Source organism: Anolis carolinensis, chromosome 1, assembly GCF_035594765.1.
Source record: "Anolis carolinensis isolate JA03-04 chromosome 1, rAnoCar3.1.pri, whole genome shotgun sequence".
Classification (NCBI taxonomy): domain Eukaryota; kingdom Metazoa; phylum Chordata; class Lepidosauria; order Squamata; family Dactyloidae; genus Anolis; species Anolis carolinensis.
Window position 1 is genome coordinate 95,858,827 of NC_085841.1, and position 72,089 is coordinate 95,930,915.

General features: G+C 41.4%; 1 protein-coding gene across 1 annotated transcript; it reads right to left on the bottom strand.

Moving 5' to 3' along the window:
• Positions 1–22,672: 22,672 nt before the first annotated feature.
• On the bottom strand, positions 22,673–51,090 carry vgll2 (vestigial like family member 2). Its single transcript, XM_008120402.2, has 4 exons — positions 50,812–51,090; positions 41,221–41,548; positions 25,872–26,381; positions 22,673–23,864 (listed from the first exon to the last, which is right to left on the bottom strand). The coding sequence occupies exons 1-4, from the start codon at positions 50,890–50,892 to the stop codon at positions 23,821–23,823; spliced, it is 963 nt and encodes a 320-aa protein (XP_008118609.1). The 5' UTR covers positions 50,893–51,090; the 3' UTR covers positions 22,673–23,820.
• Positions 51,091–72,089: the final 20,999 nt, after the last annotated feature.

The window sequence follows — 72,089 nt, forward strand, 5'->3', positions numbered from 1 at the left end:
AAACCCTGGTCCCGTGAAAGTAGAATGTGTTGGCACATTCTTTATTCTGCCTGACTAAAGAAGTATGACCTCCTGCTCTGCCAGAATGATCACCATGTTATGTAGACTGTCGTTTTCACAGATGTGGAATGATGCAGACTGGAGGTTGTAAGTGCAACTGGAGACTTGAGAGGTAGGCCATGGAACTGACATGATGTATGGGAGAAGTTGTAAATAATACATGCTTCCCTGGGCAATATATCTCTACTTGGTGCATGCTGCGCTGGAATGAGTGCGTAACTCAAGCCAATTAGAGTCAATTGTCAATGGAAGTTTCTTGATTTATTGTCCTTTCCAGTTTTTACTGAATTGTTATTGTTGTTATTATTATATTTATGTCCCGCTTTTTCTCTCCACAAAGAGATTCAAAGCAGCTTACATTAAAAACACTTCAATACAATTGTAAATCAATAAACATTAAAACAGAATTAAATATCAACGGTATTAAAAATTCACAATTAAAATCCATAAAAACACATTCAAAGCTAAAAAAAAACCCATAGAAGGAGTGCCTGATCCAATTAAAATTAAGGAAGTTCCAAATATCAAGAGGCAAGAAGTACACTTCATAACAACTATTGCTCTGCTCTGGTTACTTGTTTTGGCAATAACTCCTTTTGCTATGAAGCCAGCAGGCAAAGTCCTTCTCTAGGACAATTCTTCTATGGTTACACCTCCAACAGATGTTCTGCAATTAATTCTCAACAGGACAGCAGTAAAGAAAACCCAGCACAAGAATGCAACCTCCATAAAATTTACATGGTAATAAGGAGATTTGAGGAGGGCACACAATTGTCCATTGTTACTGATCTTTTAAAAATACAAAGCATGAAGTATAGTAATGCTCACTGAATTCAATGAAAATTATTTTGCACTATAGAGAAGGGCAACCTTGATGTCGTTGGACTGCATCTCTCAGGAGCATCAGGCTGCATAGCCAGCAGTGCAGGATAATGGGAGTTGTAGTCCAATAAAATCTGCAAGGCACTTAATTCTATGGGATGGTATTGTTATTCATTAAAACATATATGTAACTGTAAGCATACACATCTACGTTGTATCAGAAGGCTGGATTGAAAAAGGCAGGTGAATGAGGGGGACCTCAAACCACTTTTGAATAAGGAGGAAGGTAGCCTGAAGATTGGGATGGTAGGTATTGTTTACACCTGAAAAAAGTCTGCTTTGACTCACATTTTCCTGGTCTATAGTGACCATCTTATCATCACACACATCCTTATTAAACTGAAGTGAGAGCAGCATTATAAGCAAATAGCAAATACCATAGATTATTTTAAGGAGAATGATGCAGAACCTGAAAATACTCATCAAAATGCCTCTAATGTAAAATATTATATTAAATATTAGGTTAAATATTTTAAGCAATGTATTCAAATATTTAGAATTCTTATTTAAAACAACTTACCTTTCTTATTTAAAATAGCATTTAAAAGTGAGGCATTTTACTCATTATATCACTAGTGTCACTCCCACTCATTATATTTTCTTAGGTAAAGGTAAAGGTTTTCCCCTGATGTTAAGTCCAGTCATGTCTGACTCTGTGGGTTGGTGCTCATCTCCATTTCTAAGCCGAAGAGCTGGCGTTGTCCGTAGACATCTCCAAGGTCATGTGGCCATCATTACTGCATGGAGCGCCGTTACCTTCCCGCTGGAAGGTGCCTACTCACATTGGCATGTTTTTGAACTGCTAGGTTGGCAGGAGCTGGAGCTAACAGCAGCCGCTCATGCTGCTCCCGGGGATTGAACCTGAGACCTTTCGGTCTCCAGCTCAGTGCTTTAACGCACTTTGCCACCGGTGCTCCTATTTTCTTAAAATTATATTAAAAACAGATCTTTAAAGATAACAGTGGGCTCATACAGACTGCCTACTGCAAGTCGCTTCTGGTGTGAGAGAATCAGCCATCTACAATGATGTTGCCCAGGGGACGCCTGGGTGTGTTACTATCCTCCAGGGACTTCTCTCATGTAAGGACCTTCTTATAGCAACACCAGAGGCACTTGAAGTGGCCAGCTTCTGGACAAAGGAAATTTAGCATAATGCCAAGTGTTGTTGAATGCTTTCATGGCCGGGATCACAGGGTTGTTGTATGTTTTTTGGGCTGTATGGCCATGTATCAGAAACATTATCTCCTGACATTTCGCCCACATCTATGGCAGGCATCCTCAGAGGTTGTGAGGTATGGAGAAACTAAGTAAGGAAGGTTTATATATATCTGTGGAAAGTCCAGGGTGAGAGAAGAGTGCTGAATTTTCTTCAATAACTCCATCTCTTAAATTGGTGTTTCTCAGGATGGTGGCCCATGGACCAATGCCAGACGGCAGTCCCTGGAGAGTTTCCAGAAAAGCCAAACATTTATAGTCAATGGACTGAAATAGGGTATTCACATTGTCCCTGGCACAATATGAATAAAAGTGATTAATCTCTGCATCAGATTGCTTAAGAAGTGCCATCTACAGTGAGAATAAATCCCAGGTTACAAAATTTATTCCCAGAAATAAATGTCTGAGTCTGTTCTTCAGGAGCAGGTGCAGTTTCACATTTTTACATTGGCTGAAGTCTAGAGCTTGGTCCCATCCAACACTATGCTTTTATAATTCTATGAATAATATGTTTTGGAATAAAACTACCAGAATCTCCAACTGACAATGTTTGGTCACTTAGGATTCTGAGAATTATCATCCCAACATGTATCTTTCCTGAGTTCTATTTGGATCCTAAGCAATTTTAGTTCAAACAATTCTTGATTGATGAAATGGCTAAGTAATGAGGGATGGGGCAAGCTGGAGACGAGTGGGAGCCAGGGCTGTAGCCAAGGGGGGGGGGGGAGGGAGGGGTTAGGTGTACACTCCCCCACCCTGAAAAATTTCAGTTTTTTTTAAAAACCCTGGTTTAGCAATGAATTTTAACTGATTAACCATATCCCCATGATAGTTTAACTGATTAACCATATCCCCATGATAGTCCACTGAAGTTTATCAATGGATCCTGATTTCTAAATTATTTTGCATTATGGAACTACTCTTCATGATTCACTAAAAAAAAAGTTTCACCCCCCCCCCCCCATTTTTTCTGGTTATGGCCCTGGTGGGGGTTGCTGTGAAAAGGGAATCATGGAGTGTCAGATTCGGATTCTAGGATAAATTAAGGGAATTAAGAACATTTCCCATCTCCTCTTACCTGTACCAGCCCCCTATGTCCCACCCATGCTGTTTAGGAACTATCTTTGCTTCCACCTGTCTAAAGGGCTTATCAGTATACAAAATTGTGAAGAGGAGAAGGGATGGGACATTTTCCTTTTGAGAATTTCCTTTAGTTAACTTATCTTTTGAACCAAGCCATTGTAGCCTGTGAGGTCAGGGTGTGATATCAATAACATAGGATTAAAATCCAAAGGTTTGGGTTAGGTCTTTTGACTCTTGAAACCATCTTTTATCCCAGCCACAAAACACTCAGCACCTGCACATAGATGCTGTCAGCAAAGTAAACAGCTTATTGCTACTTTTCTCTGGTATTAATGGAATACTCAGATTCTTGGAATTCCTCCCTCCCTCCATATGATCCTATGGCAGCCATTAATCACAGTCTCCTCTGCATTTTAGCTTCCTTGTAGTCACTTTACAAAACAAGCAATCAGTAATAGGAAAGGAGCTCAAAGGTCAAATTGCTTCTACTAAGCAGGGTTTGGGAGTCTGCATGGAAAACTGACATGAAGCTGTCAGACATAAAAGGTCTTATGTTGATGGGAATTGTTTGTGTATATATGCGTAACAAAAAGAAGTGTGTTTTGAGGCTGGAGGCTGGAAAGGGAAATGTCTATGGAAGTTCATTACTGATCCTTGCAGAAAGGATAATCCAACAATTCCTGGACTAGAACCATCATGAAACTTTAAAAATGGAAATAAAAATGCTTTTTTAACTGGAGAGAACATCTCTCTCTTTAATATGACTCTATGGTCAACTTCTGCTGGGAACTAACCACAGAAGCACCTTGGAGGACATAGATATTTCTAAAAAGAACATTTTAAATAAAATCTGTCAATAAAATCCACAAAAGTCAAAACTACACATTTGGAGAGATGCCTGTACACCAGTGGTTCCCAACTTTTTTTTTTTTTTTACCAGGGCCCATTTTGACCAGAGCTCACTTGACCAGGGACCACTCTCCAACATTAGAACCAAAAAGGTTACGAATCAATTTTTGGTCCACTTTAGATTCGGTTTGGTTATTTGGGGTGCTGATTCAGAAAATTGCATTGGATAGACCACATCAGCTCTAGTTTCTGATACAGAATGTATACCATCAAGTAGTCGTCATCTGCTTGCCCACAGAAAACCATATTTAATAATCTAGAACTAATGTGGTCTATCCAATGCAATGGTCAGCTCTATGGAAAGGAGTGGAAATAATAAATAAATAAATAAAGAGGAAGGAGATTTGCAGCCCGGATTTTCGTTCTTGTGGCCCACTGCTGGGACACAGCCCCACAGGTTGGGAACTACTGCTGTAAACCAAAGTACTTTAGTACACCCTGAAGAGGGAACTGTCTATTGTACTTTATGGCACTGTGCCTGGAGAAAAGGAAAGAGGTTGTTTGATTTAAATTACTGTATATCCTTCACAAAACCTTTCAGAGTGGATTACACAATCTTTTCTTCAAAGAACACCATAAAGTTAAAAATGAAAACAATAAAATATATTACACTGGTCAAGATGGCACACATCCAGAGCAAAAGCAGCACTAAATTGGTTTTTTTTTTTAAAAAAAGAAAAGAAATAAAAGCCAGTAATAGACCAAAGCTTGAGTGGCTTAATATTATTTGATTGACGATAATTGACATCGCCATCTGATTTTCTCCCACTTCTGTAAATGATGCCAATATCTGGCCCGACAGCAGAGCTTTCACAGTCCAACAATGGCGTAGCTGTTTTCAGATGAAGTTACTCCAGTCCTGTTTGTCATCACTACAAGGTCTAAATAACTACATTTTCCTGTTGTAAAAACATCTGTGCTTGAGAGGTGTTAAATATTAAGGCTATCAAGTGAGACACATGTTAATAGTTCAGTGGCATTTGCCCAAGAAGGCAGGCATTCCCCTAAAGCAGTTAGATGATTCATGGAGGATATAAAAACAAGTCACAAATTCTTTCACTTACAGGAATTCTGTGATATGTTCAGGGGGGATGCCTGTCTTGAATGCTTCCACAAGGTTGCTGCCTTACTGGCCCAGCACAACTTGTTCCCAGGGTCTGAAACTGGATCCACATTGCTGACAATGTCTCCTGAGTCTTGGTTCATAATTTCAGTAGTGTACTTTCACAAGTTTGCTGAAAATACTATTTGCAATTTTCTAGTATGCACAATTTGTATTCTACAAGTCCCTGGCTGCCATTGCAAATTACATGCCAATTTTGTTTAACAAATGGAATTCCAGCTTTGTGTTGAGGCATTGGCTAAAAGCTAAAGTCCCATTGGCTTGAGCAACATGTGATTTCATTGGCTCCAATGAGAGTAATAGCCCATCAGAGCCAGTGATGCAGCAAAGCTAAGAGACTGATGAGTAATGAGCCAGACATCTTTGGTTTATCTACAATAAACTCAGCAGGATACTTTAGGCATTGTCACTGTTACTCACCGAGAATTAATGAAAACATGTATGGAGGGGGCTTTGAGCCTACAGATATGGCCGTATAAACCTCCAAATAATCATACACACTGTGTAAGCAACTTGTACTAACATGGATGTGGATCACATGGCTTTTAGGAGATGTGATGCATATGTGGCTGGTGATACTTTCTCATAGGAGAGGATTGGGCTAAATAAATGCTTCTTTAGTTCAATACCTTCCAACACTATGATTTCATATGTGCTCCTCAAACAGTCATCATTAGGCACAGCACTAAGAAGAAACTATTGTACTTGGAGGCCTTCCATTAGACCATTTAATAGCTGAATTGTGCTTTGCTTATGAAAACTGCCAACCTAGCAGTTCGAAAACATGTCAATGTAAGTAGATCAATAGGTACCGCTCCGGTGGGAAGGTAACAGCGCTCCATGCAGTCATGCCGGCCACATGACCTTGGAGGTGTCTACGGACATCGCCGGCTCTTCGGCTTAGAAATGGAGATGAGCACCAACCCCCAGAGTAAGACATGACTGGACTTAATGTCAGGGGAAACCTTTACCTTTACTATGAAATCTAAGGGGCCGAGAACGCAACATATAGAGGATCTAAAGCCTTTAGAGTACAGTTATCTAGAAGATATCTTCAGTGACTCAAATGTGATTGCTTCTGAATAAATATTCCAAGTTAAAGGTAAATCTTTTGGTTTTATGTAAAGTTAAACAACAGATGTCCTCAAGAGTTAAAACTGCAGATCTGTGCACATTTAACTGGTAATAGCACTGACTAAAATCAACAGAGCTTTCTTCTGCATAAATAAAAATAGAATTATGTGGTATGTACTCTGGTCAAGAGTATATAGGGTTTAATTTCAAACAAGCAAGGTTAAAGTTTAAATGGTATTTTATACAGCACTATGGTTTCAAAAAAACAGATATTGGGTTAATTTTTACCTGGAATGGAACCATTGATACCAATGTAACTTATTAGGTGTGCCTAAGGGCCATTAATTTAAATGGGTCTACTCCAAGTACGGCTTACATTGAACTTGGTCGCTAGTTTGGGGGTTTTAAACTTTGTTTTTATGGCTATATATGATGTTACTACTGAATAAAAGGAAAGAAGCTATAATATTTCTCATATCATGGCGGGGAAAAGTTTAAATTGATGTATTTTGTTCCTCTTGTAGTACTGTATTAGTAATCTATCTATATATCTGGCTAAAATATCACAGTGACTTCATATCTCCATTTGTATACAGATCATCTCATCAGCTCTAGATAATTATACTGAAAAGAAATGTGACTACTTCTCTGATGTTCTATACTTAGTTGGGTCACAGCATGTGTCTGCTCTGTAAATACCCAGTTTTACTTAGAAGTCATTATTTTAATATTTTGGTCTTAAGGATGTCCTTCAAAAATACCCTCAACCTTTTGCTCACACTGAGGCTTTAAGGCTGTTTGCCCTTTTCCACCTCCATAACAGTAATGGCTGAAATGAAATCTGTAAGATGATAATATATTTTGAAAAAAGGATGGAATCATCCTAACTGTTGCCTTTATAATCTGAAATCCTTAGTGAGCATCTATTATTATTTTCTACTTCTTCCATTTGTCATCATGGCTATGGAATATATTTTTCATGCAAACTTTTTTGTCCCCCCCCCCCCCATCTCTACTCCCAAAAAACTTTGCCATCTAGGAGTATGTTTCTAAGTTGCAGTTTTATTGAGCAATTTTACTAGTCTTTATGATAATCTGAAAGTGACTCAGCATATGAATAAAGAGGAAAAGAAAATGAAACTATTTTATGATTTAGAATTTCTTCCCAGGGCATTGCTTTGTTTCCTGAGTGACCATGAACCATGATTTCAGTCTCATTCTTCATTTTCAAGTAGAGATACATAGTGGGTAGTGGTGGTGCAGCAGCAATTTAGAGACAAAAGGAACGGGTTGCCAAGAATAAACCCAAAGAACAGCACCAATAATAACTTACAAGTGTTTATTTTTGTCTTTGTATTCAGATGCACAAATAAGGCTGTCTATGTTGAGGCTAATAATGTTTGGGTAATAACTGTTATTTTGGAAAGTGATTGTAATTTGATCCCGTGTCCTGTAGTGGTTTCAGCATTGGATCAAGACTCCAGAGAGCAGGATTCGAATCCCTACTCAGCTATGGAAACCTATTGCGTGACCTTGGGCAAGTCACACTCTCAAAGGAAAAGGCAAACTCCCTCTGCCAGGAAAACATTGCAATAGTTTCATTTTAGGATTGTTATAAGTTGGAAACAACTTAAGGCAGAAAACAAAAACAAAGTTATTTTGGAAGACAGAAATTCCCTAAAGGCACCTGTCTGATCCTGGTTGATACTTGGATGGTAGACTGCCAATAAATACCTGGTGCTAATGGCTATATTTCCAAGGAAAGGGACTAGCAAAACCACCTCTGAGTATTCTCTGCATAAGAAAAAACCTATGAAATGTATGGAGTTACTTTAAGTTGATAGGTACGATGTGAATAGCAAAGGTGTGGCAAACATCTGTAACTGGTAATGCAAATACATTTCCAACAACAGTAAAACAATGTTCACTACTCCATTTAAAACAGATTCTCTTCCAGATGTGTTGATCTACTAGTTAGAGAGTGGCAGGCTTCAAAATCAAGTGCAAAGTGCAAAGCAGGTGGGGGAGGAGAGGGTTGAATCTTTCCCTTCTCATTAAGCTCAGGCAAAAGCAAACCACCACAGCAATGTATAACTTGTGTTCTTCCTCTTGATATTATTTGTCATTTTTTTCGTGTCAGGAGTGACTTGAGAAACTGCAAGTCACTTGTGGTGTGAGAGAATTGGCTGTCTGCAAGGATATTGCCCAGGGGATGCCCAGATGTTTTGATGTTTTTATCATCCTTGTGGGAGGCTTCTCTCATGTCCCCACATGGAGCTGGAGTTGATAGAGGGAGCTAATCCGTGCTCTCTCTGGGTTGGATTCGAACCGGCAACCTTCAGGTCAGCAACCCAGCCTTCAAGTCATCAGTCCTGCCAGCACAAGGGTTTACCCCATTGTGCCACCAGGGGCTCCATATTTGTCACCTTGACCACACTATGATGTTGCATATACTGATTTTCACCTATGAAATGTTGGGATGAAAAAGGTTTGCCTGGAACAGGAGACTATGAACCTTGACTTGACTGGAAGAAGAGGACACACCATTTGCTCCTGTGCTGTAGGCAGCAAAATGACTTTTCTACCTAAACATTCACAGGTCACTTTTTCCTTAATTCAAATTGGTATATTTAAATAGATCTAAATAGAATTAAAAGCCTGGTCACCTTTTGAAGGAATCTAGATTAAAGCCTTTTACATTTATTAAGCATTTTATATTTTTGAATACACTAAAATCTTGTTTGTATTCCTCTCAAAAGGCCTAGACCTGATTGGTGTTGGCTGGGAATGGCTCGATTGGCATTCCACTCCACCAAAAGCTACTTTCTCCTTGTGTTTCTGTGGGGAAGGGGAGTTTGAATGAGGTCTTCTCCCATAGAAAACTGGATATGTTTGCCAAACATGACTATTCCTTTTACCTCTCTGACAGCATCTCTCCTCCCTGTGTGGGGAAACATCGAAAAGGACTAAAGTTGATGGAGAGGCTTATCCAAAGTCATCTTACAGCTGAATTCAAAAGATTGGCTTTATCCAAAGAATAACATGAGACCACAACTTTCCCCAAGGCCATTCAGTCCATTCTCAGAAGCAATTTGAGTCCATATTTTGAGAATCCCACATCTAATTGCTTTTGCTGTCAGTCAACAGTGGTGTAAAAAAACATGAAAGGAAAGCTATCATTTGTAGTGAATCCTTCTTCCACAGTTCTGCTAAGCTCTACGCCTTTCTCTATCCCATCCTCTTGCTTTCCTCAAGCTGCCTCAATACACCCTTCTGGGAAGCACAGGTGCTTCAAGGCCTCAGCTGTCAACAGCTCTTTCAGATCAGTAACTAAACAGCACTTTGTAGAAATTCTCCTCAAGGTGTTTGAGTCAAGATAGCACAGTCTGTACTCAGCCTAGAATGTGAATCACCTTCTGAAGAAGAGCGTATCAGATAGCTAAGCTGTGCCCTCTTTGTGAGCAAGAGAACAGATCCAGTTACCATGCCACCATCAATGCAAATCTTTCTTCATAGTGGTTCTTGTTGTGTGGACAGGTTGCCTGTCATCTGCCAGTTTTTGTTATTTAGACTTTTTAAAAAACATTTTAAAATATTCCTTAAACACTTCTGATACATTCATGTTCACATCAATATTTATTTTGGGCTTGTGCTGGGGTATAATATTCATGCAAAACAGCACACATATTAAAATTCAATTGTTGCTGTAAAAGATCCCAAAGCCTATTGGAATTGTGGTATGTATTACAATTTGGACTAATAAACAGAGTATCATTGAATGCCCCACTCACCCATGCAGCTCCCTAGAGTGTAACATAGGCTTTAGGGCTTGATTCCTTAAATCATAGCCATACTTACATAGTTATGAATGCAATGTACAATCTTTACAGCAATAGCAGCTTGCTTATCCTTCTCTCCTTTCCTTCTTCCTCTTCCCCTTCCTCTAATAAGGAGACATCTCAACTGATTAAAATGTTCTAGATGTTGTTCCTGTTCCTTCTAATTTTACAGTTGGTTAAAATAAGGATATGTACAGATAGATCTGAAAAACCAGAATGTTCCTGGTTTTGTTCATCCTTTCTGTATGCATGTATTTGTAGATCTATGTGATGTTTGCCCCTATCCTGGGGTATTCCCAGGGAATTTTCAGCATTTACAAGGATTTTTTCATTCTTGATCCCCAGATCAATTTAAATTCAGTATTTCCCAAAATGAAATGTACCTCCCCATTGCTGTCTGTGTCATCCTGGAACTAGCAGAGATGGCCACCACCAGGAATCATAGTGGCTGTTCACTAAACACCTAGAGGTTTGGGAACAACCAACTTGAGGGAGATGGTATAAATGTTTCTGCTCATATGGGGAACTGACAGAAAATATTAAAATGATCTGGTTTCGCTGTGCAGTGCCTATGCAAATACCCCAGGAACCAGTTCAAGGCTGGGATGGAGGCCCAGTATTTGCTGATTGCAGATCAGAACTGAACTCAGGAAACACAGTATCTGCAGTTAGACAACTGCTGGAGCATGTTTTTTTTTTTCCTTATCCAGTCCACTGAGATGTGCTGATGCACATTTCTTTTTTCTTTTTTTAAAATATGTTTTTATTGTAAATACCAGTGGAACAACAACAAAATCCATCAACATACACATCCCATCACATATTCTCGGTAACATTACACTTGCTAATTCCACTTTTATCTCCCATTTATGTCAAGTAGTTTTTCACCCCTCCCCCCCTCTCCCTGGGAACAGTACTTTCTTTCATTCAGATTTAATTGATCAATTGTAAGTAGAGAATGATTCAATTCTTTATATTTTCTTTGTCCTTTGACTTTATCTATCAATCTTCCCCATTTCAGATCCCAATTCTTTTTGATTTGGCCTGATATATATTTAGTTCTCCTTTCAAGGATATAATCCTGAAGCATAAAATCAGCTAGGTAGCCCATTTTTTAACTTCCCACTTTGTTTGCTCTTTCCAACCCAAGGCAACTGTTGCTTGAGCGGCAACTATCATGTATTTCATAATTTCCCACCAGTCCTTAGTAATTTTGTTCTTACCTAATTTCTGGATGAAGAATTCTTTATTTTTCAAAATCAATTTATGTCCTGTTAAATCTTCAATTTCCTTCTTTACCTTGTTATAAATTTTTTGTACTTTATCACATTCCCACCACATATGAATATAATGCACATTTCCATGTCTGTTCAGGACTAGCGCTAGACCATGGCAGGGCACAGGAAATGCGAACAAAGGGGCAGCAAACGATGGTTCTGCTGTGAATGATATATTTTCCCCTCCCAGGGGAGTAATTGTTTACCTTCTGTCCAGCTGTGTTTCAATGTTTTTAAAGTGCTTCAGCACTAGTGATGTTCTGACAAGTGCTCCGCATTTTTTGGATTCAGATGCAAGCTCTGCATGGGTCATATTCTGGTTGGCTGCAGCACATTATATCGCTTCCTTTAAACTTTTGGCTGAGTTTTTAAAATGTGTTATTTCTAGCTTGATCTGCTCTACAGCACACATTGGGGATGGGGTGCATTTTGTGAACACCCTGCGAGTCAGCTTCAAACTGCATTATATGGCCTTGTAAAGGCACCCTGAGAGACTATGACTGATCCAAGGTCAGCCAGTGAACTTCATGGAAGGGTAAGGCTTTGAACGAACCATAGCACAGTGTAATCATCAGTCCCTTCATTTCAAACAGGATGGCCATTGGCCATATCCAGCCCATGAACCCCTTTTTTTGCATTCCCTGCTGTTAATACATCTAGCACAGCAAGTTGTACTACGTGGCTGAAAATATAGTCGTAGCAGAAAATAACATAACTACCCTCAAGCACTTTTCTTCTGTGCCATAACATTACTGTGCAATCTCACAGGGCTCTGGAATTACAAAAAACACGCATAGAGCTGCACTATAGAAGTTGTCAGAGATCAATTTCAACAGTGACTTCAATAGCAGTGAGGGAAGGGTGCAGTCATTTTGCTTTCAAGCATCCAGTGTGCCTGTCCCTGAATTTTAAAAAATTGGGCAGCATGGAATGGGGAAGATACATACTTACCTTCTCTGTTTGGGACAGTGGATTGCTGCTACCATAGCAGACCCCTTTTTCAATGCAAGATTGAACCCCTGTAATGCCACTTTAACTCCATGGCTACCATCTACGGATGCCTGGGACATGTAGTCCAGAGAAGCAGATATTTTTAAATAATTCAAAAAACTACAAATTCCAGGATTCCATAATATCTAGCCATGGCACCTGAAGTGCAAAGTACTGTAATTTTGTAGTTTGAAAAGGGTCTGAGACAATATTAAGCCAGATGGGCAGTAGTCTGACTTAAAATAAGGACAAAGCCCTATGTTCAAGCTGGATCTTCTAAGACAAAGACCAATATTCAGACCACTTACACAGATGCTAGCTGCACATGTTGCTGTGTTATCCACAACTCCTTGCTCCCTCTATTGTTATATACATTTTCTTATTAACTTCTGGTTGCCTTGTAAATTTTGTAAAAGTAGTCACTGGTGATATGACAAGAAGCACAAGACTGGTTTTTCTCTAGTTCCAGCACTGTTTCGGCCCACTTTTCTTTTGCTTGACTAGACTGAGAGCCAGACAATAAACACCATTCTGCCTAACATAATTTTATAACATTAACAAAGCCTGATCATATCATGTTTATACCAAAGTAAGTCCTACCCATCATATACATCATATACATTATGTACCATTTTCTGAAAACTACTCAAACCATATCATGTGCATGTTATCAGTGACTATTAAAACTCTGTATTTTACTCTGTATTATACCAGTTATTTCAAAGACAAACTGGTGCATGTTGAAAGCTTGTGGCTGAAATGCATGAAAAGTGGAGATGTCTTTCTTGAAAACTGACAGGTGATGTAAGTTGCTAAGAAAGATCAGAAGCTTACAGATGTCATTTTGTTTCCTATCAGCAGGTGGTAGCAAGTTTATGGCAGAACATTAACCAATTTGTGCCTGCTATGAGCAGCTGTCTATGATAAAGATTTATAGCATATATCTGGTGGCATAAAATTGAAGGGCCCTCTGCTAACAAAAGAAAGAAAACATGATGATCAAAATCTACATATATAAAAATGTAATGTTCATTTTACTATGGAGTAAACAACAAAACCACTGAACCAAATCACACCAAATTTGGCCACAAAAGACATAGTCATCCAAAATATGTCTTTCAATTAAAAAAAAAACCCTAGAAAAATAGTCCAAATTACAGAGGATGAGGAAGAGCCTTTCTCCCCCTAACTGCCAGTTAGAAAGGTAGGCCCTGCTGCCTTTAGGCACCGCCCCCTTTGTATCTTAGCAACTCCCTCAGCCAAATTGGCACCCAGGGCACATGCAGAGTGTACTATAAAATACAGATGATCTGATTTGAACTGGATTATATGGCAGTGTAGACTCAAGGTCCTTCCACACAGCTATATTACCCATTTATAATCTTATATTATCTGCTTTGAACTGGATTATCTAGAGTCCACACGGCCATATAACCCAGTTCAGTGTGGATTTTATACAGCTGTGTAGAAGGGGCCTCATATAATCCAGTTCTAAGCAGATAATATAAGATTATAAATATAATATATAAAATTACTGTGGTATGATAAAAGAGAACATGAAAAAACTCTAAAACCAGGACAGTAAATAAAGAGCAACACTCTGAAAGCAGGGAAATTGGGGATTCCAGAAAGGAAATAATCATGGCAAACTAACATTTCCCAACAAAGGATTCCCCCAGGTAGGAAGCAGCCAGGCTTTGAAGCTGCAAGGCCATTACATGCTAATCAAGGTGCCTACTTGCAGCATTCATACCTGCCACACCGAGACTATTAATTGCTATTCAATCTGGTCAACCAAGGATTCCGCAAGGTAGAAAGTGGCCAGGCTTGCAAGCAGCAAGGCTATTCAGTGCTATTCAACCTGACCAACCAAGATTTCTCCTAGGTGGAAATTCCCCAGGCTTTGAAACTACGTGGCTACTCCATCACATTCAACCTGGCTTAGCAAGGATGCCCTATGTAGAAAGCGGCCAGGCTTTTAAGCTGCAAGACTATTCAGTGCAGTTCAAGTTGGCCAAAAAAGGATTCCCCTACTAAGGAAGTAGCCAGGCTTCAAAGCGGCTCTTTGATTGAGGGTGCTTCTCCAGCTACTCCAGAAAACGGCCAGGCTTTGAGGCTGCAAGCTATTCACTGCTATTCCACCTGGCCAACAAATGATTCCCATAAGCCACAGCAATGCGTGACCAGGCAAAGCTAGAATAATGATAAATATAAAGCTGAATGTCTCTTGTCACAAAATCCATTTTTATAAGAAACTTAGGAGTTGTGGTACTTTCAAAGCATCGTTTTCTTCAAGGAAGAAGGAGGATATTGGGCATAGAAGGTTCACCTCATGATCTATCTGCTATGAATGGAAGTGCAGGAGCCCTCCATATTCACAGACTCTGCATCTAAGGGATCCAGAGCTTGAAAATGTTTTTTAAATTCCAAAAGAAAACCTTGATTTTGCTATTTTATATAAAAGACACCATTTAACTATGCCACTGTATATAATAGGACTTAAGCATCCATGGATTTTAGTATCCACAAGGGATCCTGTAACTCTCTGCCCCGGGGTGTGGAGGAGGCCCCTTCTTTGGAGGCTTTTAAACAGAGGCTGGATGGCCATCTATTGGGGATGCTTTGAATGCAATTTTCCTGCAGGGGGTTGGACTGGAGGTCTCTTCCAACTCTATGATCTTATGATTCTATGAACCAAACCTCAGTGGATACCAAGGGTACAAGTACACTGTTCACCAAATTTACCTCCACTTGATTATCTGGGGAGGTCGTGTATCTTCTGCTCATAACTCAATTCATTCACCTTGATAGCATTTTGGGGGGTCTGGAGTGGCCGGCCACTTTAGGGAGGAAGTGAATATGAGTCTCCTCCCATGAGCCCGGTAATACACATACCTGAGTCTAGATCCAGCCCAGTATTTGAGAAATATGGACATAGTGGCAGGAACCAACAACTAAATATGTTATTTGTATCACTTCAGAGTGTGGTCTTCACAGGCTAATGCACTAAGATTTGCAGTGTATTATTAGGTTTCTTACTTTTATCTTTTAAAGAAAGATTGAATTTAAAAAGAACACATTTCCCAGAAATAACTGCCTCTGATCTTTCTTCTGAAATTAGCACTGCTGTAGAGTTCAATGAGATTTGTTCCCGAGAAACCATGCATGGGATTGCAGTCTTAAAAACCTTTAAACTTGACTGTCTGCCTTGACAGTAGTTGAGATGGATCACAGGATGTCATGGCTGGTGACAACTGGGAGTCGTTCTGAGAGGCTCTCTTGCCTTTTTAGGTTATGAGGGTCTCTGTGTGTGTTTAGGATAATGTGATTGACGGCTCCACTCCGGGCCCCAATTAGCACCCTATAATTTATTAGCTTCTGCTTTCAGATTATGCGTTAACTTCACAAATATTTCAACCACGGAAACAGCAGCTATCAAGTGTCTCTCCTGCCTAGTCTAACTCGTGGGGGCTGCAGTTAAATACAGAGAGAGCTGTGCAGGTCTGTCAAGAAAGAATAATCATTTGCATCTTGCTGTATGGCAGCGTATAGGAACACCAGAGCTCTTCACTTGTAAAGAGATCAAATTAAGGTTCAGAATCAGATCATATTCTGGGGCTGCATGGCAGGGGAGAGACTGAATCTGTTGACTTGTCAGAGGGGGGCCTGTGTTTATCTTAACTCCTGCTACTTCCAGAAATACCAGTGGTACAGTTACATACAAACAACAACTGTGAAGATGCTGAAGTCACCACTAGACAAATTCCATGCCCCCTTAACTTCTAAAATGGGGAGAATAACACAAAAATATGCTATGTGTGAAAAGGAAAAAATATATGAATATGAGTATGACGTTTCCAGTGCAATCCTATATGCATCCTTTCGGGAAAGCTCCATGGAGTTCAGCCAAACTGAATTCTTGATTAAGAGAGTGGAGGACTGCATTTTGACTACTAAAAGGGAATGATCAAAACTATTTAGGGAGATGCAGAACTCTGGCTGCTTATGCTACCTTTGGGACCAAAATGATATAGGATGGACTTATACACACATGTACAGTAACCAGTATTTTCCTCATCACTCACTGGATTGCAGCTGAAATGTGTGATTTACCTCCATTAGGACTAGTGTGCTTGATGTAATGGATTACATTTGTGACAGACACTTCACACTTCCAAATAAAAAAACTTGATGCAGTCTATCATCAAATGATGAGCATGCTTGTATGAACTGACCCAAAATTATGGCTGGACTACTGTATGTCTACAGATGGCTTTCACTTGCAACATTAACCAGTATTAGTCAGAATAGCATAATGCATAGTGAGGGATTCTGCAAATTGCAGTAAAAAATACATGGAAGGCCACACACTGACCACGTCTGGCATAGGTGCTTGTGCTCACAAGGGTTTCACTAAATCGTGTGCACTTTCAATGAGAAGAAACTGACATTCAAGGCACTTGTAATGGGATAGACCTCTCTGCTGAACTTGATCCTTGGAAACTATTTAGCATTTATAACTGTGACTGAAAACCCTTGTCTCCCCAGATGTGCTGGATTATACTCTGCTGCAATCTCTTCATAATGGGCCACGAAGAGTATAAAACATCTGGACATTCCTTTGTCTCTGATCTATATGGATCCTGCCCAGATCATTGGAAACACCTGCAAGAACTTATATATTTTATGTAATTTTAAAGTTGTGACCAGTGTCCCTGATGGTGCAGCAGATTAAACTGCTGAGCTGCAGAACTTGCTGATTGAAAGGTCATTTGGTTGGAATCTGGAGAGCAGGGGGAGCTCTCGCTGTTAGCCCCAGCTTCTGCCAACCTAGCAGTTCAAAAACATGCAAATGTGAGTAGATCAATAGGTACTATTTCAGCAGGAAAGTAATGGCACTCCATGCAGTCATGCCAGCCACATGACCTAGGAGGCTCTTCAGCTTAGAAATGGAGACAAGCACCAACCCCCAGAGTCGGACATGACTAAACTTCCTGTCAGGGGAAAACCTTTACCTAAAGTTGTGAACACTCTAAATAAAGTAATGAGTGTGTCTGTTGTCACTGCCATCCCCCCTTTTATTCATTTATTAGCTTCTGGCTTAGTTTCCTGCTTGGGTCTACAAAAATAAGCAATCATCAAGAACATGTTGTCTACCTGTTGGTGAGGTAGACAACAGCTTAATAGTGGCAAGGTGTCTCCCATGGTAGTCTGAAGATTAGTCTGAATTTTAAAGAAGCTGTCAAAGATTCTGGACATAATTTTGACATAGGCGTCAGTATTTTAGGTCTCATCTACACAGACATATAGTGCGGTATAGCTACGTCATTAGCCCGGGGCATCCAGATGATGCACCCAGGCTAATGCATTTAATCCAAAGTAAATTTTTTACTCCGACTTGGGCTCAGGTTAAAAAAAACCCTGCAAAGATCCAGCTTTTCCAGTAAGATCCAAACTTTTGTGGGTGCTGTGGCAATGGAGACTGCAATCTGGGATCACCATATGCAATCGTCATATATCACCACACTAACATACATGCCACAAGTATTCAATCAGAAGCAAAAATTACAGTTTTCCAAATACTCCACTAACCAGGCAGCCTGAGGAAATACGGGGACAGTTTTTTCTTGATACAAGATGATGGAAAGAAGATACAGTTCTGATAGTCAGTTTATACTCCCTATGACAAGTAAATGGAGAGTTTCTAGGAACCAACTGCACCTCCTGTGGAAAAAGTAAAAATTTCAAGAGCTATGCCTATGCGTGTGTTTTTAAAAGCAAATAATTCTATATTAACAGAAGGGGGAGACCTATACAAACTCTCAAGTTGTCGTCTGCCATATCCTTTCAGCTGCTTGCATCTGTGCTAAGGACGATTCTTGGGAAGCAATCTCTTATTAAAAATTCATCTCCAAAAATAAAGCAGAGATTGGGGAATTGCTTCTTTGCCTCAGATAGAGACTTCTTTCTACTTCTGGGCTGTTCCACTAGATTTCTATCAGACAGAACTTTTTAAAGCAACCCTCACGATAGTCCAGTATGATACATTGAGTTCAAAATGCTAGTGGGTTGGCCTGGTTTGTTTCCTTTCTTTTTTGACCAAATATCTTTGCTTCAGTGTTCACAGATGGAACATTGTGTTTGTAAATAAGGAAGCACTGCAATTAGAAGGCTTTAAGCAGTCCAGCTTCACATCCACCACCCCCCCCCCCCAAATCTTAGTATAGTACTTAAGAGCATTTTGGACTCTTGAAGCACATTTCAGAAATATAGATTTTCATAACTTTTGTTTAAGGGAGATCTGTCTCAAGAAAAATCCAGGAATTTGGAATGTTTTGTGTGTGTTTTTTTCCAAAGATGACAGACAGGAAAAAATACACTGGAAGAACTCTGCATGAGGAGGATTAGGATGATATGTGTTTCATGATATTGCCTATTTTTTCTCAGAAGCCAATACAGCTTCAGCTAATAGTAACCTTTTTGTAATATTGGTTTTTATTTACACTTATCTATTATTTAAGTTTAGTATAGCCTTGGAAGAAAGGGAGATATCCGTAACAATTATTTGCTGAGATTTATCCTTGTCCAGTTAAATGTAACATAGTGTTACCATTAATTAGCTCATTAGAATTTTTCAAATAGGTGTGAAAAAATTTGAAGCAACATCCAATAGAGTGCAGGCATGAAAGATCAAAGAGGCTTTATCCTGAATAAAGGGACTTACCCAGAGAGAGCTTGGTGCCTTTATGTTGGCTATTGGAATACATTTCTGGTGTTGCAACTCTAGGGCTCTGAACAGCTGAATGAACACTTGTGTTTGTTCTGTAGACATATTTGCTTTGTGTATAGTGATTTGCTTGCGAATATGGAAGGTACAGGAATTTCTGTTATAACATCGAGAGATCTTACCCAATAGGTTAATAAATTCATTAAGCTACATTAAGCTTTTCAACTGTTGGTATATTCATTACCTTTTATGTCTAAAAAGTGTTTTGTCATTGGCAGGACACTCTCCCAATGAATTCATTTGACAAGAGCCCAATGCTGTTTTCCAGCTATACTACTGAAAAAACATGTATTGATTTAAACCAGGACTGGGCATCTTGTAGCTCTCTAGCTGTTGTGGATTGAAACTCCCTCTCTCCTTCAATGTTGGCTTTGCTGGTTAGAACTGATGGAAGCTGCAGTCCCATATCACTGGGAGGACTGTAAGTTGCCCAGGTTTCTGTTAAAACATCTAAAGATATTGCTCAGTAGGTTGAATGGTAAAGAATCCATCACCTTCTTCACTGCCTTCATGAGATTCATGAAAGCAATGAAAGGAAATTCAACACAATATTATTTCAAATGTGTATAATTCAAAATTACGATGGGTGGGAAAAGATCATAATTTACAGCACTTGGCCAAAACTCTCCTATGTGTACCAACAACATGTACAGGTAGATGAATGCATAGTAGACATAAATGTTGATCTACACTCAGTGTATCTCCAACACACAGTTATAGCAGCTTAATGGCACTTAAAATGGCATTGCTCCATCCTATTGAATGGTGAAATCTGCAGTTTAGCTCTCATTTTCTGCCATGAAATTTTAGTGCTGTAGTTCATAGTAGTACATTCAAAAATTTTAAGGAGGGAGATTTCAATATTACAAATTCCAGGATACCACAGGATACAGCCATGGTGGTTGAAGTAGTATCAAACTGTTATAACAATGTGACATAGGTATGCATTCTCAGTTGGTTTGCTTTTCCCTTGCACTGAAATGTGACCTGGAGGGCACTTGTAAGCTTTGTCATGACCCCTAATTCACATTAGAAAAGGAGAATTGCCCAACATTTCTCTGGTTAGAATAATGTTTTGCCATATCTTTGTTCCTTTACACCATGCTCTTGAGATAAATTGATTCTCCCAGCAAGAATTCAGTTGAAACATTAGCCACCAAGGCTTCTCAGATTCTGTTCCACCTTCCATAAATCTAGTGACATTATGAGCAGAAGGAAAGATATTAACTTCAGTACCCACAGGGCAGGGAAACCTTTGCTCTGGTTGGCTGTGCTCTGATGGCAAGGAGAAGTGCCCTACAAGACAGAGTGATGTGTTGCTGTTATAAGCACTGGCCCTCAGAATAGCTGCAGGATTTACCACTGGGTGCAAAAAGATTTTTAAAAAATCAAACAGGAGTACTTAGTCCATTTCCCATGGGATTGTTTAATTGTTCTGAGTTTTCACTCTTATCTTTTTTTCTGAGAAAGCAAATGGCAGTGGATTAGAAAGATTTATCTGCTCAGGTTTTGCTGGATCTCAGAACTACCAAAGAACCAACAGCAAAGGGAAAAGGCAATATGAAATTATCTTTAACCCCGTTACATCTTTACTCTGGACTCACATGAGAAGACCAGTCAGCAGAAAAGGCTCCAGAGTATTATATGCACAGTGTGTATACCACCCAATACAATGCCCTTCATGCTTATTCAGAAGTTTGTCCTATTGCATTTGGATAACTTTACTTCCTGGGGTGTGAAGCTTGGGGCTGAATTCAGTCCTTCTGAAGTACCCCATAAGATCATGCCTCTGTTCCCCATAGTTTGTTGATATAGCTTTTCCCTATTCTAAAATGTGAAACCATCTCTCCAAAGGCTTGATTACAGGCAGTAAAACCTTTAAGGTAAAATATGCTTATATTTTTAGGTCTCTCTCATCCAGATCCCTTCTACACTGCCATATAATCCAGGTTGACAAAGCAGATTAACCACATTATCTGCTTTGAACTGGATTATATGAGTCTGCACTGCCTGATAATCTGGATTTCCATGGCAGTGTAGAAGGGGCCTAAGTTGAGGCCATAGCACAGAATGCTCTCGTCAACACCACCAGCCATGGGTGGGGCTCCTTGCTCTGATTTAAACTGCTAGAAATGCCCCAAATTTAAGCTTAAGACCATCACCATTTAGGGTTTAGAGTTCTGAGCTACTGCAGTAAAACACTCCCTATGTAAGCTTGCTTGAAAGTCAACTGTTTTCAATGAAGTTTAGAGGCTCTTCAACAGAGTCTGGGGTGCTGTGAATGCGATTTTCCTTCTTCTTGGCAGGGGGTTGGACTGGATGGCCCACGTCTCTTCCAACTCTATGGTTCTATGAATCTAAATTACCCTCGGATTACATGCAGAGCACTGTTACCATTACTGAGGCAAGGAATCTATATAAATAAAAATCTCCCTGTAAACTGATTGCAAGTTAGTTGTTGGTAAATGACAAGGGAAAGGAACTCAGGGCTATTCTGGAACATTGGGGGTGCGGGGGGGGGGGGGGGGCATTTGTGGCAAGGCCTGAAAAGAAAGCTGCTAGTATCAGAAAGCTCTGACACACCTGAAGAAGTGGAATGGCTACTCATAGAGACCATTAGAATTATTATTTGACTAGCTGTGCCTGGCCACATGTTGCTGTGGCATTGCCCTAAGTGGGGTTTTTGTTTGTTGAGGTGAGTATGAATGTTGTAATTAGTCACCTTGATTAGTACTGAATGAGCTTGCAGCTTCAAAACATGGTTGTTTCCTCTCTGGAGGAATCCTTTGTTGGGAGGTGTTAGCTAGCTCTGGTTGTTTCCTGTCTGGAATACCCTTATTTTCAGAGTGATGTTCTTTATTTACAGTCCAGATTGTAGAGTTTTTTAATGCTGGCTGCCATTTTGTTCATTTTGATGTTTCCCGTGAACCTAATAATAATAATAATAATAATAATAATAATAATAATAATAATAATAATAATGACTCTGAGGGGGAATACTTTGTTGAGAGGTGTTAGCTGGCTTTGGTTGTTTCCTGTCTGGAATATGTCTAGCTGTGCTCAGTCACACGTTGTGGAGGCGAGTATGAATGGACCTAATTTTATAGGGTTTTTTGATGGAAAGACATAGATTGGATGACTCTGTCTTTTGTGACCAAATTTGGTTTGATTTGGTCCAGTGGTTTTCTTGTTTACTCCATGGGAATTATGCACATTACATTTTTATATACAGTATATAGATTGGAACACCTCCTCTAGGAAGAAAAGTTAGAGTGATTGGGGCAACTGAATGCAGAAAGTAAAGCAGAATATCAAGGAGAAGCATGCTCAAGCTGCCCTAAATTATGCATGGTGTTCAAGTTTTCTCCTTCTTCACAAGTATTCTCAAGCTGGCTTTCCTTGAATTCTACACAAAACTCTTGTGCCCAAAGGGTGAAAGGAGACATCTTTAATGCAACTTTTCTACAAAGAAACACTTCTTATATGTCCCTTCTGGAGAAAAGGGAAGAGAGAAAGAGACCAAGTTGCCCGACCCCTACAAAGATATACAAGAGAGTGTTCAAATTAAATGAGTCCTTTGGCTATCTTGTTACTTCCCCCCTATTTTCTCCAGTTGTTCCTCTTGACGGCTTGTCAGGCTTTCCTTCTCTCTTTCTCTGTTCCTGGAAGGGTCTCTTCTTTCATCGTATAATGTTCCTTGTATAAAAACCTTTTATATACACATATGTATGTATGCATTATCCAATGCAATTGTTGTGCCAAACTCGGAGAAGTGCCACCTTGGTTGTCAAGTTTCTAGAGCTGGAACAGTTGTCTCTTGAACAGCTGCATTTGTGTAATCCTGAAGGCAGGTGGCCCATGCTAGTCACTTGCCACTCACCACCACACTAAAGTCTGAAAGATTTGTCCTTCTCATGCTTTGTGTTGTTGTTAAAGTCCCAAATGTAATTTGGCATTCAGAATTCTTCTCTTTGTTTCCACACCATACAGGGCAAAAAAAATCCCATTTATAATGTCTGAATCATTCCCCATGCTGTTTGAAAACAGTAGATTTTTTAAAAAATGACAATTGAAAAGAAATGTTCATGCCATTCCTACCCATTGTTTTCCTTCCAAACTCTGTGATTTAAGTATCCCTCTTGGTTCTTTTGAATGGCCTGCTCACAGTTTTGGGTGTGACATCCTTGCACTAGGTTTTATGTCTTCAATAGCAAAGAGATTGCTTAATCCCCTTCGCATCTCCCCAATGTCTTATTGTTCTTTTGAGTGAAGTCGTAATTCGAAGCAGCTGTTAGATCCCATTGCTTTGACTGCGTTCTTGTACTTGAAATGTGACATGAGATTCTGAATGACAAAGATGAGGAGCAGGGTGGAGGAGATGGAGTTTGTATGTGACAAGGGCAGCCTTAGGCACAGGCAGCTCAGCTCAGGAGGGATCCAGCACAGAAGGAATAACAGTGAGCTGCAAACCAAGATCAAAAGCTGTTACAATACAAATCGACTCAGGTTCAGCTCTGTCACCATCAGTCCTACTTAAGTAGAGATCTGACTAGAGGGGACTGAGAAGATGGGAAGATAGCTCTAAAACCAATAGAGATCCTTGCTTTTATCCTGAGGCTGCAAACCTGAGAACAGAGAGAGAAAGAGAAAAAAATGGAAATAAACCAAAACAGAAAAGGAAAGGGGGAAATTTAAAATAAGGACAGAAAAAGTCAAACACTGTCATTTTCTCACATGGGCAGATAAACTACCTGTTGTTTGGAGTTAGGAGAGGCACTTTGATTTCACTTTTATCAGCCATGGCAGCATCCCACAGTATCCTGGGTTTGTAGTTTAGTTTAATTTAGTTTAGGAGCCCCTGATGGTGCAGTGGGTTAAACCCTTGTGCTGGCAGGAATGATGACTTGAAGGTTGGGTTGTTGACCTGAAGGTGCGCAGATGAGCTCCCTCTATCAGCTCCAGCTCCATACGGGGACATGAGAGAAGCCTCCCACAAGGATGGTAAAAACATCAAAAAATACGGGCATCCCCTGGGCAACGTCCTTGCAGACGGCCAATTCTCTCACTCCAGAAGCGACTTGCAGTTTCTCAAGTTGCTCCTGACACAACAAAAGAAAGTTTAGTCTGGCAGTAGAAATGCTCTCTGGCGGGGAATGTTCAATGCTCTTCCCCCCAACTGCAAACCCCAGGGTTCCACAGGAGGACAGCCATGGCAGTTAAATGGAATGATAATGCTATAATTGCCTGAAAGGGCTTTTCGTGTCTAAGGGAGAGGCGGTGATGCCAGAGCTCAGATCTGCCTTTAAACCTGGCATTAAACAATTACTTGTGGTAGTGAGATCTAATCCCCATCCAACCACTCTATCAAAGGTTTTTCCCTATATCAGATGGTTGTTACAAACATGAGACTAAGATGGTGGACAAAAGGATGCCACAAAAAACTAGTCAGCCCTCCACATTTTGTGGTTTGACTTTTTCAGATTTGGTTATTTGTGGATTTGATGAAAAATATTATCTCTAGGAATCTTGAGGTCCACCAGTGCAGCTCTATGGTCAACTTTTGGCGGGCATCGACTATAGAGTCATGCTGAAGGACCTAGATATTCCTTAGGAGGTGTTTTTGGTTTTTCACTTTCATGGGGACCCTGTGTCTCTAACACCTGTTAATGTGGATGGCTGACTATGGGAACAAAGGAGGACTTGGCAAAGGCTTTCATAGCTGAAATCACTGGGTTGCTGTGAGTTTTTTGGGCTGTATGGCAATGTTCCAGAATGCTTCTGGAACATGGCCATACAGCCTGGAAAACACACAGCAACCCAAAGGAGGAATGTTTGTGGAGAAAAGTTTAACCAGTGCTGTGTAGGGCCTTAATATGATTGATGGTCAGGGAGCAAATACTGAAATGGAAAATATTAGAGGAACACGAAATACTTATAATTTCCCTTCCCAACGGAGTTACTGGTATATGAGGTATAGAGATATATGAGATTGTATTTAAATCAGATGCAAACAAGAACAATCTGTTTCTTTTGCATACACCAAACTAGCTATTGCCCCTCTGAAAGAGAAAAAAGCAAGAGAGAGAGAGAATGTGAAGTGAAATGCCCAGTTTGCATACCTACAGAATATATATAGATAAATAGTTTGCTGTCAAGAATCTGAAGAAATGTAACATTCTAAAAGTTTCTGCAAGGAAAAGTCAATTTCCATTTTTTTAAGCATAACTTCAAATGTGAGTATATATTTTTGTGTTACTGAAAGTGGAGTGAAAGTTACTAAAGGAGTTCCGTCACTGCTCCATGTCTCTTTCTCTTCTTGTGTGATACAAATGTGTGACACCGTGCAATCACACTGTGCAATTCTCTGCCTAAATCGTGGACAGCCAACTATGGGTAGAAAGTATTAGGAAATGCATGGACTCATGGCATAATATAACACAAAGTGTAACTTCATGTATTAACTGGGACGAGAAGGAAAAAGAAACAGGAATGTTGGTATCTTCTGTGGTAACACAAAGTATGGCATTCTGTGATGCAGGGATTTTACTGCATCCTAATTTTAAAACAATGGCAGAGGCTGTTCAGGAGGTGAGGTCACACAGACACATACAGATGTCTCCTGTGGGCCTTACCTGTGTCCACATTGAGGCCTAAGCTCTGTGCCATCTCCCCTGCCGGACTGGCGAAAGGTGCAGGTGTTGTCCACGCTGATGTGGCAGGCTCACTTTTGCCTAGTTCACATTGAGGGCTGACAGGCGTGGGCACAGAGCCAGGCGTGAGGCGGTGGGGGCGCACAGAAGCAGCGGGCACCAGGAGCGAGCCATAGCGAGGGTCGAAGTGGGGGCCATATACCTCATGTACAGTGGTGGGGCGGGGGTAGGCCGAGCTCTGTGTGCCAATGTAAGGGTGGTGGTGGTGATGGTGGTGATGGTGGTGGGCAGGGTGCCAGGGCTCCGGGCCGCCTTGGTGGAGGTGGCTGTGCAATGATCCTGGAGAATAAGGGTCCGCTGTGGCAAAGGGCAGTTCGCTGTGAGTGGTGGCTGCCAGAGGGCTGCCCAAGGAAGCTGGCACTGAAGAGGGCTGGTATGTGCTGTTCCAGAAGGAGGGTGGGAAACTGCGTTGGCTCATGGGAAATGATCCATCTGAAAAAGGAGAGCAGAGAGAAGAAAAATTTAGAGAAACCAAATGGTAGGATGCTAGTTCATTCATCACCACCCTCTGTCATTTATATCAGTGTACTTTGTATATAATATCAATATTCAGCTTAGTTTCCAGGACAAATTGTTTCCTCCCAAACCTACAAGAGTACCATGGCCCTCTGCATTCATAGATTCTGCATCCATGGATTCAAGAATCCAGTGACCTGAAAATATCTCCCCTCCCACCCCCCCACCCCTCAAAAGAACAATTCCAAAAAAGACACCTTATTTTGCTGTAAGGGACATCATTTTACTATGACATTGTAGATAATGGGACTTGAGCATCCACAGATTTTAGTACATATGGTCCTGGAACCAACCTTAACAGCATGCCAGCAGAGAATACTTTATCACAGATGCACAAAGAATAATCCATGATTTTCAAGTTCAGTACAGGTATAACTCAGGGTTTTTTTTTATTGTGTCACAAGCGAATTGAGAATATACTGCAAGTTGCCTCTGGTTTGGGAGAATTGGCCATCTACAAAGATGCCCAAATGTGGGAGGCTTCTCTCAAGTCCCTGCATGGGGAGCTGGGGCTGACAGACGGGAGCTCACCCCACCTCATGGATTCAGACTTCCGACATTCAGGTGTTCAACTCAGCAATTCAGCCAGCACAAGAGTTTTACCCACTGTGCTACCTTGGCTCAGTAAACAAAGTAGATAGGTTCCTGGTCATTATTTCTTTAACAGGGAGTCACGGTGGTTTCGTGACTAATGATCTCATGCAAAATACTTCATAGATTCAAGTGGCTTTGGAGATAAACTACTATGCTTTACTGTTATTAGTGTAGCTTCCTTAACTCATAGGGTTTTCTCCAAAACTTCTGGGACCTGTAGCTTGGTGATGCTTGGACTTTCAGTTCCCAGGTGCTTGATAAAGCAGATGGGTATATTAGTAAATCTGCCCCAATAACCTACATGGTGCAATGAACCTTCTGCAGGATTCTTTTTTTGGTGGGTGAGTGGGGTGACTATAACAGGATAGGGCTCATACAATTTATGGACTGCATTTTCCTTGCCTATGTTCTAAGAAAGTCCAGAGAAGGAATGATTAGATGGCCACTCTCCTGTCATTTACCTGGGAGTAAGATCCATTGATCTCAGTCAGACCTATTGCTGACTGACAAGTCTAGAATCACACACCAATTCTTTGTGTCCACTCTGAGCTGAGATTATTCACAGATGTAAGAAACAGTGTACCAAACAAAGTAATCATGCAAAACTTGGAAATTCACTTTGGAGATGAATGAATATCCTGGGATGGGAAAGCCATCCCTGAGTACAGGTAAGATGATATTCTGGATGAACATCGTACAGTTGCTAAATTGTAGATGCATTAGTATCTCAGGATATTCATTATTCTGAGAAGGGACTGCGACCAAGACGTCTATCTGCAGTGAGCCAATGTAGGATCAAGGAGGGGCACAGAGATGCCAGGCAAGTGAAATGCCTAAGGGGGAGGGTGGTGGTACGGGGTGTTTATATCAAATAAATAGCTCATACAGGGGAATTCCAGACAGGAAAGAATTAGGGCCAGCTAACACCTCCTAACAAAGGATTCCCCCAGGCAGGAAGCAGCCAGGATTTGAAGCTGCAAGGCCATTCAATACTAATCAAGGTCGCCAATTGCAACATTCATACTTGCCCCAAACAGACAAGAGTTCTTTCTCCCACTCTGGACATTCCGATAACGATTAATATATATATAATTATATATATATATATATATATATATATATATATATATATATTATAAATCTGCTTTACACAGGTTGTGAGGTCTGTTGGAAACCAGGCAAGTGCGGGTTATATATCTCTGGAATGTTCAGGATGGGAGAAATGTGAAAATGAACAAAATCTGGCTACCAGTATTTACAAAAACTCTAAAATCAGGACAGTCAGCAATGAACACTGCTCTTGAAAGCAGAGGAATTCCAGACATGAATCAATCAAGGCCCGCTAACACCTCCTAACAAAGGATTCCCTCGGGCAGTAAACAGCTAGACCTTGAAGCTTCCAGGTGTTAATCAAGGTGGCCAATTGCAACATTTATGCCTGCCTCAAACAGACAAGGGCTCTTTCTCCCACCCTGAACATTCCACAATGTATAAACCCCACTTGACTAGTTTCCAACAGACCTCACAACCTCTGAGGATGCCTGCCATAAATGCAGGCGAAACCTCAGGAGAGAACGCTTCTGGACATGGTCATGCAGCCCGGAAAACTCACAGCAAACCAATACAAATCCCAGGATTCTGACAGATGGAGACATGAACAGCAAAGTGGATCTGCACTTCTGTTGACTGGGTTGCAAATACGTTTCCGACCAGAGCAACCAGAAGTACCAGTTTCCCGTGCAACACAGATCTTCCTCCCGATGTGTTGTTTTATTAGCTGGAGAGGGTTTTTTTAACACATCTGGAGGCTTCACGCTGAGCAGCCTGGCTCCGAGGCAAATAGTCTTCTTTCAAAAGAAATGCAACACGGAAATGGTCTTGTATGGGACACAACAAGTCCATAACACCTTGCTGTACACAGTCTACAAAGACGCTGTGGACCTGTTGTTGTTGCTGTGTGCCTTCCAGACACAACAATTTATCACCGGGCTTTCTTAGTCACGTTTGTTCAGAAGAGGTTTGCCATTGCCTTCTCCTTGCTCAAGGCCACTCTGGTGTTTTCCCCCGGGCTGGATTGTTCCCTGAACACTGTTTCTGCGTTTCGTGTATTAAGAAAGATGTTTCTTTTCAAGATCATGTTGTGCTCGTGCAAACTGCCCTTTTCAGAAAGACACACACGCAGGCACGCTCTCACACTTATGTGCATACAAGATTGTTCCTAGCGAGCTAGTTAGTGTTATAGAAGGGTTTCGTAGCTGGAATCACTGGGTTGCTGTGAGTTTTCCGACCTGTATGACCATGTTCCAGAAGCATTCCCTCCTGACGTTTTGCCACACCCACATTTATGGCAAGCATCCTCAGAGGTTGTGAGGTCTGTTGGAAACTAGGCAAGTGGGGTTTGATTGATTGAATTCCCTTATTTTTGAATGTTGCTCTTTATTTACTTTTCTGATTTTAGAGTTTTTAAATACAGGTGACCAGATGTTGCTCATTTTCAAGGTTTTCCCCTTTCTGTTGAAATTGTCCACATGCTTGTGGATTTCAATGGCTTCTTTGAGTAGGGCCAGCTAACACCTCCCAACAAAAGATTCTCCCAGACAGGAATCAGCCAGTCTTTGAAGCTGCAAGGCCTTTGAATGTGATTCATTGCAACATTCGCACCTGCCTCTAACAGACAAGAGTTCTTTCTCCCAACCTGGACCTTCCGCGGATATATAAACCCCACTTGCTTAGTTTCCAACAAACCTCTGAGGATGCCTACCGTAGATGTGGGCGAAACTTCGGGAGAGAATGCTTCCGGGAGATGGCCATACAGACCGGAAAACTCACAACAGCCCAGTGATTCCGGCCATGAAAGCCTTCGACAACACAAATCGAAAGTGCTGCGAAAACGGAGAGGATGTAGCTGTACTGCCGAGTGAATGCAGATTGTCGCCCCTTCAATGGTCAGGGCATTAAGCTCGATGCTATGAAATCCTGGGATTTGTAGTTTGGCGAGGTGCCCTCACTCTCCGACAGGGAAGGCTCAAGACCTTGTGACACAACAACTCCCAGGATTGAAGCATGGTCATTCAAGTGGAGTCAAACTGTATTAATTCTACAAGTGCGGAATGATGCACCCAGAGAACACACTGTGTGCTGCCTCGCCTGATCCTAGCCCTTTACTGTGAATTCAATAGAGTGTAAACTCCAGTAGAACCCAGTGTCGGGTTTCCGAAGCCTTATAACGCTACGGAATTGGTCGCCCGCTGAATCCGAATTCCGATGCCTTTCCAAAGACCGCCGCTACAAAGCAGTCGCTAGATAAATGAGCAGCCTCATTCATATTTACTGCAGCCCATGGCAAATGAGGGGGCGGCCTTTCCCCAATGAAGCTTCCCTTCAGCCCCCAAATAGCTAAAACGGTAACAACTGAAGCTGCACAGAAATGCAGTTTAGACATCTGGATGGGGCCGACAAAGCCATTCAAGGAATTGTCGGTGTGAACGGTTTTCACTGTTTCACCGCCTGTAATCATAGTAATTTAGAGACTGAAAGAAAATTCTCAGAGACAATTAAATTCACGGTGTCTCTGTACTTGACAGTATTTGATGAAGTCTTCACTCCTGTTGCGAAGCATACCACTCTAAGGACATGGCTAGCTATAGCACAGAGTAGTTTGGCCCCTTCCTTCCTCTAAAATATCAGCCTACAATATCTGGTATTGGTCTCCCATCCAAGTACTAGCCAGGGCTGACCCATGCATAGCTTCCAAGATTGGGGCCATTGGGGGAGCAGTGCCCTCATTTTGTAGAATCAAGATAATTCTATTTTAAAATGCCTTTGTTGTTTCCCATTTAAGACAGTGGTTCCCAAACTTATTTGGCGTACCACCCCCTTTCCAGAAAAAATATGTCTTAGCGCCCCCTGGAAAGGGGTGTGTGGATTAGAGGGGAGGGCGTGGCTCCTGCTCAAGGGGGCGGGGCTGAGCCTCTCCCCTAATCCAAGATGCAGGGCTGCGAGGGGAGGTGGGCAGGACGGCAGGACCACAAATGGGCAGCCAGGACTGGGATGGGCGGAGTTATGAGCTCTGAGGAAGGGCTGAGCTTCTATCCCTGTCCTGAGGTGCCTGCCAGGACACAGGGGGCGGGGCTAGAGGAAGGGGCGGGGCCTCTTCCCAAGTGCCTGACTGGGCTGAACCTACCCCGCCCTGTGTTCTAACAAGTGCCTCAGGGGAGGTATACAGAGGCTCAGCCCTGTCTTGTGCTCTTGGGAAGAGGCCCCGCCCCTAGCCGAAGCCCTGCCCTTTAGTCCTAAAAGGCCTCTCAGGAGAGGCATAGAGGCTCAGCCCTGTCTCGGGCTCTTGGAAGGAGGCCCCACCCCTTTCCCTAGCTCCGCCCTCTGTGTCCCAACAAGCGCCTTAGGAGAGGTATAGATTCTCAGCCCTGTCTCGGGCTCTTGGGAAGAAGCCACGCCCACTCATCTAGCTCCGCCCCATGTGTGTCCTAACAGGTGCCTCAGGTGCTCAGCCCTGTCTCTGGCACTTGGGAAGAAGCCCCGCCCCCGTGTCCTAATAGGTGCCATCACTGCCCCCCTGGACCGCTGCAGTGCCCACCAGGAGGCAGTAGCGCCCACTTTGGGAATCACTGATTTAACACCTGAGATTTAATTTTATTAGAATCTATTGGAATTTTGGGGAGGGGACCTGGATCATGTGGACAAAGTGCTCTCAAATATTCCAAACTGACAGCCTTGAACCTGTGTTATTGAAGGCTTTCATGGCCCCAATCACTGGGTTGCTGTGAATTTTCCCAGCTGTATGGCCATGTTCCACAAGCATTCTCTCCTGACCTTTTGCCCCCATCTATTATTATTATTATTATTATTATTATTATTATTATTATTAACTTTATTTGTACCCCGCTAGCATCTTCCGAAGGACTCGATGCGGCTTACAAAGGCCAAGGCCTCAACACACAATATAACCATACAAAACAAAAGGCAAATTAAAAACAATTAAAACAGTATAAACAACAAGCAATAAACAATACGCTAAAACACAATAAAACTGGGCCGGGCCAGAGTAATGGGTACAAGATTAAAAGTGCTGATGTGACAGGTGATATATAAGGCTTATAGGGCAAGTGCAGAGTGCGATATACGATCTTAGTTCTAATAAAGTGCTTATGGGACTTGGTGTTGGAGATTTCCTATTAATCTGGGAAGGCACATTGGAACAGCCAGGTCTTCAAGTTCTTTCTGAAGACTGCCAATGTAGGGGCCTGTCTGAGATCCTTGGGGAGGGTGTTCCAGAGTCGGGGGGCCACCACAGAGAAGGCCCTGTCTCGTGTCCCCACCAACCGCGCTTGCGACGCAGGCGGGATCACGAGCAGGGCCTCTCCAGATGACCAAAGTGAATGCGTGGGTTCGTAGACCGAGATGCGGTCACGGAGGTAGGATGGTCCCAAACCGTTCAGGGCTTTGTAGGTAAGCACCTGCACCTTAAATTGGGCTCGGAAAGTAAATGGCAGCCAGTGGAGCTCCTTGAACAGGAGGGTTGACCTCTCTCTGTAAGGGGCCCCAGTTAACATCCTGGCTGCCGCTCGTTGGACAAGTTGGAACTTCTGAGCCATTTTCAAGGGCAGCCCCACATAGAGCGCATTACAGTCGTCCAGTCTGGAGGTGACCAAGGCATGGACCACCCCGGCCAGATCAGCCTTCGCGAGGTACGGTCGCAGTTGGTGCACGAGTCTCAATTGTGCGAAGGCCCTCCCAGACACCGCCGACGCCTATGGCAGGCATCCTCAAAGGTTGTGAGGGAAGTTAGAAACTAGGCAAGTGAGGTTTATATATGTGTAAAATATCCAGAGTGTGTGAAAGAACTCTGTTTGAGGCAAGTGTGAATGGTGCAATTGGCCAGCTTGATTAGCATTGAGTAGCCTTGTAGCTTCAAAGCTTGGCTGCTTCCTGCCTGGAGGAATCTTTTGTAGGGAGGTGTTAGCTGGCCCTGATTGTTTCATGTCTGGAATTTCTGTTTTCTGAGTGTTGTTCTTTATTTACTGTCTTGATTTTAGAGTTGTTTAATACTGGTAGCCAGATTTTATTCATTTTCATGGATTTCCCTCTTTCCGTTGAAATTGTCCACATGCTTATGAAATTTCAGTGGCTTCTCTGTGTAGTCTGACATGGTGGTTGTTAGAGTGGTCCAGCATTTCTGTGTTCTCAAATCATATGCTGTGTCCAGGTTGGTTCATCAAGTGCTCAGCTATGGCTGACTTCTCTGGTTGAATTAGTCTACCTCACAATCTCTGAGGATGCCTGCCATAGCTGTGAGCATCAGGAGAGAATGCTTCTGGAACATGGCCATACAGCCCGGTCATTTCTGACTTCTGAGAACCCTAATATGGGGTTTTCATGGCAAGATTTGTTCAGAGGGGATTACTTTTGCCACCCCCTGAAGCTGAGTGACTTGCCCAAGGTTCTCCAATGGAGTTCCATGGCTGAGGTCCTGGTCTAATATTCAAATCATTGCATTCAACACTAAACTACAAAACTTCAAAATTCCATAGGATGCAGCCCCAGCTTCAAAAATATAGCCTGAAATTGATCCTCCATTGAGTGAGACAATGGCAAACCAATTTTTGAAAAAAAAATCTTGCCAAGAAAATAGTGATTAGGGTAACCATCAATGAATGCAGCTCGACACTACTTTAACTGCCATGGCTCAAGGCTATGGAGTCCTGGAAACTAGTTTCAGAAGGTCTTTAGCCTCCTCTGCTAAAGAGGGCTGGTGTTTCACCAAACGACAACTTCCAAGATCCCATAGTCTTGAGCCACAGCCCTTAAAATGGTGTCAAGATGCATTCATTCTTCATGCACCCTTGGAGGTGTACATACACAAGTTGAAAAGGCTCATGGAGTTCAGTGGGGCATGTTCACTGTTAAGCAGCCTCCCTTAAGTTGATGTATTATAACTTCCATAACCACCACTCATTCAGCAGATCTGGTTGGAACAAGAGTTTCAGCAGCTTTCCTCTCCCAATAATCTGAAGAATCCCCTCCCCACAATCTTCTTATAAGAGGTTTCAGGTTAACTAACAGAAGAAAGGAAACACTACCTTGGCCTTCTCTGGAGCCCTAAACAGCTGCTTAATATGCAGGAATTGATAAGTGAGGGGTTCTACCGGGCAGGAAAATTTCTGGAATCACCTAATAGTTCAGGCTCAAAGCTGCTGAAGGCTCAAAGGATGCAGCCTTGCATCCAAGATTGCAGAGTAGGATCAGAATTAATGCAGTGACAACACTTTAGCTGCCATGGGAAATACTGTTTGATGAGGTCCCAGAACTCTTTGGCAGAGAAGGCTACAGACTTCGTAAATCTACAACTCCAATTATTCCATCATTTTGAGTAATGGCAGTTAAAGTAATGCAGAATTGCCTTAATTCTACAGCGTAGATGCACCTCCTGTTTCTGCCTCGACTCCTTCACATGCACGCACATGAGTTTTTTCTAGACAGCTTCCCACATTCTGGCTCCAAGGAGCACATTCTAGACCTTCTTTTGCAGGGCCAGAGCCAGGTACGCAGCTTGTGTGCCAAGGAGTCCTTTTCCACAGCCAGTCAGTTTGCCTTGCCTGTACTTAAGCCAACAGAGTGACTCTTGCACAAAAGTATTTGGAGCAGGTCCCAGTAGCAGGAAATTCCCAATTTAGAAGAACAACAAGGCATGACCAGTCTTTCCCTCTGTCAATGCCAGAAAATAGACTTTGTGGCCTACATCCAGTGCTTGGTCCCAACTAAAGTAGACCCACTGAGTCACTGGAATCCACTTAATTGTTGGCTTATGATGTGTCCATTGGTTCAATTCTCACTGGAACTAATAATGGGAGTTAGCTCTCTGTGCGATATAATGATTTGGACTATGACCCTGCAAACTTGGATAGGAATCTTTGCTCAGCCATGAAACCTAAGTGGTCAAGTCATATCCTCCAACAAAGGCAAAGGCAAATTCTGTCTTAACAAATTATGTCACAAAAACTCTGTTATAGTGTCGCCTAAGTCAGAAAAGACTTGAAGGCACACAACAACAACAAAGCAAGGAAGAAATAACATAAAAAGAAAATAACAGAATTGTATAAATCAATGGTTCTCAACCTGGGATCCCCAGATGTTTTTGGCCTTCAACTCCCAGAAATCCTAACATCTGGTAAACTGGCTGGGATTTCTGGGAACTGTAGGCCAAAAACATCTGGGGACCCCAGGTTGAGAACCACAGATATCCAGTAAATTATGTGGTAGGGTACCATATTTTCAAAAGAACTCACACTTTAAATATCACTAGCTGTAATAACTGCTACTAGAAACATCCCTAAACTTCACTGCATGTAAATAATTACACTTTTAATTGATTAGGTAGCTACTAGCTATATTGAGAGTTTAATATCAATAACTGACCCAGAAAGAAATTTTAACTCTGCAAAAGAGAACGTGTTCAGGGAAAAAGAGGTAATAACTCCAGAGCATTTTTATCTCCTTCTGTGATAAAAATAATTTACTGTTATCTACATCTACTCAAAAGAGGTGGATAGGTAAAAGCATTGTGGGAACTGTGGGGTTCCAATGTTTGGTGAGAATCCCAGGTTTAGGATTTTCTCATCAACTAGTCTTTTCCATCTTGAATGAAATCAATCAGTAAGGGTCAATGGGGCCAAACCTTTAGGGATAAACATCAGTTTTAACCAAAAGTTTAGTTTATATATCCAGATCTGAGACTCGACAGAGATCTGACCCGTCTCTAGTAGCAAGATTACATTAGGCACACAGCTTGGGAGACTAAAGATGCTTCTTAAAAATTTTGTCTGAACAGCTTCTAAAGCCTTGACACTTTTGAATGCACACAATTGTGCTCCATATAACATTTGCGGCAAGATCTTAGCATTAAAAACTTGAATTGCTGAATGCACATGCTGGCCGCCTTTACCATAAAAAAATGACATAAGTGTGTTGTAACTTAACTGGACATTTGCTATAGTATGGGACACTTGGGCTTTCCAGGAACCGGTGGACTGGAAAATGACTCCTAGATATTGATAGAGTTTGACTTGTTCTATTGGGTGCCCATTTATTTGCCAGCGGTGTGAACATCTTTTCCGAGTAAAGACTAGCACTTTTGATTTATCATAATTAATTGCTAGCTGTTCAGTATTACAGTACACATTTAACGTTTTTAGAAGCCGCCTCAGCCCAACACATGTTAATGATAAAAGTACTGCATCATCTGCATAAAGTAAAACTGATATTGCTCTCCCATCCAGTTTAGGGGGGTGAGGGTTTATTTCTGAGAGTAAGTTCACCAGAGAGTTAATATAAATATTAAACAAAGTGGGAGCAAGACACAACCTTGCTTTACTCCCTTATATGAGGGCATTGGTCTAGTCAGATGGCCTTCGCGGTTACATCTCACTCGCAAATGTGTTTTTTCATAGAAGCTGCGAATGAGAGTCAGCAGGCGCCTGTCTATGTTCATGGTCTCAAGTTTGCTCCAAAGTCTCTTGAGATTGAGTCAAATGCAGACTTAAAATCTATAAAGGCTGAGTAAAGTGCTCCTCGGGAGGGAGAGGAATATCCTCCTAACATCCTTTGAAAGAGGTGATACAAATCCCTCCTTTTTGTTGTTAGTCAAGTCAAATTCAATGTGAAGTGACCCAAGGAACAAGAGACACCCCCCCCCCCCCCAAAATCGCCAGTCATTAATTACCATGTTCAGACCTTGCAGACCCAGGGCTGTGGCTTCTTTTAGTTCTGTTATCTCCCACTTTTCCTACAACTTTCCACTTAGTTACGGCCAGACATAGTGAACAGTCTTACAGGACAGTGTGTCAAAACAACAACAGCACTTTCAATACAGGATTTCCCGATCTCTCTGTTGTAGTACTTTACAATCACCATGGTTCTTTTGGGTCTTTGCTTCTATTTGCCAGCATTTGTGTGTTTATTAAGAATGTATACACAAAAACTCCTATGTGGTTTCCACTGAGTGAGGCAAACTATAGAAGAGAACTCCCCAACGATGAGTGGATAACTTAATAATTAGGTTAATAATTAGGAACCAAGAAGTAAAATTAAAATCACAAGAACAGATAAGAGAATTAGACCCCACAATAAATTGGCTTAGATATTGGCAAATTAATGAAGAATATAAAGAAGACAATAATAAAAGATTTCAAATAAAAGAGACATTCTGAGACAAAATATTGAAAATAGACAGCAAATTAATAAAAATGTTATACAAGCAATTACTTACTTGGGCAACAGAGGAAGAACAAGTAAAAGAAATTATGGCAAAATGGGCCAACGAGGTCGGCCATACAATCAGTATGAGACAGTGGGAGGAAAGTTGGACTAAAAAGCTTAAGTATGCATATGCAGCTGAAATTAGAGAGAATGGATATAAAATCTTTTATATGTGGTACAGTAGAGTTTCACTTATCCAACACTCGCTTATCCAACATTCTGGATTATCCAGCGCATTTTTGGAGTCAATGTTTTCAATATATCGTGATATTTTGGTGCTAAATTCATAAATACAGTAATTACTACATAGCATTACTGCATATTGAACTACTTTTTCTGCCAAATTTGTTGTCTAACATGATGTTTTGGTGCTTCATTTGTAAAATCATAACCTAATTTGATGTTTAATAGGCTTTTCCTTAATCCCTCCTTATTATCCAACATATTCACTTATCCAACATTCTGCCGGCCCGTTTATGTTGGATAAGTGAGACTCTACTGTACCTGACTCTAAATAAAATTGCCAAATACAACAAAGGCAAGACAGATGGAATGTGCTGGAAATGTGGAAGAAACATCGGCACATTCATGCATATGTGGTGGGAATGCAAAAAAATAAATAAATGAAGAAATACCGGTACGAAGTAAATTTAAAAAACGGAGAAAACCTTACAAAACAATTAGAATTTAAACCTGAATGCCTGCTTCTGGAAATGAATGATCTACAGTTAGACCAAAATGCAGATAGGATCATATTTTATCTCACCACAGCAGCAAGACTAACTCTGGCTCAGATATGGAAAATGAAAGAGATACCCACTATAGAAAACTGGATTACAAAAGTACTAGATATAATGAATACGGACCTACTAACACAAAAACTGGCCCAAAACAGAGCACCAACCAACAGAACTGACAGGAGAATACTGATAGACTACTTACAAAAAGAAAGAAAAAAATACTATACAGTGTTCCCTCACTACTTTGCAGTTCACTTTTCGTGTTTTTTTTTAATAAACTCTAAAAGAATATTATAAATCATAAAAATTTACAATTTACAGCCTAAAGAAGGGAGGAAGGAGAAGCCAAAGGGAGAGAAAAGGAGCCCAAGCGGCAACAGGAAGAGAAGGAGGTGATTTATCAACACACGATTGGTTGATAAAGATTTAAAATAGTGTATAACTACTAAAATGATGTATAAATATTAAAATAAATATAGTGTCCGTACGTCGTGGATTTTCACTTATTGCGGGTGGTCCTGGAACCTAACCCCCTCAATGAGGGAACACTGTATATGTAAAACTAGATTAAAGAAAGCCCCAAGGCAAATATTAAGAATGATATAGTTAATTATACAAAAACAAGGGACATGTGGAAAGAAAAAATAAAAGGAGTTGCTCAAGGGATCTGGAAGTTACAGATAACTATACCAACTTTTTAGTCACTTATATTCTTTACAGGGGTAGGTTTATATGTTTTGCTTTGCTTTGCCCCCTCTATTTTGGTCTTTTGCTTTTTGTTTTTTCCCCTCCTTTTTTCTTTTTCCTTTGCTCTTGTTTCTACGTTTTCTCATTTTTCTGAAGACGCATTGTTCACCTACTTTTAATGTATCAGAAAAGGAAAGAATTTTTGAAAATACAGTAGAGTCTCACTTATCCAACATTCTGGATTATCCAACACATTTTTGTAGTCAATGTTTTCAATGCATTGTGATATTTTGGTGCTAAATTCGCAAATACAGTAATTACTACATAGCATTAATGTGTAATGAACTACTTTTTCTGTCAAATTTGTTGTATAACATGATGTTTTGGTGCTTAATTTGTAAAATCATAACCTATTTTGATGTTTAATAGGCTTTTTCTTAATCTCTCCTTATTATCCAACATATTCGCTTATCCAACGTTCTGCCGGCCCGTTTATGTTGGATAAGTGAGACTCTACTGTAGATGTAATTGGATCAAAGGTTGTTTTCAAACCCTTAATACATATGATTTAAAAAAAAGAATGTATGCTTGTCCTAAATGACCCATGACTTCAAGTAGGGCTACTTAAAATCCCAAGACCAATGTTACCATGTGAACCATTGGCTGACAATCCATGGAGAAATTACAGGAAAGAAGGAACAGTTGTAGCCAATGGTTACAAATATAGATGTCATCCTGGCACATTAAAAATTGTTGAATGCCCCTCTCCCATGAGATAGCCAAAGCAGAACAGACTTGGAATATGGCTGAGAGTATCAGCTGGGTGAACAGTAGGCAACTGGAACTCGACTGAATCCAAACAACATTGGGAATTACATAGAACTTTGTGATGGCATGGTGGCATAGTGCCTGGGCCAGTTCATCTCTGAGATACAGCAATTGGGCATTTCATCTAACTGAAGAAGCTTCTGCAGCTCCTAAGCCCCTGCAGCTAGCACAACTTTGAGACAGAATGAGAAAGGTTTAGGGGAAAAATCAGAAAGCACTTGTGCCTGGTAAACTGTCTTTCTGCTAGTATTAAAACCTAACTGCTGCCTATTCTCTGGGATCAGCTAGCACAGTGGATGAACCAAAACAAGGGCAGATAAGGGGTGGAGTGAGGGAAGGGCAGAATTATGCCAGAGTCAAGCCCCTTAGCAGCCCAAGGACATTACTCACGTGTTGCCACACAGATAGGCCAAGACTAGAGCCATTCTTGGTGGAAGGAATTTGGATTCCACTTTAGTTGGCTCAGTCTCTCTTGAGCTGGCCCTCTGCCATCTTGGTGAGTTATGACCACTCCGTTCATTCCTCAGACCTGGCACCACCCCACTTTCTTTGAAGCAACCAATTCAAGTCCTTAGTTGGGACCAACTCTTGTCAAGAAAACTGAGCTAGGTTAAATCAAGAGCATCCTGAAAGATTGCCTCTTCTCATAGGAGCCTGCTTGAAATGTGAGATCCTTAGGTTTGTGGCTGTTCTGAGAGGCTAGGTTGGTATGTACATTCAACAGGACTTTTTCAGCTGCAGCACCCAAATTGTAGCCCTCCCTCCTAGGGGAATGGTTTATTTATCCCTTCCTAGGGGAATTGGATGTTGGTAACTCAGAAACTGCCTGTATTAGAGAGCATTGTAATCTATAACTGTGAATAGGAGTGTGAATCACATGGCCTCCAGATCATGAAGGATGATAGGAATTGCAACTCAGAAACATGCTTTCCTATGCCTGTTAAAGGAAATCCCCCTTCTTTACAGGCCTATAGCCATGAGGATACCAACATTCAAATTATGCCCATCTGTGTAAAAACAGCAAAAGAATCTTGTAGCACCTTCATTTCTGAATCCCTGAAAGAAATGCTATATGATGGATATCAATGTGGTAATGGTGGCATGCCTTAGAATGTATCTCAAAAAGTAATGTTTCCAAGTTCTGCTTTTTGGTTTTCCAGTTTTTGCAGGTGAAGCTTTGAGTCCATTACAAACCAGGTAAAGGTGCATATCTGTGCTAGAAGGCACAGCTCCAACTGGATTGCCTGCAATCTCTATACTAAACAGTAACAGTCAGGCACCATTTTGAACCCTAGGTGTGAAAAGAAACAACCCCAAACCTTATCACTCTAGATTGTTATAGCACTATATTCCACTTTAACTGTCATGGCAACAGACAGTGGAATTATGAAGTTTAGTGAGACTCAAGAATTCTGGCCAAGTATATAAACTCCCTGCACTAAACTACAAATCCCATTATGTTTCCATGGCAATTAAAATAAAATAAAATGTTAAAACAGTGTAATACAGTATGCCGTCCTGCCTTTCTCACCAACAGTTACTGCTCCAAAGACAAAGCAGGCTATGTTTTCCCAGTGCGGTGTGCAGACAATCCCACAAGGATGTGGCATGGCCAAGAGGCCCAATGGTCTCACCTCTCCAAGAGCTGGTGCTCCTCGCAGCTGCAGCAGCCTTCGTGCTGGTGCTGCTGGGTGAGTAGCTGCTGGATTGGCTGAGGGCCCGGCTGAAGTGCTCGTCCACCACAGCGCTGATGTCCCCTTTGAAATAGGTGAACAGGACACATCTGGAGCTGATGTACTCGGCCTCTGGCGGGCGCTCTTTCTCTGGGCTGCACTCTTCCTCTTTGATGCTGGCAGGAGTGGTGTGGCTGGAGAAAGAGCTGCTGGCACTGCCTCCCCCACTTGTGCTGGCACTGCTGGCACTCTCCGCAGCTTCCTGCATTTTCGAGTAGAAGGTGAGTTTCTGTGGAGGAGAACAAAAGTCAGTCACAGCCTGGTCCACACATCCTTCCCGCTCAGATTAAACCTGCTTAGATAGATAGATAGATAGATAGATAGATAGATAGATAGATAGAGATAGATAGATACATACACACACACACACACACACACAGCATTGTTTTTCCAGGTAAGGAAAGATGAAACAAACTATGTCCTTCATCTCCTTCAGTCTTAATGAAATACTCTGATCCTGAGTCCAATGGTACTCCCAACTGGAGTGGACACGTTGAATAAATGTGATTTACCTACATGTTAATTTCCAATTCACAGAATCACAGAATCAGAAGTGGGTTTAATATAGTTCAGTGGTTGTCAACCTGTGGGTTGCAGCCCAGCAGTGGGCTGCAAGAATGAAAATGCGGTCCACATACCTTTCCCTCTCTGTGGAATGAACCCTTGACTTATCCACAGGTCAGATAAGAATCCATAATTTTGCCCTCAAAACCTGACCTAGACTTATAAATAGGGTCACTTTATCCATGAGCATATGCAGTAACTTTAGTAAATCAAAGCCAACAGGGAGTAGTCAAATGATGTACCCGGAAAATTTCATAATTATATTGAAAAATACATTCTGAATACAGATTGCTTAAACCCTAACGAATTAAACACAAGTTTTAGGTGGAGCCCAGTAGAGCTGTGACTCATCATCTTGAAGAGAGCAGGAAAAGGGAGGAAGGAGTGATTAGAGATACCAAAGATCTTCTCATCAGGATGCTTAGATAAGGTACCTTGATTACTGATTGCCATGCATTACGATTTATCTTTGAGCAAATGGGGAAACAAATTGTGAAGAGAACACTTGATCGAAGCAGTATTTGTGAACAGAACCCATTCTATGAATTTGAAGAAGTGCTTGCTAGCTGGAAAAAAAGCTTGTATATGTGCACATTATACTACATACTCTCTTGTTCCTTAAGATATAAGAGTTTCTGCGTCACAAAAGATTGTGAAGGACAACTAGATTGTGATGTTGTTGGGAACAACAGAAGTGACCATGCTGGGGGGGGGGGGGGTCTGTTGCGGCGCGCCCGCGCGCGCACACACACACACACACACACACACGCAAGCATACCCTCCACAAACACATCTTAAAGACTATCACATTTAGTTGCTTTTTTGGTCAACAGCAACCTCCTGGCACTCGAGGAAGAGGCCTGCAGGTCATAAAAAGATTTGCCCAGATTATAACTTACTTTGGGCCGGAGCTTTAAAAACGATGTGCTACAAATAACACATTTAAACAAATCAGAACCAGTATGACACAGTGGGCTGAGAACTGGACTATAGTCTGAACCCCCCTGGAAGCTCAGAGTGACTTGGGCAAATCACATTCTCACTTTCAGAAGTTGGGAAAGACCTTCTGAACAAACCTTGCCAAGATACCCTTGTGATAGCTTTGCCTTAGGGTTGTCATAGGTCAGAAATGGCCAGAAGATACACAACAATATAAGCAGTAGCAATAGTAGCAAGGTTACTTCATTTGCACAAATTGGGCATTTTGGGTTCTTGTCAAAATTAACCTTTAAGGGCATTTCCAGATTTTTCAGTTTTGTGCCCTATATAATCTGATGAGGTAGACTTCAGCATCCAATTAAGTTATAACTTAATTGAGCAACCTTGAAAGGGGGTGGTGGGGAGTGTACTTCTTGGCCATGTCCCAGCTAAACAATTCCTTTTGAGTTTGTTGTTGAAGGCGTTCATGACTGGAATTACAGGGTTGTTGTGTGTTTTCTGGGCTGTATGGCCATGTTCCAGAAGTATTCTCTCCTGACATTTCGCTCACATCTATGGCAGGCATCCTCACAGGTTGTGAAATATATTGGAAACTAGGCAAGTGAGGTTTATATATCTGTGGAAGGTCCAGGGTGGAAGAAAGAACTCTTGTCTGTGGAGGCAAGTGTGAATGCTGCAATTAGCCAGCTTGATTAGCATTGAATGGCCTTGCAGTTTCAAAGCCTGGCTGCTTCCTGCCTGGGGGAATCCCATGTTGGGAGGTGTTAGTTGGCCCTGACTGTTTCATGTCTGGAATTCCCCTGCCTTCTGAGTGTTATTCTTTATTTACTGTCCTGATTTCAAAGCAGACAAGAGTTCTTTCTCCCACCTTGGACATTCTACAGATATATAGACCCGACTTGCCTAGTTTCCAACATACCTCACAACCTCCGAGGATGCCTGCCATAGATGGGGCAAACCGTCAGGAAAGAATACTTCTGGAACATGGCCATACAGCCCGGAAAATTCACAACAACCCAGTGATTCCGGCCATGAAAGCCTTTGATAACACATTACTTTTGAACAAGAATGCTCCGAAAGGCAGTCTAGTGCAGGGCTCAATTAAGACCTTTAGAGGCCCTTGGCATTTAAAAGATATATAGATCTCATTTAAACTATAAACAACAATAAACCGTGAAAACATATTTTGTTTTTCGAAATGAAACAAAACGTACACCGTTATGTACAGTACTTCCACTTTATCTTTGAAAAGCTTCCTTCTACTTGTTGGAAGGTCTTTTACTGTGGGACGAGGTTCAGCTGCAGGCACTAGTTTCAGTTTGGCACCCCAATGATCCAGGGTCAGTCTGGCGATGGGGAGTTTCGATGGGACCCCCCTTTCTTTGGTGCTCGAAGCACCGCGCTGCTTTTGCTTAAGGGTGAATCCTGCCCTGCGTCTAGTTCAACAAACCCGAGCTCCTGGATCAGGATGAAGGAGTGGGAGGCAGGCTTTCCTCTTCCCGAAGGCAGGCGAGGAGGAGAACAAGCGGCGCGTTGGGGATTTCTCAAGGCTGTCTGGACCGGAAAACGGAGTGAAGTCGGATCCAAGGGCCAGGCTCAGGAGGCAGAGCCGCCCGCACCCTCCTCGGCTTCCCAAGGCGTTCGTTAGAAGCGGATCCAGGTTAAAACCATGCAGTCTTCGGGCGCATTTACACTGCAGAATGGATGCGTTTTGAGCCCCCCTTTTGACTACCGCGGCTCAGTGCGATGGAACCCTGCTGGGATTTGCCGTTCGGGGAAGCAGAGAAGGCGAAAGGCACCGCGGAGCCGCATCTCCTGAGATTCCACAGCATCCAGCCCTGACTGTTGAAATGGAATCAAACTGCATTTATGCTGCTGTGCAGACGCAGCCTCGGAAGCGGCACTGTTTTCCGACGGGAAGCAAACCGGGTGTGAGAAATAACCTCATGGAGAAGTCTAAGGCCCTTTCCACATAGTTGTATAAATAATAATATAATAAAGATAATGGAACTCAGGCGGGTTCCAAACACAAGGCCACCCACCTCGCCACATCCCAAACAACCCACGTTCCTTTGTACCTCGCCTCCATCTCTTCCGGAATGCACTCCGGGCGGCTTACATATGTCACAAGGTGACTAAAGCAACTCCTAAAATAAACACACAGTACAATACAAAATAAAACCACTAGTATATAAAACAACAATTTGATCTCAGAACAGCGCCAATAACCACATTGAACTGAATTATATGGCAGTTCAGACAACCCAATTCAAAGCAACATTGAGAATTATCTGCTTTGATATTCCGGGTTATAGCTGTGTGGAAGGCCCCTGAGGCCCCTTCTACACTGCCATATAAAATCCAGATTATCTGCTTTGAATTGGATTATATGGCAGTGTGTAGACTCATATAACCCAGTTCAAAGCAGAAATTAATCAAGAATGATAGGAACATCACATGTTATGGACTGGAGTAGAGTGCAATATATGTCTCCCTATGATGCCTCGTGAATTTGAATGTATACTGTAGTTGTTTTTCTTAATCTGTTTATCCTATTATGTTTATATTATTAATGTACTCTGATTGTTGTTTATGTGATTTTAATATGTTGTAAGCCATTTTGGATCTCGTGAGGGAGAAAAGCGGGATATAAAGATTTATTATTAATGTATATTTTCTACTTTGATAATCTGGATTATATGGCAGTGTAGAAGGGGCCAATCCAGTTTTTAAAACGGGATTCCTTTAAGATGTCAACACTAATACTTTAATAAAGGTAAAGATAAAGTTTCCGTCCGCCTCTGGGGGTTGGCGCTCATCTCCATTTCTAAGCCGAAGAGCCGGCGTTGTCCGTAGACACCTCCAGGGTCATGTGGCCGGCATGACTGCATGGAGCGCCGTGTATTAGTATTTAATACTAATACTTCAATACTAATTATTAATGATTATGGTAATAATAGTAATAATAATAATAATAATAATAATATTTTTCCGTGTCAGGAGCGACTTGAGCAAGCTGTCTCTGGTGTGAAAAAATTGGCCGTCTGCAAGGACGTTACCCAGGAGACTCAGGGATGCTTTCCCTTCCCATGGGAGGCTTCTCTCATGTCCCCGCATGGGAAGCTGGAGCTGACAGACGGGAGCTCACCCCGCTCCCCGGATTCAGTTCACCACGGGGCTCAATAATAATAATAATAACTGACTAACTATATTGAACATTACAATAGGCTAGCAGCAATGTTGCACTGGAACAGGGTTGTTGTGTGTTTTCCGGGCTATATGGCCATGTTCCAGAAGTATTCCCTCCTGACGTTTCGCCCACATCTATAGCAGGCATTCTCAGAGGTTGTCAGATCGATTTTCACAGAAGCCAAATGACGGTGGAAGCGAAGAAGAGGGAGTTTGCAAGGCGACCGCCTTCTTCGCGTCAGGGCCGAACGACGGACGGAGCCGCCGTCTTTTTCTTCGGCCCTCACGCGGTTTCTTTTTTCCGAAGCAGGCTCTCCGATGAGCACATTTCCGACGGGACCCAATTCGTTTTGCTCAGGCATGGGCAAACTTGGGCCCTCCAGGTGTTTTGGACTTCAACTCCCACCATTCCTAACAGTCCCAGGCCCCTTCCTTTTGCCCTTCGGCCATGCCTAGATTTGCCAGATCTTTTTGCGGAGAGAAAGACGGTTTCTCAAGGCCGCTGCTTCAGGTTGGCGACGTTTGCGGCGTTGCCCTCGAAGGCAGAGCCTGGGCAAGTCTACGCTGCCGTTTGATACCGCTTGAACTCAATGCCGTGAGATCTGGAGGATGTTATTTTGTAAGGCACCAGCTCTCTTCCAGAGGAGGCTCAAGACCTTGTCAAACTACAGCTCCCACCATCCCATAGCACTAAGCCACTGCAGTTCAAGTGACATGAAACTGCCTCAATCCCCTGTTGCATCAGAGAAGGCTCTGTGTTGCCCATCCTAACACAGGAAGCTCGACACGCTTTATTTTGAAGCCGCTGGGAAATTTTTCCCAGTTTAAGGAATGCGGGGAAACAGTTTCCGCCAAGAGGAGAAAAATAAAACGGCCGAACAGGTGCAGTTTTGTTGTGAGTTTTCCGAGCTGTATGGCCATGTTCCAGAAGCATTCTCTCCTGACATTTCTCCCACATCCATGCCAGGTATCCTCAGAGGCTGTGAGGTTTGTTGGAAAAACTAAGCAAGGGAGGTTTTATATATCTGTTAAAGGTCCAGGGTGCGAGAAAGGACTCTTGTTTGTGAAAATCTGGCTACCATTATTAAAAACTCTAAAATCAGAACAGTAAATAAAGAACAACACGCTGAAAATAGAGGAATTCCAGACATGAATCAATCAGGGGCAGCTAATACCACCGAACAAAGGATTCCCCCAGGCAGGAATGAAGCTTGCAAGGCCATTAAATGCTAATCAAGTTGATTAATTACAACGTTCATACTGGCCTCCAACAGACAAGAGTTCTTTCTCCCAGCCTGGACCTTACACAGATATATAAACCTCCCTTGCTTAGTTTCCAATATAGCTTACAACCTCTGAAGATGCCTGCCATAGATGTGGGCAAAACGTCAGGACGGAATGCTTCTGGAACATGGCCATACAGCCCGAAAAATTCACCACAACCCTGTGATTCTGGCCATGAAAGCCTTCGACAACACAGGTGCAATTTTCCTTGTCAATTCAATACCGAGGTCGTCCTAAGCCGTTTATAGAAATTGCAAGTCATTTCCTTAGCAGAGAGGATGGATCTACACGGCCATATAATCCAGATTAATGAGAGAAACCTCCCACAGGATGGTAACACACACGGGCGTCCCCTGGGCGGCAACACTTCTGTAGACTCTGATTCTCTTATACCAGAAGCGATTTGCGGTATCGACTTGACACGATAAAACAATAAAATAATTCAGATTATCTGCTTTGAACTGGATTATATTAGTTTTCACTACCATATGCTCCAGTTCAAAGCAGATAATTTGTATTTTAGATGGCAGTATAGCTGACTTTTGAATAGGATTCTACTGGGGACCTCATCACATTAGAGTTTGGAGCCACTTTAAATCCACTTTAGGGAGGGGGATTTAAACCGCTCAGCCAGACAGGTCCTGGGCCTCACCAAACTACAAACCCCAGAATCCTGCAGGAGGCAGAAACCAGATTTAAAGTGGATTCATTCTCTAGTGCAGGCAGGGGCAAACTGCGGCCCTCCAGGTGTTTTGGACTACAACTCCCACAATTCCTAACAGCCTACCGGCTTTTGTAGGAGTTGTGGGAGTTGTAGTCCAAAACACCTGGAGGGCCGCAGTTTGCCCCTGCCTGCTCTAGTGGGATGAGGCACCGAACCTGGGCTCCCTTCAGACTGGAAGGTCGTTTGTTTTCATTTTTAGTGAAAGAGCATTTAGTCAATACTAATAATACACAACAACACTGGCCAACACACGTTTGGGTGCTACAAATGTTCGCCCTGTCTCTGGGTATATTTGGCCTGCTGATTCCAGAAAAGGCACCAGTTTTCTCCTATCAGCTCTAGTTTTTGAGACACAGAACAGATGGCATCTACCCGTCTTGATTACTCACTCATAGAAAATCGTTTGGTTGGGGCTTTGTAATCAAAAATCTTTGCAAAGATTGACTTCCAGGAAGTACCTTCGTTTCATGTGTTGTCGAAGGTTTTCATGGCCGGGATCACTGGGTTGCTGTGCGTTTTCCGGGCTATATGGCCATGTTCTAGAAGCATTCTTTCCTGACGTTTCGCCCACATCTATGACAGGCATCCTCAGAGGTTGTGAGGTCTGTTGGAAACTAGGCAAATGGGGTTTATATATCTGTGGAAAGTTCAGAGTGGGAGAAATAACTCTTGCCTGTTTGAGGCAAGTGTGAATAGTGCAATTGACCATCTTGATTAGCACTGAAAACTCTTGCAGCTTCAAAGCCTGACTGCTTCCTCCCTGGGGAATCCTTTGTTGGGAGGTGTTACCTGGCCCTGATTGTTTCCTGTTTGGAATTCTCCTTTTTGTGTGTGTTGTTCTTTATTTACTGTCCTGATTTTAGATTATTAGTCAATAGTAATAATACACAACAACACTGACCAACACACATTAGGGTGTCTCAAATGTTCGCCCTGTTTCTGAATATATTTGGCCTGCTGATTCCAAAAATGGCTCCAGTTTTCTCGTATCAACGCTAGTTTTGAGACACAGAACATATGACATCTACCAATTTTTATCTATTCGCTCAAAGAAAAGGATTCGGTGGAGCTGTGAAATCAAAGATTGACTTCCTGAAAGTACTTTAGTCAAAACTAGACAAACTCAGAATTCTTCTATTTGGCGCCACGTTTCCGACCCATTCCAGGACCAAAGGACGGTGTCAGCAGGTTGAAGAACAGAGAGTTGCTTCAATAATTAGTGCCTGTTGTTGTTGTTGTTATTATTATTATTATTTTACTTTGGCATTTACAATTTGATTAGCGCTTCCGACGCTGACAACCAGGCTAATTAGAATCCTGCGGGTGAGTCGTCGGATGTTAAATGGACTTAAACCGTCGAGGATGCAACGCGGAGCCCGTTTTACACCAGAGTTAAAAGTCACGGCTCTGCAACTGGTCCAGAAACTCTCACTCCACTGATTGGAATCTAATCTATCTAATCCATACGATCTATCTAACCTTTCTCATTACAGTAATGTATTCTAGCATTCATTGAACAGAACTCGTTTGAAATGATGGCACTCAGCATTAGTCTCTGTGTCTTCTAAGGAGAGGCGCAACCTTCTTCCGAGGCAGGACCGGGTCTTCCCACGCGCGAGGCCGGCGGGTCGCATCAAGAAGCCAGCCGGGCCTCCTTCAGACGCACACGCATAAGGACCAGACACAGAGGCGCACGTGCGCATTTGAGCGGATCAGGCGCGGGCTGACTTCGAGTTGACTTTCTTTCTCGTTTTATATATCTTTTTCTTTATATATATATACATATACACACCATACATATATACAAACACACACACACACACATGTAGACACAGCAAGAGAAAAAGAAGGACCGAACGAGAACCAATTCGTCATCATCCCGCCTCTGATCCACGAGAGATAGATTATAGATAGATGGATTATAGATAGATTATATACAGATAGATTGTATACAGATAGGTTATATATATATACATAGAATATATACAGATAGATTATATATAGATTATATATAGATAGATAAACTAAATATAGATACATAGATTATAAATAGATACACAGATTATGTATAGATAATAGCTAGATTATTTAGACAGATTATATATACATATATTATATATTGACTATAGATAGATTATAGATTCTATATAGATAAATTATATAGATTATAGATAGATCATATATAGATGGCTAGATTATATTTTTATACACATACACACACAGATTATGTATACACACACAAACATCGTTTTGTCTTCTCTCTCTATGTATACATATTAAGGAAGGAAAAAGAAGGAAAGCCAACTCGACATCATTCCGCCTCTGATTCACGCGACCCCACTCATATATATGCATATATAAATCTATATATACACACACACACACATATATATACACACACACATTTATTTATTTAATATACCGTCCTGTCATCTCTCTCTCGCTTTGTATATATGAAGAGAGAACAAAGATCCAACGAAAGGCAACTCAAAAGCATCCCGCATCTAATCCACGCGATTCACTCATGTGCACGCGTAGACTGTCTGGCTGTCTTATCGATCTATCTTTACGCACAGATATAGGACGGGACGAAAGCGAACTCGGCATCATCCCATTCACTCGTGGGTGTGTGTGTGTATCCTCTTCTTCCTTCTCTCTTGATCTCTTTACACATAGAGAGAGAAAAAGAAGGACCGAAAGGAAGCCACCTGGCACCCCACCGCGCCTGGGATCCCCGCGGGGTGTGCATGAGCGCCTGCCCCTTGGTCGCCTTAGGCCCTGCTTGGACCTACCTGGTGGTAAGGGCTGTAGGCGGCGGCGAAGTAAGGCTGCGGAGGACCATAGACTTGGTACATCACATCCAGGCAGCTCATGGCTGGAGGCGGCGGGGGCGAACCATGGAGCGGCGCCTCAACTCCAGGCCAGAAGGAAGGAAGCAAGGAAGGAAGCAGGGAGGGAGGGAGGGAAGCCCTCAAGCCCTTGGCCCCTTCCTCCTCCTCGGCGCCTTCCCCTCCAGCAAGGACATGCCTAAGCCGCCTCCTGCTTCTCCTCCTCCAGAAGGGGCCAACAGGTGCCCGGGCGCCAGGCGGGAGACCTTTAAGCGGCACGCGCGGCGTCAGGGGGGCGGGGCGGAGGAGGGCCAATGGGAAGGCGCGGGAGGCACAGCCCCGCCCCGGACCCTGGCTGCGTCCCGCTCGCGCTCCCCGGGGAGCCCCGTCCTCGTCCGCCTGGGAGACCCTGCTCTCCCCAGAGTGGCAGCTTTCTCTCCTTTTGGAGGGGGGGGGGACGCCTGGCCGGGAGAAAACTGGTGGGAAATTAATACTTATTGGAAATAACTGCACCCAGTCTCTGGGCACATAGCACTTTGGAAATAAATGGCAATCATAACCTAACTGAAAAGGAAACATGATGCCGTATCCGTTTGGCAAATGTACATCTCCATGAACATGTGGAGACCACCTTTTGAAAACCACTAGTCAAGAAAAGTATGACCTTGTTAGAAATCAAATCTTTGAACAAGTGATATTCACAAGCAAAAATGTAATGGCACATAGGTAACTCAGCTGTTAAACTGAAGAACCCTGTCTTTGAACTGCCAAGGACAAAGACATGCCACTACAGAGGATGGTTGTTTCCTTGAAGTTGAAATTGCAGTTGCAGTTGTGTTTGTAATTGCCCAGAAAGATATACACTCCCTTTAAACCTCTTAGTTTAAAATATTTGGGGTTAAAAAAAACCAAGTCTTCTTTGAAAAATAACATATCTTGTTTACTCATAAACATCTTGTATTAATTCACCACACAGATACATTTCTTATTGAAGTTTCGTTACAGATAGGATGTCGCTTCTCTGTGTTGAGTACATTCTTAATCAATAGACCATGGTCTTTAAGTATAGTTGTACTCACTGAAGTCCATAAGTCATACTTCTCTACTGAAGTCCAAACAGCAACCTGCATGCATCCACCTCTACTAAGGTCTGATGCAAAAGATGAAGTGAACACAAAATGGAGTCCTGAGCCTGAACATGCTCAGTACAATCACATGTCTATAGTCCCTCCCACACCAAAGAGGTACAGTCAAAATGGCAAATGATGCATGTCGGAAAAGTGTCACCAACATGAAATGTTTGGAAAGCTCTGATATCAGGGACCTTAGAGGTCTTGCAACCCATGTTGGAAATAATAACTTTCTTCAAACCTCTTGTAGTAATTTGCTTATCTATAATCCTGTTGCTTACTTATTGTAGTCACATTCTGACATCCAGCTTTCTTTCCTTGCTCTATGTTTTACTGAGAGGTTGTGGGTGTGGCTGCAGACCACATGATCTACTCTGAGACAAGCACAAAGCACAGACTTCTTTAGACTTTAGGACTGCTCAAATTGCAGACTTGTAAACACTTCCCTTGCTCTTTATTGTAAGAAAGATGTTCTGACCGAATGGCACAGAAACTATCTCAAATGTATCTGTAACTGACTGATAAGTTGTGTATCTGTGTATGCTGAACACATGAAGGTTGTGAGTAAACCAAATGTGTTATTTTTTTTTACCAAAGTCTACTTTATTTTGTCTATTGAGCACATAATATAAAACAAATTGTTTTATGGGAGAGTAAATATATATTTTAGGCACTGAAAAACACCTCTGCAGAACTGCACTGGCATATTCTATGTTTCCTGAAAGATCAGAAACAACAGGTTGCTTCATTCTAATAACTGAAATCAGTTGGTTGTATACCAATTAAATAGATTCTACTCAAATGGGTTTTGACTCTTCTTTAAAAGGTTATAAATACCATTTTCTAAAAGGTTATGATCTCTAAAAGGTCTTTCTTTTCTAAAACCCTAGCCCACAGGATGCACCTTAGACCCCTTCTACAATATCCTATATTCCAGGATCTGATCCCAGGTTATCTGTTTTCAACCGGATTATATGACTCTTCACTCTGGGATAAGTAGACAATCTAGGATCAGATCCTGGGATAAAAGGCCAGTGTAGAAAGGGCTTCAAAACACTGAGGTTGGATCTACACTGCCAAATAAAATCCAGATTATCTGCTTTGAACTGGATTATCTGGCAATATAGACTCATATAACCCAGTTCAAAGAAGATCATCGGTATTATTTGCTTTGATAATCTGGATTATATGGCAGTGTAGATCCAGTCTTAGAGGTCATGCAACCTAGTCCAGCTGCAAGACCCATAGCTCCTGATGTTGCTGGCTGTCCCTTCTCTTTCTCCCTCAGTGCCACTTTGAATGGGTTTCTATTGCTTCCTGTCCCATTTTTGGAGCTGAAAAAAATCTTGTTGGGGGGAAATTGGTGGGGAATTAAATGCTGGAAGATTTTAGGGTCATTAAAAAGTTGGTCAAGTCACATTCTCAGCCTCACAAGTCATGCAACCCACAGAATTTTCACTGTTGTCCATAAATAAGGACAAATTGCAGGAGCGTCTTGCAACCTTTGACATGTGTGATGAATAGCAAAGAGCTATTACCCTATCCTTGTTTGGACCGGTGATAGCAATGGCTTGTGCTTTTAGCAGCCATTGCCTCTGGCCTGTCCATTTTTAGTGGCAGGAGCAGCAGGAAGCAGGAAAAACTGGCACCACTATTTGGGGGATGCATCATCATTATCATCATCTAAATCTGCACCATTAAAATATTCCTTTCCTGGCTGAGGAATTCAGGGCAACAAAAAATAAAAAAACCCCACAGTAATTTTAAAAGATTGTGATGTAGTGGTCTGAGTGTTGGACTAAAATTTTAGAGACCAGGATTTGAATCTCCAGTCAGCCATGAAAAGCTACTGGGTGACCTTGGGCAAGTCGCAGTCTCTTAGGGACCTTCCACACAGCCATATAACCCAGAATATCAAGGCAGAAAATCCCATAATATCTGCCTTGAACTGAATTATCTGAGTCCACACTGCCATGTATTCCAGTTCAAAGCAGATAATGTGGGATTTTATTCAGTTATGTGGAAGGGACCTCAGCCTTAAAGGACGGCAAAGGCAAACCCCTCTGAACCATTCTTGCCAATAAAACTCCCTGATATATTCATTTTAGGAGTGCCATAGGTCTGAAAAGATTTGAAGATAACAACAACAGTCTATTTTGAACAAATCTTACCAAGAAAACCTCATGATTGGGTCTCCTTAAAGTTGCAAATCAGAAAAGACTTAAAGTATGCAATAGCAAAGTGAATTAAATGATTTATCACTTAAAACAAGACAACTGAATGCCCGCTTCCTGTATTAGACTGGCTGAAATTTACCCTGTATTTATTTACCCTGTTCTCACTCTTGTTTATATATACATCTTGCATAGCATGTCATCCTGAGTTTTTATCAGTTTTATCAGTTTATTGATCTATCCACACTTTGTGCACCTTTTGCCACTGAGCCAATTGGGTCTTTGGTCTGTAATAAAATTTTGATTGATTGATTGAATTTTTTTGTCAAATGTATGAAGTTTATTTGCTCAAATTTATGAAGCTCTTTTCATCAGATTTATGAAGATTTTCTGGGTGTTGATTTTGTGTGTCTGTCAGGAGTGACTTGAGAAACTTGAAGTCGCTTCTGGTGTAAGAGAATTGGCAGCCTGCAAGGATGTTGCCCAGGTGATGCCCGGTCCTTGTGGGAGGCTTCTCTCATGTCCCTGGGTGCTGATGAGTTCTCATCAGTAATAGATGAAATTCTCACTGTCTGAACTGACCAGATTCATTAGCAGGGCCAAGTTCATTATCATATTGGATGCGACAGCAATGGATTTGTTAAAGATGAGAAGACTATCAGGAGAAAAAGAGGCAGCCACTTTTAAGTGAACACAAAACACAATTACGTAGGGATTGAAAGCCAGAGTTATAAGAGTGGTGACTAACTTATAAGACTGAGTTTCCAGTGACAGATTGCACCAATATTCTACCATGTATCTTGGTTTCCAAGTGATTTTTTGGCACAATTTAAGGAGATGATTAATAGCTAGATAGATTGATAAGATAGATAGGAGCCATTTGGAACTTTGCACAAAACAGGCAAGAGTTACTGGATGACACAGCGACTGCATTTCTCTCAGACACAGATTGCCAGAATGCAATATTATCCCAGCCATGTTCCTCTGTCCTGCAGCCACAACAGCTATGTTGACAGAATGCAATGTAAACTGAGTATGTCATTTCTAAAACACCCAGGATTTCCTTCCATGCTAGGGGAATCCTCAGTTCGTTGCTGGCGACAGCAAACACAAAGCAAGCCTTGGGCAGGACATAGATTTCATTTCTTTTTGTGGCTTTCTAGGATGAAGAATGTACACGCATTAGAAGATTTAACTTCAAGCATGTGCAACAGAAACAAATGTGCTTCCAGGCATTTGGAGTAACTGAAACCAAGTGGTAAATACCCAGACTGCATATCAGAGTCCTCAAAGTTCAGTCTGTGATATGGGAAGAAGTGGAGCTTCAGGTATTTAGGCTCCTAACTAAATTAATCATCACACTTTGAACTGGGTGAGGAAACAAATATATTTCCTGGTGACTTCTGTTAAAAGTGGCATAATGTGCATAAGCCTGGCTGTGCCAGTCTAAATTCTGTCAGCCATATTTAGCATCGATTGAAGCTTACAACACATCATCAAGGCACCCCACTTCATGATAATTAAATCTGAAGGTTAACAGAATATAGATCATGAGGACCCTTGCTAACTGTGGCAGATAGTGATCTAGCAGAAGTTGGTAGAAATATTTCACAGAAAAAAGAAAAGAAAAGAAAAAAGAAAAACAGACAAACTGGAAGTCATGCAATGGCAGAGCTTCGGGGCTCAGAATGCCAAGAATATTATATACTGGTTGTGTGTCTCCTATCTAAAATGCTTTAGACTGGAAGAGTTTGGGATTTTTTTGGATTTTTTTGTTGGTATTAATCATATGCAATGGGATATTCTTGACAGGAAACCCAAGTCTAAACACAACATTCATTTATGTTTTATATACACATAGTCCAATACAATATTTTAAATAATTTGTGCTCAGAGAAAAGTTTGTGTATATTGAACCACCAGAAAACAAAAGATCACTATCTTAGTCAGCCATGAGCATGATTTTGGATTTTGGAATTAAGGATAAGGGGTGCTTAACCTGTATATTATTGTGTTGGAACTGAAACCAATGCATTTCATTTGGGACAAAATGTATAATGTCTTCATTTTCTCTTTCAGAGATTTGATTTTTCTTTGTTTTCTTTGAAAGACACTCTATGCCACCAATGTTCCATGAACTTTTACTACCTTGCTGCAAATTACACATTAGCTCTTTAAGGGAGAGTGCAACCACATCCAAAGCAACAGTTTCCCAGACCATTCATTCATAGTGGTTTGGTCTTATATGGATTCAGATGAGGAGGAGAAACACTGCCAACTGTCATCAGAATACTGATAATACCTTACATAGTACAGTCTCACTTATCCCATTGTGAGTAGGAAAGAACTTTGAGGGATCATGCAAGGGCCATGGAAACATCCAGGAATTCCTCAAATGCTTCCTTCTCCAACCAACTGCAAGTAGGAGTAGAATAGCAACATCAATTATGTATCTCACCTCCAACCTTTAGTGTTGATCCAGAAGATGACTTTGGACTTCATCACACTGAGGTCCTGAAGCTAGGCATCAGTCGGGGGATTTGCCAGGCAGCATGGGAATCAGTTGCCTCATGCCCCACGTTGCCCACTGCATTGCTGCTTGGCTCTCTCTCTCTCCCCCCCCCCCCCCCAGTTCTATCTAATGACAAGACGGGAAGCCTCCTGTGTTCTATGGACAGTGTCCTAGGATGCTGCCTGGATGCTTCCTTTATGGAGCCCCACCAGAAGTAACCTCATATGATGGGCTCCATCGGGCTCCATCAAGGAAGTGTCCTGGAAGAATCCTAGGATACTTCCCAAAGTCCATGTGATGAGGTTCTATGCTTGGTTTCATTCTTGTGGCCATTGGAGAATAATAGGACCACATTACCTAATCAAGGAGAATAATAGGACCACATTACCTAATCAGGAATAACACTTTCAAATCAGCAACAGAAAATGTTTCAATTTTTTACATAGTGTAATGCTTGACAAGAAGTGTAAGTCAGTGGGAAATGAGTAAGACTGCATTATGGATGGATGGTCAAGAAAGCTGTTGCCAGGGGTTTGCAAGGCCTTAACAGGACTGTTAATAACAGGTATCTCATTTATAAGTCACCATACGTTGAACCTTATTTGATGGCAAATGATACCAAGAAATATTAAATGTGAGTACTGTTGATAATGCAACAATGCTCGCCATTAAATGATGTTTAGGAATTAAAGCATCAAAGGATTGGGCAGCTTTCTGTAGCCCCAAATCCTCCCTCCCACCATTTATCCATCAGTTTCTGAGGTGTAAACTCTTTGGAATCTTTCCATTTCTTCTCTTCCCACCCATTTATTCTCTCACTCCCACCAACCAACCAGGTTAGTTTAGTATTTTGGATAATTTTTAAAATATTAAATGGAGTTGTCATTGATGTATTTGCCCTTTAATCCAAATTGCTAGCTACTGTGCACATGAACTCTCCACCAACTAGTGCATGGCTTGAAACTGGATGCTTTTTGCAGTGCCAAGAATAAAAAGTCTTAAGGCTTTAATAATAATCAAGCTGCTCTCTGTAGCTGTTTTATGCAAGATAAAACAACAGCACTAATAACAACAATACAGCACATTTTTCATTCGGTAGGGTTAATGAAACTCTGACTTTTGCACCAAGTCACTGTGATTCATTATAATCACTTAACAGTTCATTGGTTCAGGCTAACCACACAGCAATAATATTTATTGCATGCACATGTGCGACAATACATCTCCAAACTTCAGTATCGTACTTTTTGGGGGTATGTGTTTTTTATTTATGGGTGTGTTTAATAGGAGAAATAAAAAACATAGCATCTGCTTCATGTCAATCAGTTTACCCAACCAATCCTGAGATGCAAAGTAAGTAAGTGGGATGCAAAGGAAGATCACTTGTCTCTTTTCTGTTGACTGCAGCAGGTGAAGAACTCAGTAGGTGGCTGTTCAAGAGAATGCCAAGACCATCATGAGGGAACATATTAAAAAACCTATGGTATTGCTATTGATTTCAAATCAAATACCTAAAAATAAAGAATATATAAGATCTGAAAACAGTATATATAAAAATTATGTGGAAAATATATGCCTGCAAGAGCTTCATCCATTGGACTATTTTCTAACTATTTGCTGTTGGTTCGATCTGGTTGTATTTCATTTCAAGAATCTTTTCCTTGTATATGTGCAACTGGCCCACTTCTTTTCTCAAGAACTTTTTATGGAATTCCTTTTCATATAATTTCCCTACCGTGTTTCCCCGAAAATAAGACAGTGTCTTATATTAATTTTTGCTCCCAAAGATGCTCTAGGTCTTATTTTCAGGGGCTGTCTTGTTTTTCCATGAAAAAGAACTCACATTTATTGTTGAACAAAAAAATAAACATTTATTATATACTGTACAGTAGTTGTCATCACAAACCAGCATGACCAGACAAACTGTGAAGAATCAAGAATTTCTTGTTACTACCATTATTTCCATGTAAAACACTCTATGGTACGTACATTTACAGATCCTGCATGCTCTGGTGTTCTGTTCGGCGGGCAGGTTTCCAAACAAAACCTTTGCTAGGTCTTACTTTCGGGGGAGGCCTTATATTTAGCAATTCAGCAAAACTTCTACTAGGTCTTATTTTCTGGGGATGTCTTATTTTAGGGGAAACAGGGTATATATTTCTGCATTGGTTGCAAAGTATAGCAGCTACTTTATTATGGCATTTTTTGTATTTAGTCTGTGCAATCTTATAACAAGGATTAATATGGTGACTCTTTTGCTTCTCCTCCCCAACATCTTGCTTTTTCCACAGTTTAGGACTCAAGGTGGCTTATAGGAATTAAACAAACATAGTTTAAAATGATAATCATGCAAAAAGAATTAAAATAAGTCAATCATATAATTTGAAACCAATTAAAACAACAACAGTCCAGCACATTATATAAAAACTCTTTCCCTTAAAACATCACTTCTCAAAGGCCTGTCCAAAGGGAGTAAAAAGGGTTTTGCTGCTTGTGGAAAGATAGCAAGGAGGGTGACAGACCAGCCTCTCTAGGAAAGGAGTTGCAGAGCCTGGGGACTGCTACTGAGAATGCCCTCTCCTGTCTTGTCACCAGATGTACCTGTGATGCTGACAGGACAGCAAGCAGGATCCCACCCGAAGATCTCAAAATGCAAGCAGCATTGTAAGTTGCTTTTAGTGTGAGATACCTTTACCTAACTGGATCCTACCACACATTCTGTTTTAGAGAGAAAGAATCCAGATAGAAACCATGTATTTGAATCACTGGCTCCTGCATGCCTAAAAACGCATACATGTCTTTCAGTATTTGCACAGCCTTTCCAGAATGCTCTTGCCAAGCCATACTTCAGCCTCTCGCCTTCCAGCCCCATGCAAACACCACACAGTCCATGCATTCCAGCAGCGCAGTAGCCGGCTTTCACATTTCTTTCAGCAAGAAGCATTGATTACTGTTACAGGAAACAAGGGTGAAGTCACCGCTGAAGCTCTTTCTGACACTTTCTTGTATGGAGGAGGAACACTGTTCTGTACTATATGCATGCCCTATATGTACATAGAAGAGAACAGTGTTTGAATGCTATTTGTACAGAAACAAAATTCCTATGTTTCCTCTTTAAATTCTTGGTGCAACATCTGTCCACTAGTGTTCATGGGAACAAACATTTCTTTTTCAGTTTGCTTTTATTGGAAGCTGTGTTTGTCTTTTCTATAGCATCCTAATGCAGTTTTTGCTGTTGTGTGCCTTCAAGTAATTTCTGACTTAACAACACAAAGGGTGCATCTACACTGTAGAATTAATGCAGTTTGGCATTTTAAGTGCTATGACTCGATGCTATGAAATTATGGGCCTGTAGTTTTACAAGGTCTTTAGCCTTCTCTGCCAAAGAGTGCTAGTTCTTCACCAAACTAAAAATCCCAGGATTCGATAGCATCCAGCCATGGCTGTTGAAAGTGGTGTTAAATGGCATTAATTCTATGAGCAGATGCATCTTACGACAGATACGTTTTTCTTGTCAAGGCTTTTTTCAGAGTTTTCCCATTGCCATCCTCAGTCTGAGAAAGTGTGTCTCAACTTGGGGTTTCCAAAAGTCCCAGTCCACTATGTCTGCAGTGGTTAGGCTCCAGTCAAAGTTGAGTGCTTGCTCACTCCCAACCCATTTTTCAAAATTATTGGAAGAGTTAAAGAGCTTCATTTTGATTGAATTGTGACAGGAATGGATTTGATCTTAACTGTATGTAAGCAGGCAATAGAAATATGAATGAAGAAAAGAAGTAATGGGCAGCACTGTTATAACTGGATGTTTCTCTTGTTAGCACATGCAGGAAAGTATCTGTATTTCTGAACACTCTTGATTGAGGCAGCCAATGACCCATACTGCTCAGACATACCACATTACAGCACCCAGGACATGGTTAATTGGTGAACTTTCTCTTACAGCATACCAGTGTCCTGATCATGCAATGGCTATATGTACATGGACTCCAGTAGACACATGGAGTTTACCTGGTGTGCACCTATTAACTCCAATGGAATTGTAGCTCTTTGCAAAACAGTTCTGTCCACTAAAGGCAACCCAGAAGTTTGCATGCTTTGGAGCTCCATGTTAGAGCTCTGGATTAGGCAGAGGACTAAGATACTATAATGGCAAATGAAATATTGTTGCATTACTAGCAGCACAGAATAAAGGCAAAACATATTTTTTTTCTTTTTGGTCTCAAACCTTAGTTATTTTTTAAGGGCAGTGAGGAAGTTCTTCTCTGAAAATGAAAGCAATTTCTACTCTTCTGGTGACTGTGTGGTCAAATAGGAACATGCAATAGGACAGAAATGCAAAAGAGCTGAGTTGGGGAGACAGAAAATTTATGCAGCTTCAGGCCATTCATTCATTCATACAGTGAAAAAGGCCCAACTCCATAAACTGATGATGTCAAGGAATGTTAAGGATGCATTCCTTGCATTTTTAGAAGTTATTAGTGAAATAATGCAACAAGGTGAATTACACCAAAATATTTTTCTAACCATTCCAGAAATTGTGGTCCAAGATGTCACAGGGCTGGGTAAATCATGAACTTTCGACCGAAGCTCAGATTGCTGGGAGACACATCCTCCTTGTTAGTTTCAAATGACAGTTCAGTGCACTAGAGAGATCCACTTGTGTATAAAGAGGAGGAGAGACAGAGGAAGATTTAGCACCGCATTTTCACAGGGGCAAGAAATTCCGTCCATCTCAAATGTGTTTTGGCATGCGGCCCAGCTCCTTGCTGAGCACATGGCTATCGTCTTGCCTCCTATTTCTGGCCTGGATCGAGATCTTGGTGGTTTAGCAAACCATGTTAGAAGTTAAAATTAGTAAAACCAAAGCTGTGTGACACCACACATTTATCTCCTACAAAGGAAAGGACAATTTGAACTCCCTACTACAAAGAACAAAGAACTTGAAGATTGGATAGAAACATCAGTGCTCAGAAAAGTTACGGTACTATTTTGAGCTATAAATTCCAGAATCTTCCAAAATGGTACCTTGAATTTATAATCGGGAAAAGACACATTTCCAAACTCTTATCAGAACTGCATTGAGTCCTCTATTTGCTCTTGTGATTAAGAGTCAAAGACAAACTAACCAATCTGTCTTTTATTTTATCACTTTTTAACTTATTTATTATGCAATGCTTTTGACACGAAATAAATAAATAAAGCTAACTTTACAGCAGTGGGGGAGTGATGAGAAGAATGAATCCCCTCACAGTTTGCTGTTCTCTTATCTTCAGTGATCTCTTAGTCTCTTCCTTGATGTTTGGAGGGCCGAGACCAATAATCATATTAGGCCTGCAATATTCCACATGATCACGTGGCTAGGTCATCTGAATAATGCTCATGATGAAGACTGTCCACAGGTGAAGAGCATGGCAGACATTGTCCAACATGGGAGAACCTGAAGTAGAGCAGTTTTGATTGGACGCAAATTTCACTTCTTTTGCTTTAGTAAGACAAGCCTTTTTGGATTCATCCTTTGGACTCAGTTTTTGTTCCTGGATTATATTGGAGTGTAATGGAATATTAAGACAGTGGAACAGAACGGTTGGAACAGGTTTCTGTACAGAGACTGTATGTCATTTCTTAACAGTGATTACCCTCAAAACTATGTGAACGTTTGAAATGTACACTTCTGCTCACTGGATTGTTTGGGAATGACTTGCCAATTTTATTAGTTACTGTAAGGAGCTCAGTTTCAAGGCATCATTGGAGAAACAGCAGGTTCCATGTCAATTCAGGCAATGAGCAACCTTGGTAGTAGCAATAGGAACAGAAAAGTAGTGCCAGTTTGAAGTGCTTTTGCCTCAAAACTGGTGGCATGAGGCAGGGCTATAAGAAATAAAGTGTGTAAACTTCAATCATCTCTTGTAAATAATGAATTAATATTTCAGTATCATTTTATGCAGAGTACAATGCTACTCAGGCAATCTAATTCTTTTTTGTGTGGAAGATTGTGTCAGGTACTAGTACCAGATTTGTGCTCATTGGCTAGCATTTTTATCTCTTTTCTGGAAGCTTTCCAAAGACCAGCAGCAGATGTCTCAAGAACCACAGACCACCACTTCGAATAGCCCTGGAGTAGAAATTCCTACCCATACAGTGCCTAGGATGCAAATACTTACCATGAACAATTTACTATCCATGTATCCATTGTCACAAGATTAAAGATGGAAAGATAAAATAGTGCTGGTAAATTATGGCTCTGATAATTATGGAAAGAATAGCCAAATATCTCACAATATAAAAATAGCAATACAAAACTAATAATACCTGCCACATTGTTAACTATACATAATTACAATAACTTAATTCATTTCACTTCATGAAAATTAATTATAAAACCTGTCTCTTTTCTAAGTCAAAGTCCTTGCCAGAACAAAATGACCTCATCTGGTTTGACAGAGCCGTACATCTTTGACTGTATGTTGGAGACAAATGTCATCTATATACAGCAGCTACTCACGTATCTCTTTTGGCTGACATTATTGATGTTTCTTATTACTGGTTCTGGGTGCTGTTGGCCAGTATCTCCTGCTGTGGCTTTGAAAGCAAATCATAGAGGATTGCAGCCAAGGTTAGTTTTTACAACTAGGTTGCCATAGGCTTTGCAAGTACAGAACCTTTGCTGTTGCAAAACACCCATCAAAAAAGCATTTCTCTTCCCAGTGCCTGGAGCAGGAGCTGAAAATAAAACAGGAGTTCTTTTCATGCTAGAAGGAAAAATGAGATGTGTAGCAGGCAAAATATCACAAGTGCAGGAAGAGAGATGAAGTATGGAGGTAGCAAAATAATCACGATTTTCATACAATTCTATCAGCTGTGATAATAGGAAGCTTAACTTACTCAGCCCTCCAAACCCTCTATGAATATGTGAGATGTATGAGGAGAAGCCTAGAAGGTATCACAGAATAAAATGAAATACTAAGGCAGAAACTGGATTTCTAAACATAAAACATCTGTGTTAATTTACAGAGGCCAATGAAGGTTCACTAATATATGTGAGTTGAGTATGTGGCCAGTGATGTTAACTGGGCTAACATGACCTGACCAAGCCTGAATACAATGATAGTTTTCAGTCAGTGATCTAAAAGTGGTCTCTCATTATCTAATCCTCTCCATGTGCTAATGAGCAAATGTAAGTTTTCAGCTGTTTTTTTTTGAAGGAGATAAGGGAGAGGGCCAGCTTTATTTCTTTAGGGAGGGAGTTCCAGAGGTGGGGGTGATCACGGAGAAGGAGCAGGAGCAGGGGGATGGTTTCCTGTGGTTACCGCAGTTCCCATGTTGGTTTATAGGAGGATATATGATTAGTTGAATAGCCTGGATCCCAGCCGTTTAGGGATTTAAAAGTAATGACCAGTACTTTGTATTTAGCCCAGAAGCAGACCAGTAGCAGTGGAGCTGCCGCAACATGGGAGATCTCTCCCTGTACAGGGCTCCTGTTAGTAATCAGGCTGCCAATTTTTGAACCAGCTGAAGATTCTGAACTATCTTCAAAGACAGTTCCATGTAGAGAGCATTTCAGTAGTCCAAACAGGATGTAACTAAGGTGTGGACTACCATGGCTAAGTCTGGCATCTCAAGGTATGAGTGCAGCTGGCACACAAGTTTTAATTGTATGAAGGTGCTCCTGGCCACCGCTAACACTAGGGTTCCAGGGTCAACAATAAGTCCAGAATCACCCCCAGACTGTGGATCCGTGTCTTCAGGAGAGTGTGACCCCATCCAACACAGGCTGTAATCCCACACCCTGAGACCAATGAGGATGGTCTTCTTATTTTGCTAGAATGCCCCAAGACAGGTGATTATACATTTTCTATGCAGAAAAATGTGTATACAATTACATACTCTTTGTGTAGGTTCATCAGATCATACAGACATCTACAGACAGGCACTATCTTCTTATAAGAAGCATTTCTCAGACTTATAAAATGCATGGCACATGTAGCACATAACCAATTAGATTGCATAGTACATTCACCTATACTTGCTTTAATCATTGTTTTCAAACACTGTTTCTAATTTGATCTATAATGGGGCATTACGTTTTGCCCATGATACTTTAGCTTAGCATAGAAAACAGCACAGAAGGCAGATTCATCTGACTTAGTTGATCAGGTGTGCATCTATTCTATCATCCAACATTTAGAATTAATGTTGTTCAACACCACTTTAGCTTCCATGAGTAAATGCTATGGAATCTCAGTTGTAGTAGTTGGTGAGGCACCAGCATTCTTTGGCAGAGGAGGGTAAAGACTGTGTCAAACAACAACCCTTAGGATTCATAGAATCATACAGTTGGTAGAGATCTCATGGGCCATCCAGTTCAACCCCCTGCCAAGAAGCAGGAAAATTGCATTCAAAGCACCCCTGACAGATGACCCTCCAGCTTCTGCTTAAAAGCCTCCAAAGAAGGAGCCTCCACCACAGTCCGGGGCAGAGAGTTCCACTGCCGAACAGCTCTCACAGTGAGGAAGTTCTTCCTAATGTTCAGGTGGAATCTCCTTTCCTGTAGTTTAAAGACATTGTTCCATATCCTAGTCTTGAGGGTAGCAGAAAACAAGCTTGCTCCCTCCTCCCTATGACTTCTCCTCACATATTCATACATGGCTATCATGTCTCCTTTCAATATTCTCTTCTACAGGCTAAACGTGTCCAGTTCTTTAAGCCACTCCTCATAGTATTGATTCTATAGCATAGCATTGAGTTATTGTAGTTAATATGGTATCAAATTGCACTAATTCTGTAGTGTAGAGAGCACTAACTGGCTCCTAACAACTGCAGTTTGTCAGCTTTTATAGCTATTATGGACACTTGTTTCTCTATTCATTATCCAATCATAACTTACTGACTTTACATTAAAAAGCGGAAGCTTTTGGGATGTCCGAAATGTCTAACATGATTTCTTGCTAGGCTTTCTGCCACCCTGATATGTTATTTCCCATCTCTTTGACAACACAACTTTTGAAAAACCAATATTGACTTTATGTTTTCCCAATCATGGTACTCCACTGGTGGATTTTCTTGGAGAGGCTGGCTCTGTTTCACTTAATTTTGTTCATAGAATGAGACTGAAGGACTCAGATTAATGGTGCTGGCTTGCTTCCCAGACATTTTTTGGCAAAATAGTTTTCTGCTCCTGAAGGCCAGTTTATGTGTCACAATTAATTTTGGACTTTTAGTTCTTCATCAATGTATTAGTTCAATGTATTTTAATTGTAATATTACTTGAGGCATCCTAGTATACACTAAATTTTCTTATGAGTGTGAAATTTCTGAAAATTTCTTTAAGACAATGTGATTCTTGGCTGCATTAATAGGGATACAATGTCTAGATTGAGGGAATTCATTGTCCCTCTCTATTCTGCTTTAGTCAGACATGCTCTTTTGCATTTTTTGTCAGCCCATTCCAAATTTTACAATGTACATTAACACATTTGGTGTCTACAATGTGCTTTATATTCTGCAGAACTCTCAAACATGCAGGAGTTCAAAATTAGTATGCTGCTAGCCAAACCATTTTAGAAAGGCCAGGAATGGTCCTATGAATTGCTGTATGTGCTTATGATGACAATCAGGTAGGGTCAGATGTACCATAGGCCCCTTCTACGCATGCATTAAAACCCCAGAGCAGTGGTTCTCAACCTGTGGATCCACAGGTGTTTTGGTCCATAACTCCCAGAAATCCCAGCCAGTTCACCAGCTGTTAGGATTTCTGGGAGTTGAAGGTCAAAATATCCGGGGACCCATAGTTTGAGAACCTAGAGGAAGTGGGTTAAGGAGGCGGGTTGGTTTGGTCCAGAGCAGGTGCATTTCTGAAAGGCCTGAAACAGCCGATCAGCTGCCAAACGGAGACACAGGTGGCTCAGGGAAGCATAAGTGGAAAACAAATACAACTCTCTCAATTTCTGTCTTTTACACTTTGTAGTGTTAAACAGAGCTTGAATTAACAATTGGGGGAAGACAGAGATCTGAGGGAAGTTTTTTTTTTTAAAATGCTCCATTATGAGTTGGACCATATATGCAACTATGCACATCTGCGCATCTCTGGAGTTAATTAAAAAACCAAACATCCACTAGATGTCCCCCTGTCTGCTCTCCATCTTAATTCACTTTAAAAAAAAACAGCTGTGAAGATGGCAGCAAACTATGCAACAGGACTCTCTTTGAAGTCCCACATTTTTTAAAAAAACACTTCTTTGTCCCACATTTTGGTGCTGTCTGGAAGCTCACTTAAGCAGAAAATGCTGGGTGGTACCAATAGCACTATTTCTTGTGCAGAGCATGGTTGAATCTTAACACTTTTTTATCATGTCAGAAGCAAATTGAGAACATGATTTGCTAGTCGCTTGAGACACTTCTGATGTGAAAGAATCAGCCGTTTACGAAGATGTTGTCCAGGGGACGCCCAAATGTGTTACCATTCTGTGGGAGGCTTCTCTCATGTCCTGGCATGGGAAGCTGGGACTGACAGATGGGAGCTCATCCCATCTCGCAGCTTTGAACCACCGATGTTCACATCAGCAGTTCAGCCAGCACAAGGGTTTCACCCATTGTGCCACTGTGGCTCCTCCCATTCTAACACTAATTCCATGTGTTGTAAAGGGTGCACTTATCCTATCAACAGCTTTGAAACAGATTTTAGTTGCTATTCCCGTTGGCTTTTGTACCAGCAATGAAAAGGGGCACCATTAATTTGTTCTTGGGCTAGTCCTGCAGACATTCCAATACCATAACTCAATCCAAACCATATAAGCAAAAGAAATGTGTGCCCTTCTGAACAAAAGCCTTTTAGTATGCTCAGGCCCTTCTGTATGATTTGCTAGCCCCTCAAGATGCATCTTATTATTAAGAAAAATAGTTGTCTTCTTTAATGACATTTTTCCAACTGCCTTTCGAGTGTTAACAGATCATGTAGAATTTCATGCAGCTTAATTTAAGTGATAAGCTACTGTGCCTCAGCTTTATAACCAGTACTTAGCACTTGGCTTTTCACTGGGAAAGTGAAAGCAGATGTGACACTACTAAAAGAATAAAGAGAGATACTGTCACTCTGTGCCATTTGTCTAACTGAAGTGCTGCTACTGACTCCTCTTTAGAGTTCAGCTGTTTTCATCTGGAGGATGACCAGAAAATAATGAAGGAATGGAACATCTCAATCCTGTGTGACTTTTCTCTAGGAAAATTATTCCCCTGAGAATTCAGTTCAGGGGAAGGAAGAATTAAGCACAAGAAATATTGCTCTGTCTTCAGAATGTGCATTTATCTCCCATCTACCTTGGAACATAGGAGGATGCAGTTCACTAAATAATTAATGGAATGGACAATCTTGTTGCTTGAAGTTCTCAGAAAATGCCTTAAAATATGCTAAATTGGAATGGGACACAACATTCTAGGTGAGATCTGAGCAAAGCAGAAAAGTGCTACTGTGACTTTTCTTGATCTGGGCATCATATTCCCAATGATATTGTGTAGAATTGCATTGACCTTTTATTGCTCCATCACATTGTTGACTTATGTTTAGCTTGTGGTCTACTAAGACCTCCAGATCTTTTTCACATGTGCTATTGCTTTTACATTCCGTTTTTTTTTCCTGCCTAAAAAGCCAGTAGGTTCTGAGATCAGCAACCTACTGGCTTAACAGTTTATAATAATATTTTCACTTTGCTTCCTAAAGTAGTAAGTTATAATAGTGCTATTGTTTTGTTTCCTATGAGTTACTTTACTTCTCCATGTGAACCGAAGTGCTGGAGGAAACTGAGCAGTAAAGGAGAAGTGCTTGTATCTATGGGAGGACCTCATTCTGAGGAAATAAGCACCTTTGAAATTTTAGCACTTACGCCTCTACATCTGTTTTTTAGTTTTTAAAAAAAGCAATCAAGTGTAACAAAGCACTGGTTGAAGACCTAGGAGATCACCATTGATGGCAAGAGTGCAGGCCTTGGAGTAAATGCAACTGAATATCAGCAAGAGTGTTTCATTGTGCCTATGTTGTGGGCTAAAATATTATATTTTTATACTTGTAGTATTGTGTCCTTTGGTTACCAGCTGATAAGATTATTCAAAGTGGTGAGATGCTTATTGGGATTGGGTCCAGAGAGACTGGGAGCAGATTAACCTTCTGTGAAAAGTTTGCCAGGTAACTTATTTCTTGCATTTGCTCAAAAACTTTTGACACACTTGTTACAGAGTCCAGGATCCAAAATGGTCTGGTCAGATTTTGTGGGACCAGTTTCACTTATTATGATCTGAAGATGTAGACAAAACACTTGAATTGGTTCACTCCTTCATGTGTAAGCTTAGTATTTGCCTGCGTTGGCAGCTAGAATTGGATAGATTGGTGGGAAAGAGTGGGAAACATTACACTCTATCCAGGGGAAGTGGCTACTGCTTTGAAAGAAGGCAAAGTGTACTCTTTGTTGAAGAGGACTGTCAAAGGTCAGATGCCAACTGAGAGCCAAAATATAGTTTATTAAAGTAATAGTCCAAAAATAGTTCAGTAAATTAACAGAGACTTGAAACACTTAATCTCCAGTGTTATTAGGCAGTCAAAGCAGGAAAAACGCAAAAAGCATTAATTTGCATATAATCCGGATTAACTAGAGATATAATCCGGATTTAACATAGAGTACTTGAACTCAGCCCAAAAGCACAAAACGGCCTTAAAATGACAAAACAAACAAAAGCAAACAGTTATGAAGCCCCAAAAACTTTCCCCAAAACCCAGAAGTACAACAGCGATTCCAAACTGAAACAAGAACCCAAACCGGGCTAAAAAGCTCTTTGCTGTGAGCGGCAAAAACAAGTGAAACTGGAAGACGCTGAGGAGTTAGCGGCAAACCGCTGCAGAGACAAACGCCAAGCCAAGAGTTAAAGGAGTAAAACGCTGTAACGTAGTTAAGCCGGTCCGAAGTCTGGATAAGGAGAATGCATCAGGGTTGGAAACAAAGCCAGTAGTCAGCAACAGTAGACAGCCACCAAGACAGGAACAACGCCAAGCCGAGTTTGGGAGCGAAGAGATAAGCCAAGTTGAATTCCAGTCCAACGTCCAAGGGGTGAAGTCGTCACAAGAAGGTCCACGTCATGGAATGGCACAAAGAGCCAAGACAACGGAGGCGAACAGCAGCTAATGCAAAATAGTAATAACAGTGCAGTCCAGGAAAACCCACACAATTCCAGCCCTCCGTTGCAGAATAACCCGGATTAAACTTACATCTGTTGCAAAGTCCCAAGCCAGTCTTCAGAATCACGTACAGGAAACCCAATGGTGCCCAGCAACACCTTGCCACACAGAAAGCATAGTGACCCAACATCCCCAATTTATTTAGGTTTCCTTGGGCGTCCAAACCTCTAACGCCCTTGGATCAGGTGCCCCAAACTCCTCATCAGAATCTGAGCTCCAAACAGTCAACGCCCTTGGATCAGGCGTCCCAAACTCCTCATCAGAATCAAGATCATCCTGCCCACACCCAACTCTATCCACACCTGTGGAACTACCCAAGCCTCTCCAGCATTTACAGCATCCATGGACCCAGATTCCTCCCCAATATCCTCCGGAGCCCGTGCCCAATCTATGCCAACTTACTCCGTCACCACTGGTTCCTCAGCATCCATTTCCAGCTCAAGATCCCCTCCCAAGTCCCCACATGAATCTTCCTCAGAAGACTCCTCATCAATCTCCCTGGTCCTCTTCCTGTATAAATCTTCCAGTGAGCCCTCCTCGTGAGGGTTCTTCCTTCCTCTCCTGATCCCTCCATTATTACTCACAGCCTCAGAAGACTCATTCACAACAAGGACCTTCCTTTGGCCCAAAGGTATTTTATACTACTCTACTGCTAATATCCTTTTTCTGTATAAGACACTTGAATATGTATTGACCGAGCAATTTCAGACATCTTGAGAGATTTATCCATACCCATTTGGTCTGGTTTCAGGTCAGGATATGGCATAGTAGGTGTACCCACTGAATATCTATTGTGGGAGAAAGACAGGAAGTTTTCTACCCTGTTGATCTTCCTGGATCATATAGTACCTTGTAATACAGCTGAATATGTTTTCTCAGGCCCCTTCTACACTACTATATAATCCACATTATCTGTTTGAACGGGATTATATGAGTCGACACTGCCATATAATCCAGTTCAAAGCAGATAATATGGATTTTATATTGCAGTGTACAAGGCGCCTTAGTGGTTCTGCAGGATGGGAATAGGAGTCATTGCTTTACAGTAGTTTTGTTCCTATCTGTAGGATCTGTTCCATAGAATGGCACTGGAGGATTCTTATACATCTCAGTGGTGTGTGATGCTGTTATTTAATATCTATGTGAAGATGTTGGGTAAAGTCATTAGGAGTTTCGGAGTCAGGTACCTTCAGCATGATGATGATGACACCCAGCCTTACTTCTTCTTGTCATCAGAGTCATCTAGGGCTGTGAAGTTGCTGGACTAATGCCTGAATAATGTGATGGGCTGAATGACGGCCAAAAACTGAAGACGAATCCTGATGATAAGATGGAGGTTCTGTGGATTGATAGTTCTCAGGTCTGGTAGCTTTGATAGCACTCTATCCAAGGATGCAGATACGTTCTTTGTGATTAATTCTGGCTCTATGCATTTCACTAGAAGTTGAAGTAGACTCTGTGGTTTAGGGTAGTGGAGGCCAATTTCAACTGGTCTGGCAGCTAAGGAGTTTTCTTGATAGATATAATCTAGTTGCAGTACTTCATTCATTGCCAGCCCTTTGATCAGACTAGTATAATGTGCTCTGTGTGGTGCTGCCTTTATGATGTAGAAGCTGCAGTTGGTGCAAAATACGGCTACTCAATTAATTAATACTATATAGGTGTCCTACAATAATTGTACTGGCTGCTAGTTTGCTACCTCATTGAATTCAAGTTACTATAAATGACTTGAGACTGAAGTTTCTGGAGTGGGGTGGGTGTCAGCTGAGTCTCAGCCACACTGCCCCTATATGCCAGGATCTGATCCCAATTTATCTACTTATCCCAGATTTTCCAGCAGTGGAGACTCATATAATCCAGTTTAAAGCAGATAATCTGGGATCATATCTTGAATATATGACAATATAGAAGGGGCCCCAGTGAAAAAGTAAATACTTTGTGTATTTGGGAAAGGGCTTTCTGAGTTGTGGAATGAGTTGATGTAGAAGGACAAGAAGCTACCTCATAACATTTCAGATGAGATCTGGTAAAACAGGCCTGCCCAGATCAACTTAGAGAAGAGCAATTTTGAGGCTACAGTATAGAGCAGTGTTTCCCAAACTTTGAACTTCCAGATGTTTTGGACTTCAGCTCCCAGATTTCTTGATCCCAATCTGGTTGGGATTTCTGGGAGTTGAAGACCAAAACAGCTGGAGGCCTAATTTTGGGAA

What these genes read in the sequence shown, in the direction of transcription:
- vgll2 (XM_008120402.2), bottom strand. Translation starts at nt 50,892, where the DNA reads ATGAGCTGCCTGGATGTGATGTACCAAGTCTATGGTCCTCCGCAGCCT. An exon ending in CCTACAGCCCTTACCACCAG is followed by an intron (nt 41,549 to 50,811) that starts GTAGGTCCAAGC and finishes TCTCCTCCACAG; the next exon opens with AAACTCACCTTCTACTCGAA. An exon ending in AGGCCTCAATGTGGACACAG is followed by an intron (nt 23,865 to 25,871) that starts GTAAGGCCCACA and finishes CTCTGTTCTCAG; the next exon opens with GTTTGCAGCCTCAGGATAAA.